At 32.2% G+C, this 51,020-nt stretch overlaps 5 protein-coding genes across 5 annotated transcripts; 2 read left to right on the top strand and 3 right to left on the bottom strand.

The window, feature by feature from the left end:
* Positions 1-3,875: 3,875 nt before the first annotated feature.
* LOC130981269 (uncharacterized) lies at positions 3,876-4,571 on the bottom strand. The gene is made up of 2 exons (XM_057904871.1): positions 4,480-4,571; positions 3,876-4,338 (listed from the first exon to the last, which is right to left on the bottom strand). Exons 1-2 carry the CDS (start codon positions 4,569-4,571, stop codon positions 3,876-3,878), a joined length of 555 nt encoding a protein of 184 aa, XP_057760854.1.
* Positions 4,572-4,593: 22 nt separating this feature from the next.
* Positions 4,594-6,489, bottom strand: LOC130981270 (uncharacterized). The gene has a single exon (XM_057904872.1). The coding sequence runs from the start codon at positions 6,487-6,489 to the stop codon at positions 4,594-4,596; it is 1,896 nt and encodes a 631-aa protein (XP_057760855.1).
* A 22,647-nt stretch (positions 6,490-29,136) lies between these two features.
* Positions 29,137-32,141, top strand: LOC130982660 (profilin-2). The gene is made up of 3 exons (XM_057906708.1): positions 29,137-29,529; positions 30,218-30,355; positions 31,742-32,141. The coding sequence occupies exons 1-3, from the start codon at positions 29,401-29,403 to the stop codon at positions 31,874-31,876; spliced, it is 402 nt and encodes a 133-aa protein (XP_057762691.1). The 5' UTR covers positions 29,137-29,400; the 3' UTR covers positions 31,877-32,141.
* A 2,248-nt stretch (positions 32,142-34,389) lies between these two features.
* On the top strand, positions 34,390-36,056 carry LOC130982759 (profilin-1). Its single transcript, XM_057906842.1, has 3 exons — positions 34,390-34,626; positions 35,148-35,285; positions 35,570-36,056. The coding sequence occupies exons 1-3, from the start codon at positions 34,504-34,506 to the stop codon at positions 35,702-35,704; spliced, it is 396 nt and encodes a 131-aa protein (XP_057762825.1). The 5' UTR covers positions 34,390-34,503; the 3' UTR covers positions 35,705-36,056.
* A 1,979-nt stretch (positions 36,057-38,035) lies between these two features.
* Positions 38,036-41,264, bottom strand: LOC130979669 (glucan endo-1,3-beta-glucosidase 13-like). The gene is made up of 4 exons (XM_057903155.1): positions 41,096-41,264; positions 38,739-40,019; positions 38,608-38,638; positions 38,036-38,460 (listed from the first exon to the last, which is right to left on the bottom strand). Exons 1-4 carry the CDS (start codon positions 41,148-41,150, stop codon positions 38,313-38,315), a joined length of 1,515 nt encoding a protein of 504 aa, XP_057759138.1. The 5' UTR covers positions 41,151-41,264; the 3' UTR covers positions 38,036-38,312.
* Between the last annotated feature and the right edge of the window lie 9,756 nt (positions 41,265-51,020).

The following is a 51,020-nucleotide window of genomic DNA, read 5'->3' on the forward strand; positions in this document are numbered from 1 at the left end:
CTATGAATCCATCACCTTTCTTGAATAAAAACGTGCTTAAATTGAAAAGGAAATAATTGCATGAATTTTGAATTTTATAACAGTTAAATTATTTTGATGTGGTGGCATTACTTTTGTTCTCTGAATGTATGCTTAAACAGTGCATATGTCTTTTGAATTTGTGGTTCATGAATGTTGGCTCTTGAAAGAATGATGAAAAAGGAGACATGTTACTGAGGATCTGAAAAATCATAAAAATGATTCTTGAAGCAAGAAAAAGCAGTGAATACAAAGAAGAAAAAAAAGTGAAAGAAGAAAACCGAAAAAAAAAATAGAAAAAAAAAGAAAAAGAAAGAAAAAGAAAGAAATAAAGTTGTGATCCAAGGCAATAAGAGTGTGCTTAAGAACCCTGGACACCTCTAATTGGGGACTTTAGCAAAGCTGAGTCACAATCTGAAAAGGTTCACCCAATTATGTGTCTGTGGCATGTATGTATCCGGTGGTAATACTGGAAGACAGAGTGCTTTGGGCCACGGCCAAGACTCAATAAGTAGCTGTGTTCAAGAATCATCATACCTAACTAGGAGAATCAATAACACTATCTGGATTCTGAGTTCCTAAAGAAGCCAATCATTCTGAATTTCAAAGGATAGAGTGAGATGCCAAAACTATTCAGAGGCAAAAAGCTAAAAGCCCCGCTCATCTAATTAATACTGATCTTCATAGATGTTTTTGGAATTCATTGCATATTCTCTTCTTTTTATCTTATTTGATTTTCAGTTGCTTGGGGACAAGCAACAATTTAAGTTTGGTGTTGTGATGAGCGGATAATTTGTACGCTTTTTGGCATTGTTTTTAGTATGTTTTTAGTATGATCTAGTTAGTTTTTAGTATATTTTTATTAGTTTTTAGTTAAAATTCACTTTTCTGGACTTTACTATGAGTTTGTGTGTTTTTCTGTGATTTCAGGTATTTTCTGGCTGAAATTGAAGGTTCTGAGCAAAAATCTGATCCAGAGACTGAAAAGGACTGCAGATGCTGTTGGATTCTGACCTCCCTGCACTCGAAGTGGATTTTCTGGAACTACAGAAGCCCAATTGGCGCGCTCTCAACGGCGTTGGAAAGTAGACATCCTGGGCTTTCCAGCAATATATGATAATCCATACTTTGCCCAAGATTTGATGGCCCAAACTGGCGTTCAAAGTCACCTCAAGAAATCCCAGCGTTAAACGCTGGAACTGGCACCCAAATGGGAGTTAAACGCCCAAACTGGCATAAAAGCTGGCGTTTAACTCCAAGAAGAGTCTCTACACGAAAATGCTTCATTGCTCAGCCCAAGCACACACCAAGTGGGCCCGGAAGTGGATTTTTATGTCATTTACTCATCTCTGTACACCCTATGCTACTAGTTCTCTATATATAGGGCCTTTTACTATTGTATTTTTCATCTTTGGATTGTTTTTGATCCTTTGATCATCTTTGGACATCTAGTTCTTAGATCATTGGGAGGCTGGCCTCACGGTCATGCCTAGACCTTATGCTTATGTATTTTCAACGGTGGAGTTTCTACACACCATAGATTAAGGTGTGGAGCTCTGCTGTACCTCGAGTATTAATGCAATTACTATTGTTCTTCCATTCAATTCCGCTTGTTCTTGTTCTAAGATATCACTTGTTCTTCAACTTGATGAATGTGATGATCCGTGACACTCATCATCATTCTCACTCATGAACAAGGTGACTGACAACCATTCTTGTTCTACAAGCAATCAAGGCTCTAGTGAATATCTCTTGGATTCTTGATAACACGATGCATGGTTGATCGCCTGACAACCGAGTGCTCGCCTGACAAACGAGCCAGCCATTCCGTGAGATCAGAGTCTTCGTGGTATAGGCAGGACCTGATGGCGGCATTCAAGAGAATCCGGAAGGTCTAACCTTGTCTGTGGTATTCTGAGTAGGATTCAATGATTGAATGACTGTGACGTGCTTCAAACTCCTAGCAGGCGGGGCGTTAGTGACAGACGCAAAAGTATCAATGGATATTATTCCGGCCTGACCGAGAACCGACAGCTGAATTCCGCTATGCCGTGACAGGGCATATGCCAATCGCTTTCACTGAGAGGATGGGAGGTAGCCACTGACAATGGTGAAACCCTACACGAGCTTGCCATGGAAAGGAGTAAGAAGGATTGGATGAAGACAGTAGGAAAGCAGAGAGACGGAAGGGAAGGCATCTTCATGCGCTTATCTGAAGTTCCTACCAATGAATTACATAAGTATCTCTATCTTTACCTTTTATGTTATTTTCGTTCATCACCATCATACATTTGAGTCTGCCTGACTAAGATTTACAAGATGACCATAGCTTGCTTCATAGCAACAATCTCCGTGGGATCGACCCTTACTCACGTAAGGTATTACTTGGACGACCCAGTGCACTTGCTGGTTAGTTGTGCGAAGTTGTAGTGATCACAATTTCGTGCACCAGGAGGTGACCGTTGGTTCCCGGCACATTTACCTGAGTGGCATCTTCACTGGCAGGAGCGTGCGGAGCACATTCTACAGTTCGATGTCGTGCCCGACCGCGGTCCGTCGCATGATTTCTTGACATGGTGGTATCAGCACGGAAAGAGGTTCTTATCGCCAGAGATGTTATTGGGGGATCCGAGAGGTATTCCTATTCCGGATGAGGCGACGCAGAGGGGTGCAGGACGACTTCCAGATATGGACAGGGTCGACGATGTTCCTGACAGACGTCGTATTGATAGGAGAGCACGAGTCGGTACACGTCGTAGCCAGCGTGAGTGGAATTGGGTGGATTGTGCTATGGATGACGTCGACCACGCAGTTGGAGGTGGAGGGAGAGTACGTTGTCGTGGAGGCAGGAGGAGGTGATGTTGCAGGGGTTGATAGGGCCCATCAGGGCGGGCATGATGGAGAGTGGCATGGATCTGGTATGGGAGATTCCACGAGTCACACTGGTTCTAGGCTTGGGGGTGGAGCCTTTGGAGATTATTTCGTAGGTGTTCCCGGTGATGATCAGACCCTTCAGGAGAGTACTCCATGGGTGAGTCCTGGCTCGATGTTTCCCGACTTCCTTGCTAGTGATGGCATTGTGGCAGAGTTTGGTGGATCGCATTTCCTTGATGATATCCGGACCATCATGCAGGAGGATGAGGCTGCAGCAGGACGGGGTCACACGACAGGGACACAGGCACCGCTAGATGTAGATCTGAACGAGCCTGCCACGGTGCCTCCTGCGCATGCTTTTGCCATGGGTGGGACGCCAGCATCGACCAAGACTCTTGGGTCCCATTCAGTTGCCGGCCCGTCATTATCCAGGCCCATACATGTTCCGCCCATGACCCCGAGACACCCAGTTCCGGATGACAGCGACGACTCGATTGAGAATGAGGAGCCACTTATACGTCGGGGTTACAGGACACGGGTGCCACGCCGTTGTGGCACGGGATCGCACCTATTTAGATGATTTATGGATAGTGGTGTATGTCATGTTGTTATATTTATATTATGTACCTTCTTTGTTGGTTATCAGTGTTATGTTATATACTTTGTTGTTATTTACTTTGATATATGTTATGTACTTTGATGTTATGTTATGTTATGTATTTTGATGTTATTTACTCTGATGTTATGATATGTACTTTGATGTTATGTTATGTATTATCGGTCATCCCATCAGATAGTGTTGTTTATTTTAGTTATTAGATTCCTTATTTAGAAAGACATTAAACATACATATGTGGTACGAATAACAAGATTCATGACTTATTGAATTCAACTTAGATCCAATGAGTACAATGGTTTCTAACTGAAGCAAAATACATATGATGTTAAAGTAAGAAATAAAAACAGACAAACCAAATCTCCTATTAATTTCCAGCATTCCCGCTTGAGCCTGCGGCTTGTGGACAACTACGACGGGTGTGTCCTGGCTGCCTGCAGAGGCCACATCTCTTTGGGCGGTTCGGATCTGCATCGTCCATGTTGGTGCGAATTCGTGTGGACCTAGGACGACCTTCCCTCGCACGTCTCATATTCGGATCCGGTATAATGGTAGGCCCAGCATAAGGTGGCCAGAAACCCTCCGGAATGGGAGGTGTAAACCCCATCTGATAGACACCGAAAACGGAACTAAGCCGATAGACCTCCTGGACATAAGGTTGCCATGTAAGACATGAATAAGCACAGCAAGCCAGTGCGTGAGGACACGGGAAATGAAGTGCTTGGAAGTATCCACAATCACAAGTCTTAGACCCAAGTGAGACCCTGTAAGTACCAAGTAAGAATGAACCTGTCGGAGTTGTCTCAGCCACGGTGTACTCCGAGTTATCCCTGTCGTAAACAGTCACCGTGAAGCACCTGGCTGTCTTCAGGTTGGCCTCGATACACTTTACTAGGTATTGACTGAATTGTTATCCAGTACCCATCTGAGCCTCGGCCTCCCTACCCTTACGGACAAATAGCTCAGCCAACCTTCCGTATGTGGCCTTCACCAGCGAGCAAACAGGGAGGTTTCTTACCCCCTTCAGGATTGAATTGACACACTCCGAAATATTGGTCGTCATGTGCCCGAACCTCCGACCCTCATCACAGTACTGTGTCCACAACTCGGTTTGCCCAGTCACACATTGCCGGATTCTCAGAGCGCAGAATGTCGAACCAGTAGTCAAACTCCACCTCGGTCTTCGCATATGCGGCGTTCACAAGAAGCCTCCGGGCATCTTTGCCCTTGAAGGTCAGGGCGAAATTCGCTGCAACGTGTCGAATGCAAAATGCCCGGTATGCAGACGGAGGTAGCCATCCCCCATCAGGTGTCTCAAGTGCTGCCTTGATGCCGTTATGCCTATCTGAAATAACTAACAGACCTGGCTGAGGTGTCACGTGCTGACGGAGGTGGGAGAGAAAGAAGGACCATGACTCAGCATTCTCACCCTCAACTAGTGCAGATGCCACAGGGAGTATGTTGGAATTCTCGTCCTGTGCAATCGCCACAAGCAACGTTCCCCCATACTTGCCATATAGATGGGTGCCGTCAATACTCACCAACGACTTGCAATGACGAAATGCTTCGATACAAGGGGGAAAAGTCCAGAACATCCTATGAAAATAAGCCTGAGACTCATCCACCTGTCCACCAACTCGAACAGGGCAGGTCTTGAGGACTGCTACAGTGCCAGCCATAGTCAACTGAACTCCTAAGACCCACCGAGGGAGCTCGTTGTACGACTCATCCCAGTCCCCGTAGATGATTGCTACCGCCTTCTGCTTCGCCATCCACACCCTCCGGTATGTAGGCCTGAAGCCAAAGTGTGCTGTCGTTGCATTTAGAAGCACCTTGATGTTGACGGATGCGTCCGCCCTAACCATTGGCATGATGAATGTCGCTATCACGTGGTAGTCCAAGCTCCTATGGTCGCTGGAGATAGAGGTGGCGAGACAGGTATGCGGCCTGTTGTACCGCTTGACTTCCCAGATACCTTTGCGCTGTCGGAGGCTCAGCCTAATCAACCATGTGCACCCATTCCCAAATTCAGAACACTTTCCCACGTACCGACGGTAGTCAGACTCAACCACCTTGTATTGTACCCCTCGGCGGATGCTGTACGTCTTGACACTCAACAGCGCCTCATCTTTATCCTGGAATTGTTGACCAACCTGGAACTCTGTCATACCGGCAGACCCGTCTTTATCTCTAGCGCCAAATCCAGCTAGCTGCCCAAGATGTTCGTCCTGCCTCATGGCATCCAGATCCAAAGATGAGAAATGAGGTGGGTACTGATTTGTGCCAGAACTAGAACCACCAGTAGGCCTTATCGGATCACTCGCTCCAACATCATCGCCGCTTTCATCAGCGATAATATCCGGCTCGACATCATCATCATCTGAATCATGACATAATCCCTCGCCAACACCAGCCAGTGGAGGACACTGTAATTGAGTCGGATGATGTTCATCATATCCAACCTCGTCTCCAACATTGCCGGCGAGATCAACAGCAAACGATGGGGAGGCGGCAGGCTGGATCGCTGCCTCATACACTGGAACGGAGGAAGAAGCAACCGCAGGTCTGGAGCTCGAACCGGCCGCCGTGGCTATAGTGTTGGCATTTCGGTTCGACCCACCAGAGCTAGATACCACGTCCACGAACTTAGCCAACAGCTCCGGTGTCCTCACCTCCGGAAACTGCCTACGAGAAAGAAACATGACCTGCAAGTCCTCATCACTCCCGATCGTGAAACAATCATACTTCACCGTATCGTGGAGCACCGTGATTGGAATGCGATAGAAAAACTTCTTAACTCTCTTCACTCCTTCCAGACCAAGTTTGCCAAGCACAGAGCTCACGAGACCATCGTAACTGGTCGCGGGGCTCATGATAATACATAGAGGATCCTTATCTGTGAACTTCACCCCAGACCGAGTTTTTCTCTTAATCGATCCTCTGTGGTGTACTAGCACTAGAAAACTATCCTCACTAGCCATCTCACCTCTTTGTTCACAGCAACATGATTTCACAACATATATATAGAAAACGGCTCCAAACTAATTCGAATCAACTTCATTCGCACCATATATATATATAATTCAAATCAATTACATTCGAATTACCCATTGTGAATAATTCGAGTCTATATGTCTCGAAATATGAAGTTCTTCACCTAATCCTACTAATTCGAATTAACATAGTTCGATTTATGCTTTGGTAGTTCGAATCATATTGATTCAAATTACTTGTGTTTTTTCATGCATAATTCGAGCCGAATCACTTCGAATTACGTGTGAGTTTGCATGCCTAATTCGGGACAACTTAATTCGAACTACGTGCTTACATTGTCGAATACTAATTCGAATTTTATCAATTCGAATTATGTGTGAGGCTAATTCGAATCTTATTGATTCGAATTATATAAATATTTGATCTGGTGGATTGTGGTAGCAAAGTTTCATTTGGCGAATTTGCGTAAAATTGAGCTCCCCTTGGCTCATTTGCGTTTTTTGCCCTTTTGTTTATATATCCAAATTAGCTATAGTGAGTGGTGAAATTAAAGTACAAGATGTGGTTTAATTTAGTCAAAAAAAAAAAGAAGAAGATAGATGCGGTTTGAATAACCACGAGTATATACTAGCAAGAGAAAATAAAATTCAACAATATATATTTTAGACTCTAGAGATTTGTAAATAATAGGAAAATCAAATATACACATTGGCTAAAGTACTAAATTGGTCCCTTAGGTTTGGGCGTAATTTTGTTTTGCTCCTTAAGGTTTAAAGTGTTCTATTTGAATCTAAAAAAGTTTTATTTAGCATCAATTTAGTCCCACAGTGAGGTCAAAATTAAATAATTAACAAAATGTCCTACATAACAACAATTCAAAAACAAAATCGATAATCTGGAGAACAAGTACAAGCTCCAGAGGCACAAAATCAACCATTGATGCATCAATAAATTTATTTATCATTTTCTTTAGTTTATAGAAAATATTTTATTTATATTATAAAAAAATAATAAATAAATGTATTGATGTATCAATGGTTGATTTTATACCTCTGGAACTTGTACTTGTTCTCCAAATTATCGATTTTATTCTTGTACTGTTGTTATGTAGCATATTTTGTTAATTATTTAATTTTGACCTCACTGTGGGACTAAATTGATGCTAAATGAAACTTTTTTGGATTCAAATAGAACACTTTAAACCTTAAGGACCAAAACAGAATTACGCCCAAACCTAGGGGACCAATTTAGTACTTTACCCTATACACATTTATACTAACTAGAGCTTCGACTTTATAATCAAATTTAAAAAAAAAATAATGAAATATTTTTAGAGTATTATTTTTTTATATTTTTAAAAAGTGAATTAATTTAAAATTAAAATTTATAGTTAAATTAATAGATAAAATGAAAATAATTTTATATTAAAGAGATAATATTATCTTAATAGAAAATTAATAAAATTTTATTACTTGTATCACTATCTTAATAAAATATTTAAAAATAATATAAAATTTTAATTAATTTTTGACTAAATATTAAAATGATAAATTTTATTTTTAGTTTTAAATCATTATATATAATATAAAATCTAATAAAATTTAAAATAAAATTAAACTTAAAACTAGCATGAAAGATATTCTAATTAGCTTTTAAATTACAATATTACATTGATGAATGCTGACTTTTTCTTTTCTTTTTTTTTTGTATCAGATGAATGTTTTATTTAGCACTAAAAATAACATTTTAAAAAAATTATTAGAAGAATAAAATATTTTTCAATAATACAAGTGAGTAAATGGCATAAGCTAATTTATTCAATTAAGTTTCTATGAATAGAAGGTAGGAAAAATAATTTACTAAATTAATAACATAGGCTATGACATATTGATTGATATCTTACTACATTTATTTATTTATTTATTTAAAAGAGAGTGAGAACTATATATGATAAGGGAGATATGGGTCCCACAAAAGGGTTGGGGTCCTCAACAGCTGGATTAGGCTGTCATCACGTTTCCAAAGGAATAGAAGGACGAGCTTGAATTAGATAGGTAAACTACTTTTAAAGTTTTTAACTTTTAAGCATTTTTAGGTTAAGATAAATGAAATAATAGTTTCAAAGTTTTATGATTAAAGAATTATCATATTAATATAGTTTTTTTTTTTAAATAAACTAGTAAACTATTATTTCTATCTTAAATGGCTTAGTCTTTTCTCTTTACTTAAAAATTTTGGTTTCGAATCTCATTTTTTATTTAAAAAAAAATATTATTTCTATCTCAAATAAAATTAATCTTAAAAAAACCATCTTTTATTTATTTGATTCAGAAATTATTTTGCTATAATATACTTGAGTTGACTCTTGAGTCATGACTGCGACGCCGCTAGTCTGCTACTACTTGACGCGGCTTTTCGTTTTTCTTCTTTTTATTATTTAATTAAATAAAAATTCATATATAATTTTTTTATAAAATTAATAATTTTTAATATTAATTTCACATAAAAATAATTTTAAGTAAATTTTCATTATTTATTCGTTTGGTTGTTAATTTATTTTGTTGTTATTGTTGCTGTTGATGTTGTAATGTTTGGTAAAGGCATGAGTTGTTGATTGTTAATCATGCTCAATTCAATTTGCATTTTGTCGTGTCAACTTTTTCATTGCAATTCTTTTTTCTACAAATTAAAAAAAAAGTTGACATGTATATTAAAATTACAAGTTAAAATTATTAATTATAAAAAAAAGTTTAAAAAAATACAAAAATAAATTTTTAATGCATCTGTTATGTATTTATTAAAATAAAAATTTAAAAATTTTTATTAGCAGCAATCTTAACATGATAACTAAATCCTTAAAAAAGGTCATTATTCTTGTAATTCTTTTAATATATCGTTTCAATATTTTCTTTTTCACTTTTAATGGACATTCTTACCTTGTTGGATTATTTGAAGGTACCAATTTATTCTTTTCTATTATTAGATAAAATATAAGAATATAAAATTCATATTATATGAGCCTATATTATATATGGCTATATTCATATCAACGATGGAAAAATGAATTAATAAAATGAGTATAAACTATATATATATATATATATATATATATATATATATATATATTTTAAATATATGGCACTAGCCCAAAGTTCTCTCAAGTCTCAATGTTCACATGTAGAGTTTATGATGAATTAATTCTTCTGTATCTATCTTCTTGATTTCATTTCATTTTTTTTTCTTTGTGAATTTATAATTTAATTCCTATAGTATAAACTTGTATGTCCCTCCAATTTGGAAGTTAGTTATCTAATAAATCCAGCTTGATCTCAAGGAATGGAAAACCATATCATGGTTGCGGCGTTGATGAGATCTCATTTTATTTTATGTCTGTCTAGAATAAGAGAAAAAAAAAAACAGATAGGAATATTTGATGAGGACCTGAATATAATTCTTACTTAAATATTTTAATTAATTTATACCTAAAAATTAAAATATAGCTCCATGTGCCATTTGACAGATTTGTTCACTAAAGACAAAGTTTTTTTTTTTTCAACCTAAACCTGCTACAAAAAGACAACGGAATTTTAAAATTGTGTCAATTGCGGTTTAACTAAACGTGGAATCGAATTCAACTTTTATTTGAGAGGAAATAGTTTAATTTAGGAAAAAAGCGAAAAGTATTTTAAATAATGTATTGTCTTGTCTTGTCTTAAAAATAGCATATTGATTAAAAGATAAAAAAAAATTGTGTGTAGATAATCACAATTTTTAAAACTAAATTAATTGAGTAAACTACCATTTGTACTCACGAAAGTTAAAAACGTTGATATTTCTATCCATAAAAAAAGAAATTATCATTTACACCCATAAAACATGAGTTTTATATAACAAAATTATCCAAACACTAAAAAATCACATAAAAATCTCAAATTACCATTATCATCTTCTGCATCATCTTTTTCCTCTACTACTACTACCACTAACCCCATCCTCTCTCTCTCTCCTTCCATTTTTTGAGCTCGTCGCCGCTACCAGAGTCTGTCAACTCTGCCAACTCCTTTCTCTCTCTCTTTCTCTCTCTTCCCTTCTGTGTTTTGCTTCTCTCTCTCTTTTCTACTTTTTCGAAAGTTGCGTGATGTAAGTTCAGTAGTCTCTGGGTTTGCAGACTGGAGAAGAGTGGGTGGAACTGCGGACTAGACAGGAGTTGGAGCTCTGTGTCAGCGAGAGATGGAGGGCTAGCTGGAACGGGTTGGGGCAGCGATAGCGATCAAGCAGCGGCGACGGCTCTAGGGTTGCGAAAGGCGGCGAAAACAGAAGGCGACGATGGTCCTAGGCTCACGGAGGTGAGGCGAGGGGAAGAAGAAGAAAGAGAGAGGGAAAGGGTGGAGGAGGAAAGAAAAGGAAAAAGGACGCAGCGACAGCGAGTGGAGGTTGGGTGGGACTTGACGGCGCCAACGACTGTTGAGTACTGTGGCAGTGGTTACGCAGAGGAGCAGAGAAGGGAACAGGGGTGAGAAAGGACGAGAGAGAGGAAGAACAGAGGAAATCGAGTGAGGGGGCGACAGCTTGGTGGTCGCCGGTGGTGGTACAGTGGTCTGAGACAATTTGCTTTTTCTATTGTTGTTGTTGTTGTTGTTGTTGGTTTATGTGAAGAAGATGATAATGGAGGCATAGTGGTGGTGGTGGTGATGGTAGTGATGAAGGAAATGAGGTGGTGGTGCCTTTGAACTCAAAGTTTGACTCATGATAAGGGTAATTTGGGGTTTTTATGTGATTTTTTAGTATTTGGATAATTTTATTATATGAAACTCATGTTTTATGGGTACAAATGGTAATTTTTTTTTATGGGTAGATGTGTCAACGTTTTCAACTTTCGTGAGTAGAAATAGTAGTTTACTCTAAATTAATTTTATTGCTAATAGTAGAATTCACATACTAATAATAATGTACAAAATAGATAAAAATAAAAAATATAGATAAAAGAGAAGAAAAAGAATGTTATATACTGTTGAGACTTGCTTTTATTTATTAAATAGTAAAGTATGTTTTTTGTCTTTGAAGTTTGATAAAAATTTTAAAAATACTCATAAGTTTTATTTTATTTCAATTTTGTCCCAAAAATTTTTTATTTGCATCAAATATATCATCGACGGCTAAATTTTCAAAAAATTTAAGACCAATATAATAAAAATAATGCATGAAAATTATGCTTGATTTGCTTGTGTTGAAGGTTGTTTTAATGAAATTATTATTAAATTGGTCTTAAACTTTTTGAAAAATTAGCCATCAAAGATATATTTTATGCGAATCAAAAATTTTTGGAGCAAAATTAAAATAAAATAAAATTTAAAAATATTTTTAAAATTTTTATCAAATTTTAAGAAAAAAAAATATATTTTACCTTTTTTTAAAATAATAAAAAAAACATAGTAATATAGAGTAGTTGTGGCACATACACCATGCTTTACATTTACTCGTATTAGATTAACAACTATTTAACTTTTATATAAAAAATCAACGGCTACACAATCAGTCATTTATATTCAATATATAATAAAATATAAAATATATATTAAAATTTTAGATATGTTGTTTGGATGAACTATTTTTAAATTTTAGTGTATTTTAACTGAAAGGGGATTTAGAAGTTGTATTTAAATTTCTTTAATTTTTATTCTTTTTGTTTGGTTAAGATAATCAAATTAGTTGTATTTTTAAAATGATATGTATGTTTCGAACAGATAGTTAGATTATCTTTCTTCATAAATAATTATATTATATGTACATTAAAAAAATAAATTACTAAATTAATTATATATATAAAATATATATAAAAAATAAATTAAATAATATATAAATTTATATAAAAATATATAATAATTAATTTAATAACTAAATTTTAGTATTCACATATTTTATATTCATAAAATATGTAGTTAGTTTTACTACATAAATATATTTGAAAATGAGATAGAGAAATAAGGAAATTGATTTTTTTTTATTAGGGAATTAAGGGTGTATTTAGTTTGTGTTCATACTCTGACTTAAACATAAGATCAGACCCAATAAGAATAAAAGAATTAACCTTGAAAAATGGTCTCTCACCTCCTACCCAACTTTTTTAAAAAGGTCGGATATCAACTAAGGAGCCTAGTTCTACTTATCCAACCTTCTAGAAAGCAGTGACTAGATTCCTATCTCCATCTAAAAGATAGATTCCAAAGAACTCCTAAGATATAAAATAAGATAAAATTGAATTACCGTAACTAAGGAAGTCATCAAACTCTGCTATAAATTCACTAGCACCCCCAAGTATAACTCATGTTCTAATCTATTAAAAACTTGCTCAAAATCCTTGCTAACTTAAGCTTCGGAGTCTCTTGCAGGTACCACCCCCCACCTCCTCAGGAGGAACTCGGGCAGGCAGCACCTCGGCATAACAAGTCGGACGCATAGGGACCTGAACCTCAAACTCGGGCCCAAATCAACGTTTCAAGTAACCCTCGGAGGGAAGCAGCCAAAAGGTTCCCATCATGTCAGAAACACGCCAACTTTTACGTCGTTCCGCCCGAATAACTAATCAGTGTGATCTCACCATGGCTGTTCGCGAAATGGGCCTCGATCTACTCGGGAGATTGACACAAGCTCTAGGACAAGTCAAATACTTCATAGTAGGGATTGACTGCTTCATTAAGTAGATCGAGGCAGAGCCCTTAGCAACCATCGCTGCCTAAAAAAGTCAGAAATTCCTATACAAGAATATTGTCACAAGGTTTGGAGTCCCCCACTCCATTACCATGGACAACGGTACCCAATTCACTGACTCTACCTTCCGAAATTTGGTGGCCGACTTAAAAATCAAACACCAGTTCACTTCAGTAGAACACTCCCAGCCCAATGGACAGGCTGAAGCAACCAACAAAGTCATACTCGTCGGGTTGAAGCACCGACTACATGACGCAAAGAGGGCCTGGGCTGACGAACTCCCTCAAGTCCTGTGGGCATATTGGACTGCCCCACACTCCACGACAGGAGAATCACCCTTCCGACTTGCTTACGGAATGAAAGCCATGATTCCAATAGAAGAGCTAACATCCAGGCACAAAAAGAAGAGCTCGACCTCCCCCCAAAAGTCTGAGAAAGACCTCGGATTAGGGAGGAAGCTCTAAAGCAAAGGATGGTTCTAAGATACAATCAAAAGGTGGTCAAAAGGAACTTCAGCACCAACGACCTCATCCTAACCCGGAACGACATCGGGGTGCGAAAGTCAGGAGAAAGAAAGTTGGCCGCTAATTGGAAAAGACCTTCCAAGATAACAGGGGTCCAAGGCAAAGGTTACTACAAAGTGTCCGACCTCTAAGAGCGGGAGGTCCCGAGGTTTTGGCATGCATGTAACCTAAGAAGGTACTACAATTAGAAAGCAAACCTTGTGCGAAAGTGTACTCTTTTTTTCCAATTTTAGGATTTTTAATGAGGCACAGGCACAAGGGCTAGGGGTGCCCAAGCACCCAGATTTTTGTAAAGAAGTTTTATACTTTCTAATAAAAGACCTATCTCATTTTCTCCAACTCTGCTCCTTTAAAAAAGTTTTCTGTCTGAAGACACATTAATTTAAGCTCGACAAACCGCAAAAATCATTGTCTGACTTAAAAAGAGTCGGCAAGATAAAACGACGAGATCCAAATTAATATAAGAAGTTACATAAATAGCTCGTATAAAGCGATCTTAATGAGATTGGACTAAAAACAAGCAGTAAAAGTAATTTACTGAAGATCAACTACTCGAGGTCATACCTACGAAATGAAATTCAACGACCACGAAAAACCTAGCTTAATCTCAAAAAGTAAAAGGGTTTGAATCAAGAACTATTTATAAAAGTTGCAAAAGATAATCGATAATAAAGAGTTCAAAGCGAATACCAACTATTACAAAATTAAAATGTCAAAGATCCACAAGTCGAGCCATCTCAAAAAGACAAACTGAAGAAAAATCAAAGGGAGTTGAGGTTCTCCCCGTCACAAAGATAGAGGAAATTTTGGAAACTAAAGCAAACAAAAACAAACATAGAAAGAAAGAAGTTCTTTTCACAAAGAAAGGAAAATAAAGAGAATCTCGGAAATGGAGAACGAAGAAAGAGAAGATCCACAAAGCTTTTATAAGGAAATAAAGAATAAATAGCCCAATAACTTCTCTTTAAAAACGTACACGAAGATCAAGAAAATTGTCGCGCCAATTCATCCCCCATCTAAAGTGGGGCAACGTTCAAATTTTCAAACCAATAAACAAAACCCCGACCTCAAGGAGTACCCGACGTCTAGACAGAAGTCACGAAATGTTCAAGCTCAACCTTACAAAAAGATTGGGACTCAACTAGGGGCACTGTACATACCCTAGCCGAAACATAAGGCCATGCCCAAAAGAATAAAAGGACAAACTTTAGAAGGTGATTTCTCACCCCTTACTCGACCTATTTGAAGAGATCGGATATCAACTAAGGAGCACAACTCCACTTATCCAACGCGACAAGGTCACTACTTCTAGAAAGCAGTGACTAGATCCCAGTCTTCACCTAAAAGATAAACTCTAGCGAATTCCCAATATATAAGATAAGATAAGATGGAACTACCGCAACCAAAGAAGTCATCAAATTCTACTATAAATACATTGGCACTCCTCAGGTATAACTCACATTCTAATATACTAAAAACTTGCTCAAAACCCTTACTAACTTAAATATCGGAGTCTCTTGCAGGTACCACCCTCTACCTCCTCATGAGTAACTCGGGCAGACGGCACCTCGGCATAACAAGTCGGACGCTGCCATACATAGGGACCTGAACCTCACATTCGGGCCCAAATCAATGTTTTAGATAACTCTCGGAATAGTTTGTATTTTTATTTTTTATTTTTTATTTTTTATTTTTTATTTTCAGTGTTTTCTATTTTTTTTTTAGATTTTGTGAAAGAAAAAGCGAAAACAAGAGGTAAAAATAGAAAATAAGATTTTTGTTGTTTTCACTCTTTCCTTTACAAAATCTTAAAAATAGAAAATACTAAAAATAAAAATAGAAAATGAAAACGTAAACTAAACACACCCTAAAGCTTTTCATTTGTAATAGTTAAAATTTTTCGATAAATTTTTAAAAATTTTAAAGTTTTAGCTAAAAAAAAAAATTGAAACACATTATTTTGTTATTAATGGTACAAATTTCACGACAAAATTCTTTAAATTTAAAAGTTTCTCTAAAAAACCCTATCCCCCGGGGGTCTTACTTTGGTGTGAGTTTTAGCACTTTTTGGACCTAGTAATTTTGAGCAGTATAATTAAGTGGAAGCTAAGTGCTCCTTTATTTTCCATGAAATCCAATGTTGGATCTTCGTTCTACAGATGAAAAAGATGTAAAAAATTCTTAATTGTTTCCCTACTGAAATGCTTATTTACTTTATCGAACTATATATTGAAAAAATAAATAAAAATAAGAAGAAGGAATTGAAAAAGAGATAATGCATGTTGAGAAAGATCTCTTCATAAAATAGTGGGGACCTCTATCCACTATATTTCATTTCTATGATCGGAGCGTGGGAAGCAAGCATTTTAGTGTGCCATCTCATAGCTTGTTTGTTTCTTATTTAATTTATTATTGGTTTTTTAATTTATTTTTTCCCTTGATTATTTTTCATTCCATTATTTTTTTGTTGGGTTTGTTACGCTACCAAAATTTTTTTGAGTTATTTTTTTAAAAAAAATCTTATAAAAAAAGTAAAAATAATTTTGTATTTAGTTATTTTATATAAATTTTTTTATTTATCAATAATATTTAAATACGTATAACAAAATATAAAAATATTTTTTATTTATTTATTATGTCAAAAATATATTTTTAATTTTTTAAAAAAATATATAAATTATAATTTCTTAAAAAATAATTTTTATTTTTTAATATTTTTATTTTTACTATTAAAAATTTATTAAATACGCTAAAAAATAATCTATTTTTCTATCAAACTTAATAGTACTTAAACAAACACTTTATCCTTTTATGAGTTTTATATCCTTTCCATCGTCCACAAATATGACTTAATTTGCTTGAAGGCACCTTAGCTTGTAAATCATGCTTGTGAATTGTAACTTACTATATACACCTTATATATATATATATATTAAGAATGGAAAGTTGAATGAAGCACACAACACATCTCTTAAAACCTAGCTAGCTACAATTAAGTCTATTAAAAAGCTTATAAAGAATTATTTATCTTATTACTCTATTTTTGTTTTTTTGAACTTTATATTAGTAATAACATTAACTAACAAATAACTGACGCACGCAAAAATTCTTAGTGTAGTATAGATATTTCCAGCTAAGTACTAGGCATGATCCTTATAGGCTTATATACCCTTTGACCATAAGCTAGATTCTATAATGGAAACTAGGAAATATGCATGCATCTAAAAAAGAAGGTTTCCATAATGCATTAGGTATTTTTTCTTTAATGAATGAATAATGGAAGGTTTTTGGCTGTTTGCTCTCTCTCCATACTTGAATCCAGATCAGATAGGCAATGCCCAGTGTCATGTGCCGTCAAGCAATGACACTATATATATGTCACTATGTTATTGTACATTAAATTTAATCTCATTTTAAATAGGACTTTTTAAATAGATATCAATTTAGGTTTTTGTGATGTTTGTCTTACTTGGATTTTGTAATGGGAATGGGGTTTACTTTATTTTGGTGTTAATTAATTTACATGTAAGTGCTGGGATATAATTTGTGCCAGAGGTGTTCAAGACCTCGACCTGAATTCGAAGTTTATTTTGTTGTGTTTGGATTTGTTATTTTTATTCGATATTATTTTGAATTGGATTTAAGTTGTGCTTTGAATTATTTAGTTTGAATTTTTTATAATAAATATATATTAAAATAAAATTAATAATATTATATATTAATTAATATTTTTTATATTATACGGTATTATTTTTATTTTAAAATAATTTATTTTGATATAATTATAATATAATTTTTTAAATTTAATTTTTAAAATTAAAATTTTATTATTTTAATATATAAATTTTATAATTTTGTATATACTAATTTTACATTAAATCAATTCAATTTATTTTGTATCATTTTTAGTACAAGTCAAAATAGATTATGTGATATTTTAGGATTTGGTCCGATTCGGCATAAATATTCTTAGTTTGTGCTAAATGATGGTGTTAAATTCTTGTACTTTTTTGTGTTGGTTTTCCTTTGTTATTTAGAATTTATATATTTATTTATTGGGGCTAAAAAACGAAATAAATTAGATGAGTAAATAATATTATTGTACATATATAAATGTATTATGTATATATGTGACACTCTTAATTTTCATCGAAAACATATTATTTTTTAATTTTTATTTCACAAACCAATTTGATACACATTTTTTTTTAAATTTTTATATGATGTAAAATCTACATGATATATAATAGTTTTAATTCAATGGTGTTTTTATAAAAGATTAAGTGAGTTTAATTCAATTTAAAAAACTAACTTAGCAACTAAGCATCAAAGCATGGTTTGATATTTATAAAGATTATCAATTTATATATTGTCTGGCGCTCAAAATTGGACAAAGATTTGGCCTTGTGTGTATGAATGATGCTAGAGTAGTCCAATAACATAGCTCTTCTATTTTCTTTTAATTTTTGTTTTCAGTCCAAATCATTGTCTAGTCCTAATTATGGGAATGCATGGTGTATCAAGCCTTTTCAATGCTTAGCTTCATTGGAATAAATAAATGAGGCAAATACCAAATCGATATTCGAAAGATTTAAGTGTTGATAAAATAGTATTTAACAGATATTATTAATAAATGATTTTTGAACAATTTTTAAATTTGATAAAAATAGCCATTCATCGTTTAACTTCATTTTTATTGACGAAAAATGCTGAATTGAAAAAAAGTTTGATAACATTTTTAATTTACTTTGGTTCTCTCTCTGTCTTTTTCGTCTTTTTCACTTATTTTTTTTCTTCTCTTTCGCAGGTAAAAATGGAAGATCATCATCATCAACTCCTGCGACATGCCCGCATCACTATCAACAAGCCAAACTCATATATTTTCTAGAAGAAAGATTAAAACTTTAGCAACTAAATGATAATCAAAATTTATGAATGAACCAAATTTTTTATCCATAATCACACAAAAATCCCAAAAACAAGTAGGTGAGGAAGAAGAAAAACGGAAGCAGCAATAATGTAACTATAAAAAAATAGAAACAACGACAATCAAAACAAAACACAATAAAGCAACAATAATAAAAAAGAAGAAGGAAAATGAAAATAGCGCCGCTAACGAGAAGAAGGACACCACCACAACGAAGACAAAAAGAAGAAAAATATAAATACCAGATCCCAACCTCAGAGACTATGTTGCGACGGAAACAAAGAAAACCCCTAAGAGATGCACGGAGTTACAACCCTTTCTTGGCGTTGCTCAAAACCTTGCCTTCAGCGGCATCCACGGCTACTTCCGATTATCGGGATGGTGATAGAGAATTCTCCGAGTTTCGTTGTCACATGGTTCGATTTGCCAGTGAAGCCTCTAAAAAATTTCATAAAAAATTGTTTTACAAAGAGTTTGGATTCGAAAAATATAGCCAAATCTAAAATTTTTTTGTCTCTTTTGTTTCTTGTCTGTAAAAAAATCATTCTTGTTATTGTTGGTAAAAAATAAAATAATGATGATGAAGTTGTGTGGTGAAAAATTAGAGTGATGACAAAATTGGAATTGGGGGAGAGGTTGGTGACGGTGGAAGTTGGGGGTGAGAGAGAATGGAATTAGAGTTTGTGATTAAGGAGTAAATTAGAAATTTTATCAATTTCTTTTTTCCAACTCCGTGTTTACGGTAAATGATAATGGAGTTAAGCGATTGAATGGTCGCTTTTATCAAATTTAAAAATTGTTCAGGGACCACATTGTTAATAACGTCAGTTAGGTACATTTTATCAGCATCTGAATCTTTTAAATACTAAATTAGTATTTACTTCTAAATAAATATACAAATTTAGCTTTCTTTATAGCTCTCTTCAATTCTTGACTTCTTTAAAATTTTATTGTAGAGTTGGGTAATAATAAAAAACTTAGACAAAAACTTATAATTCTCCTAATAGCATTTTCAATTAAAGATGTGTTTGATAATCTGACCTTTAAATTTGATCTCAGTTAGCTTAATTTCTTATAAAAAGAACTTAAAATGATTTGTAATGGGTATATTAATTCATTATAAGAAATGTTATTTATTATTTTTGGTCTATCATTCTTAGTTATTATTTAAATTTTTTAGTCTAATAATTTAACAATATATTTTCATACTTTTAACTAGGACTGTCAAAATAAGCTAAATTTAACGAGACAGTCTATTTATCCATTTAAATAAATAGGCTTTGTCTCTAAAATTAAGTTCATTAAAATTTTGGGCTAAATTGGCTGAGTCTGATTAGCAAAAAATAATAGCAGGTTAAAGGGATTAAACGGACAACCCGTTTAAATTTTTTTATATTTTTCATAAAAATAGTATTTTTAGCCAATATTTCACCTTATCCGACTCAAAAACTCAATCTATCAACAAAAAAAAATACTATTTGTTTAAGATTTTTGACATAAAAATAATATTTTTTGTCAAAATAGTTTTTAAAAAATAAAATAAAAAATAATCAGGCTAGCCAATTTAACTCATCAGACTGGCCATAAGCTATTCGGATTGAAAAATTATAACCCATGAATAAAATGTGTTTAACGAATTGGGCTAACCCATTTGATAGCCCTACTTTTAAACATTGCATGATCTGTAGATTGTATTTAGACTGGGCTACATGCACTCTTCCCGTGGATACCCAACTCAATTGAATAAGGTTGTCTACTTGACTCGACCCAATTCGAGTAGAGTAGGATGCAGTGTGAGTTTGTTTGTGGGTAGGGTCGGTGCGAACCACTAAACTAATAATTTAAATTACTAATTTAGTACGTTTATTATTTAAAATAAAATGTCACAAAAATTTGGAGTTAGAAGAAGAGTGACAAGACATTTATCTTTATTTATGTTATTTTAATTTTATTAAAGATTTGATAATCATGGTATTTGTAATTTTATGTTAAATTTTTTAAGATTTTATTATTTTTAAATTTAATTTAAATTTTATTTTTTATTTTTTATTTTATTAATATGTTTAAAATATAAAATAATTGAGCTTTATATTTGTTTGAAAAAAATTTAATTTTTCTACAAGTAGAATAGACTTGAGAACTTTAAGATACAATAAAATTAGAATTAAAATATTTTTAATCTATAAGTAAGATAGAGTTAAATTTAAAAAAAAATTAATCTATAAATAAAATTAGAATAAAATTCAAACTCTATTCTACTTATTATAAATTTTAATAGTATTTCTCACTTGTTATTTTCCAAGTTTATAAAAGAGTGACTATTGTTTTAATGCAAGAATACAAAGTATGACGGTGAAGTTGGTGACAGGGCATTAAGGTCTTGCTTATTTCAAGTGAAATAATAATGGAGGAGAAATAAGTGGGAGAGATAAGTTAGAAGGATGTTTATTCATCTGTCTCTATTTGGTTGGAAATTATAAAGCACAGATATAGATACAGGACACGACATGATATGCAATACGGTGATAAGTAAATTTTAAAAAGTTATTAGATACGGGGATGCGTGTATATTAATAATATAATATATTTATTAGTATTAAACTAATAAGTATTTTTAAAAACAACCATATGACATACATTTCTTCTTAAAATATATAGGTATTTAAAAGAAAAAATTCTAAACTTATATATCTTAATAGAATCAGTAAGAATTGTGTACATCACATATACACAAAAAATAAAATTATTTAAAGTCATACTATTTCTCTATCATATATAGTTGATATTTTTATCATTAGAAAAAGTCATTCTTTTCAACTCTGATTCATTAAGAAAAATGTGAGCAACTTCAAGAATATCATTTTTTTCATCAGTTGGTAAAAAAAAGCATCTTCAGCAATATCCCACATCGTAGTTTTTTCTTTATTGTATTGTGGATTTTTTTTATTTTGAAAATAAGAGCTCAACACTAAAGTGGAGCATTGTAGCCAGTTACAAGAACGATAAAAACATAACAACTCCTATGTCATATCTGACATAGCCATCAACAACATGAGTTATTTACAACACCATTCCTTAGCACATGAGAATGATTGCTCCACACAGTCACCAATCCATGTTGTCTTACTCTGAAATATGGCATTGTTTCTGTGTAACCAGATAATCCATATAACTGAGAAGAACTCAACTAGCCAGTTTTTGCGCCTCTCTTTTCTCATTGGCACGGATCTCCAACTTTCAAAGTGCTCCTTCAACGTACCAGGGACAATCCATGTCTGTCCAAACGCCGAGATCCAAGTACACCACACCTTCCAAGAGTACTCACATGTAATAAATAAATATTGTCTATTTTCAATATCTTTCTTGCACAGTATGCACATCACATCATTCTGTTGTAGGATTCCTAATCTACTTAGTATGTCCTTTGTATTGACCCGACCTACCAAAGCAAACCACGCAAACAGCTCTACACGAGGCGGAACTAGACCTTTCCATACCTCCTTGGTGAACTTGAATCGCATAAGCTCCTCATCCAAAGTCTCTTCCTGCAAAACCTGAACAAACGAATTAGTTGAATAAATGTCTTTCTTATCAAATTTTCACACTACTCTGTCTTGTACATCTGCTATCAGTCTAACAAATTGCAAGACATTAAGCAGTTGGTTCAGTGTATCTGTCTCCCATTGTCTCAGTTCTCTTCTCCACTGTAAGTGCCAAAGCCACTCTATCCCATCCCAAAACCTACAATCCCCAATTACTGATCCTCTTTGGCTTGAAATCAAGAATAGCTTGAAAAGGAGTCTTTAACCTTTCCCATTTGTAACCAAGTATCCTCCCAAAATCTGGTAGATCTTCCATCCCCTACTTCCATGGGCAGTCCATCAATCATCTTCTGCTTGACATGTTGCTCCCTTATTGTATTGTGAAGTTTTTCTTAAAAGAAGACGAAGATTAGTGTGGACAAATACTAACTTTTCTACATGTTTAGGCTTCAACTTGTTTCTTTTTAGTGAATGGATAAAAGAATAATTGCTCTAATTCCTTTCACAACAATAAGATGAAGATGGTTGTCCTAGTAGTCTAAGAGCAATTGGTTGAAGAAGTTTTGCTTTATCACCATAAATTAGCCACCAAAATTTTGCATTGACTATGCCTCTATCATTCAAGGAGTCATAATCATCAAAAACACCTCTACCATAAAAAAAGCTTGCAAATTCAATGTTTACTTTTCTTCTCTCTTCTTCACCAGGAAAAATACCTCTTCAAACATTTAACTCTCTCATTAGTGATCTCAATATCTTGATGAGAAGAAACTCGTATAGGATATTCTCTCAACTATTGGTGGCTATAATACCTATATAATTAGTGGTTAAGCAAAAATTAGTAATAATTCAATTATCTTCACTTATAAATAAAAGTTATAAACTATAAATGTAAAGAGTTATCTTGAATTCAATGAATATGCTAAACAATGGAGAGGTATGTTATTTTTTGTCCATCTTTAAATTAATATTGAGTGCACAATATTGTAGAAGGACGATGACTCTAGTATAAAAATCATTGAATAAAATCTTACAAAATTTATATTGAAATTCAAGATTTTCACCACCTTTAATTTTATCTTTTTTTTGTTACAAATTTTCATAAAAGTTTATCAATATTTTTTTCAAAATTGTTTTAAACACTCTCTAAACTCATCTCTCACAATTTTATAATAATTTAAAAATTAAAATTATTTTTTCACAATTTAATTTTTTAGCAAATCAGAACAAAAAAAAGCATAAAAACAAAACAAAATCAAAGAAAATTGTTATATAATACTAGCATACTACCAAATATAAATTGTTATATAAAACTAGTATACTAACAAATTCTAAATATAAACATGTCTCTGATATGTGATATGAAAGAAAAGTTCAGTGAAATAAATAGTTTCTTATTATATATGCTAAATAACAAATTAACAAAACTTAATTCCAAAAGCACAAAATAAAATAAAACCAAGAAGATGCGCAGAATAAAATAGAAGTCTATAACCAAATAGAAGTACAAAAATGACAAAATAAATTAGAATTAAAGAGAAGTACAAAGTCCAGAACAAAATAGAAATACAGAACTAAAAATTGATCGATAAAATAGCAAATATTCTCCCTTACTTAAAATGGAGGACGCAGAAGAGCATAGCGAAGGAGCACAGGAGCAGCAACGACGAGCATGGCGGAAGTGGCGACTGGAGAGGCAATGAACACAACAACGAGAACTGGAACAACGACGACAAAAGCGGCGGAAGTAGTGACTGGAGAAGTGACAAACACAGCAGCGAGCACGGCGGAAGTGGCGACCAAAAAGGCAACAATTGGCAGCGAGCACAAAAAACAAGCACCACGGAAGTGGCAGCAGTAAAGAGGAGATGTTGAGATTGAGAGTGAGTGGGTGTGGAGAGGGATAACGAACACCCACGATGGTGACAATCGGAGGTGGTGGCGATGACTGGAGGTGGCGGCAGACCGGCAGTGAAGATATGGTGAATGGATGTGGAGCGAGAAGGGTCTGGGATGGAGGTGAAAAGTTTGGGTTTTTACCTTTTACAATGCATCTTTTGTAAAAGTAAACTGAAGTAAAATTTTCAAATCACTATTGGGCCGTGTCCGGGCAGTTTTTTTGGTTTTTTGGACAGGACATGTTTGGACACAGGAGACACTTATGTCGAACGAGTGTCTTTATGTGTCGTGTCCGAAATGTGCTCGACACGCCGACACGACAACTAAACAAAGTGTCCGTGCTTCATAAGTTGGGAAGAAAAATATGGATGAAAAAGGTAGGAAATAAGAAGAAAGTGAGACACCAACTATTTTTTTAGGAATTTTTCAAAAATAAATAAAAAATATTATACTTATCAAAATATACAATTTATAGCATTTTTTTAAAAATTCATCGCTTCTTTTATCTCGTTTACAGTGTAAAAGAGATAAGGCACGAAACTATGTGGCCGTATCACGTTTGTACACGTAATGTGTAATGGCCTTATCTCGTTTACACTAAACGAGATACGTGTATTCTTATTTTTTTTACACTATAAACGAGATAAGAGATGGTGCGACCTATATAGAATTCATTTACAGTGCCCTTTGGAAAGTAATTTCATCCATTTCTTCAAGTTTTCTCCAATTAATACTCTTTTTTAATCATATTATCGAATTACTCAGCTATTATGACGCGCGCAGATGCACATGATGCGGATATCAACCGACTGAACGCGACATGGCACATCATTGGGGCAGCTGATTTCGAGGTTAGTCTTTTTTTTATGTTTTATGTTAGAGCATGTTTGTGTAGTCATAATTAGGGTACCTTTATATAACTAGTATAAAATATATGTTAGGTGGATGAATACACTGCTAACAAAGGTTAATTAGTAGAGTTTTATTTTAGGTATTAAAGAAATTAATTTATTTGGTAAATATTAATTTAATTTTATTTTTATTTAAGTTAATTTATTAAGTAGATATTTATTAATTTAGTTATTAATTAGTTAAGTAAGTTTATTTATTTAAATTAATATATCAACTCAATGTTTATTAAATAAAAACAAAATTGGTGGTGGTGCGAGAGGTGAGTTATCCTGCACAAAATTTGAGTGGCCAGATCTACCACCACCAATATCACCGACCTCAACAGAAAACTCTATCACTTATTTAGCCATGATTCTTTCATGGATGTCAAATATGAGGTACAAATGCTTGTCATTATGGAGTTAAAACAGACGAAACCGAGAAACTTTATTTTTCATCGGTGCTAGTAACCTTTACCCCACCCTTCCGATCTCTTTTCTCCTGCTACCACCACTACAACAAATAAGGAATTTCGCAATAATAAAAAACCGTTCTCATAGATAAAAAAAAACCGTTCCTAAAACCTTAGACAATGCTTTGGCAACAGTTTTTTACCTATGGTATATACGGCCGTTACCAATACTCATAGGCAACATTTTTTTATTAACAAGAGGGCCAATGCCCAAAACAAAATCCAATTACGCTGACAACACTCTCACACTCTTCCTTCTACCTCTATCATCAGCTAGGATAGGCATCAAAAAAGGGGGTAGAGCTGCAAAACAGAGAAGGCTAGTCGAGATTGACTGAGCTTGCTTTGCCAGTGCATCTGCACAAAAATTAGCTTCGCGAAATACGCACTTAAAAGACACATGACTCATTTTGCTGCGGAGATCCTCAATGGCCCTAATAAGAGAAAGCGTATGGTGGTGGCTACTAGATAACTCGTCAATTAGTTTTAACGCAGAGGATGAATTAGTCTCTATCTGTAATCTGTTAATTCCTAGCTCCACTGCTAGTTTCATCCCGGTGTAGATAGCCCAAATTTCTGCAGACATTGAAGCCCGCCACGAGGTTACCATCTCCATTACGAAAGAGGCCGCTGCAAGTTCCAGAGCTAGCGGGTTGGATGACTGAGCCGTCAAAATTTAGCTTTATGCACCCATCCATTGGAGGTTCCCAACTGACTACGACAACGGTTTTTTATATAAGACAACGGCAACAAAAAAACTGTTGTCATAGTTACTGTCATAGACAACGGTTTTGATAACAATTTTTAAAGAACGGTTTAGAACCGTTGATGGATAGGCATTGATTTAGAACCATTCTCTTTCATGACGTAACAGTTTAAAACCTTAACTGGATAGGAAACAGTTTTAAACTGTTGTAGTTTTATTATTCACCAATGTTACTCAATATCAGACTCTTCAATTCGGATAAAGAATTTATTTGTCGAGTACACAACAGAATGGGATTATCACACTCAAATATCACCTCAATGTCACTGTTTCTCATATGGCAATTTGAATACACACTTACAACCACATATCCATTACTACTAGACATTTTGGCTTATTTTTCGGAAGAAAAATGCAAGAGAAGAAGAAGTGAAATGTTTATGGAGAAACCAAAGGATTGTATATCCTTTTATAGTTATTGAAATTTTGTCGTAACGTATTTCATTTACACTGTAAACGTCATATTTCTACACGTATCTCGTTTATTATTTACAGTGTAAACAAAATATATACTTCTCTGTATCGATTCCTTATTTCGTTTATAATGTAAACGAGATAAAAGATACAATAAATTTTTATAAAAATTCTACAAATTATATATTTTAGTAAATAAAATATTTTCTATTTATTTAAAAAAAAATTCCTTTTTTAGTGCCACTATTACTCTTCTTGTGCAATCATAACTTGATCTCTTTAATTTTGTTATTTCCTTTTATTATTTGTTGCTTTTTTTCTTGTAAAATCAAATGTGAGTTATGTGTAATTATATTTCTTTATTTTATAAATTAAAATCTTAGTATAAAGCTTTTTTTTATAACGAATTTAATATTTTACTTATTATTATATACATATTATTTTTTTACATTAAAATTTTCACGATATTTAATTATTATTATTATATCACCGTCATTCTTAATTTGTATTATCAAGAAAAGTTAAATTACTATTCAATATTATATAATAATTTTTTTATAGACATAAAAGATGGAGTTGATTTTTATTACTAATATCAACTTTTTTTAGCACCACTACAAACAAATAAAAGAAATAAAATACTACTCTATTTTCTTCCTTTATAATTTTGTTTCATAAAGAAATTTAACTTCTAGTCTATTTTGTTTCTCTCTAAGGTTGTATGTGATGAGCAAGGTGGTCCTTGCTGGTCATTGGTCAAGCCTTAAGAATCAGGATTGTGTTGATTTGACTATGGTGGTCCCACAACACACCTCCCTTTATGTGGACCCTCAATGGTTTTGCACTTTTGCTTTGCTTTGCATGATCATCATGATTATTTTAATCGATGACCATTATTAATTATCACCATTAACACCAAGTTTGGCACTGAATCCATTGCAACAAAACACGCTAACAAATTCATCATCTAAGTTTTCTTGCTTTCTTAATTAACATTCGTTCGTAAATTACCCTCCATATATATCCACCATGCATAATGAGCTATTAGCTTATTACTATTTTCAAAATGTATGTTTCCAAAACTCCGATCATGATGTGAAATGGAAGGATACTCAAACTCAGCCACTAAATAAACCTTCTGTAACTGCTAGAACTTTTTTTCGTTTTGTGTAGAGAGATTTTTTTTTCATATTGCAATGCAGTTTTGGTACCCTTATTGTGTTGTGCAAGAGAAAAAATCCTTAAGATGTGTATCCAGTTAAAGGCTCAAATAGCTAAAGGACTTATGAAAAATAGTAGCAGGTAGTCCATATAATAATTTGGGCTTAACTCAGTCAGACCCTAAATAAAAGGAAAACAGAAATATTACCAAAAAAAAGGAAAACAGAAAAAAAATATGTACATATGGTTAGAAGTTAGAAATTTAGAATTATACGATACATGATATATATTCACTTATTGAGAGAGTAAAATATTTCAATGAGTGATGCTTTACAATTTTTTATGGTATAAAAAAAAACGAGAAATGTTATATTATTATTTTTGTATACATCTATTTTCTATATCTTATATTTTGGTATTAAAATTGATTGATATGAAGTGAGAAAATTAAAAATAAAAGATTTGTCTCTTATACTATAAAAAAATATACAAAAGAGATGTACAGAAAAAGTTATACAAATATTATTTATTAAAGGCAAATTTTTTTATTTTTTTTTTTATCAATCACTTTTAATATTAAAAATAAAAAATATTTACAAATTATATATGTAAAAGTGATACATATAACATTAATGAAACATTTCATCTTAATGGTTATGGAGTGATTGAAGTATCTGTACAATGTGTAGAATGGGAGTATAGAGATGTTCGATTTAGTAGGATATCAGATATTTATTATTCTAGTACCCTGATGATTATTTTGGATAATATGGGTGTATTGTGTTTGAGAAATTAGTAGTATTTTACTCTATATGTTCATTTTTTAATTCATATTGGACCAAATAAATAACCCATTGTACAAATTGTACAAATATTTTATTGGCTCCTTAGCGAAATTCTAATTCAAATTATGATATTCTATAAAGAGAAAGTTTAATAGACCAGCACTTTTATTAAAATCTGTTCCGCACTTAACCAACAAAAGAAAAATAAATAATTCTACACCATTAAATAAAATCTCACACCATTAAAAACATTAATAATAACTAATTAATGATTACAAATCACAAAATTTGATGCGTCTAGCACTCCTCTTCTATAAATGTCTCAAATCCCCGGTTATCAGTGACTACAAATACTTGGCACTTGGCAGTATTGTAACATTTTTGTTGTAGGTGGCACATGTGTACATAACATATATGTATAAATTAGAATGAAAAATTGACGAGAAGATAATAAATATGTGAATAGAAGATAAAGAAAAAACAAGAGGTATTAAAAATAAAATGTGGATGGAATTAGAGCACATGGAGAATAGAGGAAAGGAAGAGTAGATTAGGGGTGCCTAAAATGAAGGGAAGGATGGTTGAAACTTGAATGGCAGGAATTAATGGAACCAAAACTTACGCTCATCATCACAATCACTTCACACCCTCTCAATTCAATCCAAACCCTTCTTCAACTCTTTCTTTATATATATTTTTTCAAAAACAACACTTTCCTTCATTTTCCGCTACATCACACTCTCTCTCACACACACAACACCAGAAGCCAACCAAAGCAAGAGAGGGAAAACAAAAAGTAGAAGAAGAAAATGTCGTGGCAAACTTACGTGGATGAGCACTTGATGTGCGACATTGACGGCTCCGGCCAACATCTCACCGCCGCCGCCATCATCGGCCACGACGGCTCCATCTGGGCTCAAAGCTCTTCCTTCCCTCAGGTATTTATACCTACCTTCCATATCACTCCGATTTCGATTACGTTTCGATCTCAATCTGAATTCTGAATCTGAATCAAATTATCGTAGATACAATACGAGCTTGCATGCATGCATGCAATTATTGCCTTTATGTGTGCGTTTTTTTTTCCGCTTCGTCTTCGAGCTTCTGCAGATCCGATCGCGTCGATCCAGAATCCTCCGATCCATCGTTGCAATGCGGTTACGTTGCGCGGGATCCATCGATCTTCCGTTACGCCACGTGGCTCATCCATAGAAATCGCTTTTACATTCAATTCGATCTGGATTTTGATCTTTGATTCATTGTTTTAATTTTCCTAATTGCATTTGCCATTGTGTTCGTGCTTTGTTACATTGCATAGCGATAGTCCGAAGAAAATGCTGAGCTATACTCATTTGTGAAATGGTTTGTTGACGCACCAATGCCTAAAAAGTGGTGATTCCGTCACACAATGCGGACAACTAAGTTTTCTGTTCGTGCTATTTGTGAAATGTATGTTGATTCGAGGACGATGAAGATTCTTGCAACTGATGATTATGATAAAATAATTTTGCTGAAATGTATTAAACATAGATATAGATATGCGAGTGATGCTACTATATTTGGTGTCGTAATAGGTGAGATATGTTTTTCACGTTACTGATATTACAATTTAATACTTGCTTTCAGATTAAGCCTCAGGAGGTTACTGATATCATGAAGGATTTTGATGAGCCCGGTCATCTTGCTCCTACTGGTTTGCACATTGCGGGCGTAAAATACATGGTAATTCAGGGAGAGCCTGGAGCTGTCATCCGTGGGAAGAAGGTAATTTTGTTATATCACAATGCAAGCTGTGTTATCAACATACTTATGATGATGCTTGTATACTTGTTACTTATTTACAGTAGAACTCACCGTTTTTTATTCGCATAATCCAACTTATTTTGTTCTCTAAAGGTAATCCGGTTGGGGAAATTATATGAATCAGTAAAGCAGTATAGTTAGCTGCATTCTTAAGAACCAAGTTTATGTGTTTAATGTTTTAAAGCCTGATAATTGCGGTTGAGTGTTTTGCTTTTTTGTGATGTCACGAAAGTAAATGACCGTTTGTTTTCTCCTTTATTTCCTCCGAAGCACTAAGTAGAATTTGCAAACGTGTGATACATTGATTTTATCTCTAAAATAAGGATGCATTTTCTCCTCAATAATCTGTTTATGGTTTGATTCTAATGTCCTCCTTAATCAAGATTTTACTTTAAAGTTGAGTTCATTTTACAAGAAGTATTATTTACTTGTGAACGACAACAAAAGATGTAAAGTACTGTCTTGATGGTTTACAACCCTTTCACACCAGAAAGTACAAAATAAAATATGGTTCTCAATGCAGTTTTAAGTTTTAACAAAGTAGAGGTATTGTTACTTCTATCAAAAGTACTCATGACAATACAAGGTTAAATAAAGACAAACTAGCTCAATGTCTGCTTCTATCTTTAGTGTTATCAAATACAGCCGGTAACCTCTCATCAGTTTTAGGTTGTGAATTTGATGAACCATCTCTTTTCTTTTGAAGAGCATAAGAATATTGCTCGAAGAGAAAGAAACAAATTTACTATTGTGCATGTGCATGACCAGTGAACCCTTGCACAGTTATTTATGATAGGGCAGGTTGGAAAAAAATCTTCTTTCCCTCGACAATGTCTTTGTTTTCAAGGGAAAAGACATTATTCAAATCCAAAGCAACTTTAACACAGAAGTAGTGATACTCCCCCACGTCTTTTGTTATTTATTAGACAGTTGCATCCGTGGATGATTCCGGTTTCAGCATCTTTTTCATGTACGTCGTATAGCTTTTCTTTCTTCTTCTCTCTTGAAAATGATAGGAAAAAGACAGAGTTGCAGATGGACAACATAATAGTTATTATTTTAGTAATAACTAGGCATTATTAACTGAGTAATGTTGTATTTGTATATTAAAAGGGCATCTAGTGGTAAGTGGATTCAAGATTGTGTGCTACATTCTAGTGTACACTCAATCTATAGACTATAGTGCATAATATGGTTTGATTTATCATTTCCAATATTTCAGAGTTAAGTTTCTGTTGTAAAAAAGTAGAGTGATCTTTTCTATATTCTGCCTGAACACTTTGTATTTAATCTACATGATTAAGTTTCCTTTATTAATTTGCCGTGATTACTGACTTTTTTGGGTAGGGATCTGGAGGCATCACCATAAAGAAAACCGGGCAAGCTCTAGTTTTCGGCGTCTATGAGGAACCAGTTACTCCTGGACAATGCAACATGGTTGTTGAGAGGTTGGGAGATTACCTCGTTGATCAGGGTCTGTAGATGAACCTGGATCTTTGAAGATTTGAACAATTTTTGTTTGGGTATTATATGCTTTTTATTATATTCAGTTTTGGTCTGCACTTCTACATTTCAACCCTAAATTGGGTGTTGTCGCAGACAATAACCATTTGAGGATTAAACAGTTTATTTCTTGTTGGTTGTTTAAATTTCGTTACTCTAGTTTCTTCTTTTTTATCCATATCCTGTACTGTTATGAGCACTACATGAGAGGATTTATTCCAATAATGTATGATAATCATGATTTGCGTCCTAAGCAGGACTTAATTTTGCAACATCCTGAAGTTGGAAAGATTGAACTTTGAAATCCACATATTAATGCAGTGATTACATGAAATCTTTTGTCTGAATTACTGAATTTGGATCTTTTGTTTTTTTTTTCTCCATTATTTTGAATTAGAAATGTTGTATTTCGAGCAAAAAAGGTTTTCAACCTGTTAATTTTCCACCGAAGAATTAGAATGTACAAACCTTTTAGAACCGTGGAATGAAAATCATTATATAAAAATGCATAATCAATAATTAAGGTGTTAGACTATAAAATTAAAATTTATAGTAGTGAACACTGAACAAGACAATATAGTGTTTTGGTCTAATTCGACAATATATACTTATCTAAATAAACCCTAAACTTGCACTTCCTCAATCCTAGAGGGCAGAGGGTGCACTTTATAACAAGATCATCCGTTATTTTTATGTATTTTTGTCAATTTTTAGCAAATTGATAGTGATTCGATTCTAATGATTTGGGAGCGAAACCTACTCCTCTTTTGCATGTATCAATTTTTTTAAGTGCATCAAAACGTCTTCAATTAGACGGTATCGATATGAAAGATAAATTAAAATTTGTAAAATAATAAAAAAATAAAGAAGAAAGCTTTCGAAAAAATAAATTGACTGAAAACCGAAAAGATTGTGTTAAAATTTAAAAAAGCTATAAAATGTCCTCGACTGGATCAAAGGAGTTTTGACATAAAACTTAAAGGTGTGAAATATAAATTGGACATTGAAATTTAAAAATGGCTGAAAGATAAATTTACTTGAAAAGTAAAGTTTACATAAAGATAAATTGAGAAGGTAAAAATATGGAAAGAATCCTGCAAAAAAGAGATTTGATCGCAGACTCAGGAAATCGTTGGAAATATGAATGTGTTTGAGTGTTTTCTGAATTAAAGTTCTAACCCTTATTTCTTAAAACCTTTTAATATTTATAGTTTTCTTTTTGTAACCGATCATTAATTATACAATACTGTCTTGCGCACGAACTTTTTGGTAACTGTTTTCACTCATTTGCCAATGAAATTTTACCCATTAATTCTTTACGTGGTACAAACCCTCAACTCCTTCACTTATGTAATCGTTGGATTCACTTATTTCGAACATTTTTTTTATTATTTCTTCGAATGTCCATTCGATTAAACTCACTCAATTTAATAATGTGTCCGAAATCGAACTTGTATTGAATGACGCTCAACTTATACCATGTGTACTTTCAAATGTTTCGATCTCATTCATTCCAATCGAAATATTTTTCGACCAACAGGAGTATCATTTCCGTTTCTATGCAAAAAAATGGACATGCTACTCACTATTTTTTAATTATGAATGGTGTTAAAGTTAAATTTACATAAAAAAGAGAGGACACTACACGAATTTCCATTGAAATATGACATATAAGTAAAAGGGTAAAAAAGCCGGATGACCTGATGAAATGATTAAATCTAGTAGTCAACATTTATTAATACTTTTAAAATTATATTATCCATCAGAGATAAATACGTATGATAAAATATTAAATTATTTTCAAATTTTATCCAGTTGATTTATATGATTAAATATTTCAATTTACTTGTTAGATCAATAAAGCATAAAATGTATAAAAAAATACAATGTATTCATATTTATAATAAAATTTTAAAGAACATATAATTAAACAAAATTAATATCTATAATTAACATATGAATAAAATCACAAAACACACAATGGTAACTACTTTTTTTTATGTTTATGTAAAGTTTGATATTTTAAAAAGTGTGATTAAATTACTAAATAATACACACAAATATGACGATTTATTGTGTTCATAGAATAATTTTGAAAAAAATTCATTAAGAAGCATGTAGAATAATACTATAATTTATTATATATTCTTTTTAATTTTTGTAATTGTTAAATAATATTTGTGTTACTTAGTTATTGTCACAACTCACAACATTTTTCTTAAAAATAAAGTAAAAATTCGGAAAAACATTTTATAAGAAAAGAAAATTGAAAAGGAAAAAAAGAAAAGAAAAGAAAAAGAAAGGAACTGACAGAAACGACACTTTTGTTTGAAAGTAGTCAAGTCTAAGGAGTAGCGAATATTTAGGGGGAATTGGTAATGAAAATGGCAAAAAGTACTGGTAATGACAAGGGCATTCTAGTAATTCAACGTGAGGACAATATCAACGTATGGATTTTTTTTTATAGCTCCGTGGTTTCAACGCTACAGCATCAGCATTTCAGCACAGTTCACAGTACTATTTGAGTTATTATTAGAAGTACTCAACTTTTATCAGAAAAAAAAAAAAAAAAAACACTCCCAACTTCCAGAGAAAGAGAAAACAAGATGTCGTGGCAAACCTACGTCGATGACCACCTTCTCTGCGAAATTGAAGGCAACCACCTCTCCTCCGCCGCAATCCTCGGCCAAGACGGCAGTGTTTGGGCTCAGAGCTCTAATTTCCCTCAGGTTATCTTTAATACTTCTCAATTTCTCTCTCCAAAACTCTCCTTCTTTCTTAGTGCTTTGTTTTCCAGATTCATCTCGTTCTTTTTTTTTTCGTTAATTTTCCTCCGATTTATCAGATTTGATTTGCATGAGACATATCCTATGGTTTTGGTGTTAATTTGATACATTCGTGCTTTAACCATAGCTGTTTAGTTTTATCAACTGGAGCTAATTGATTCATTTTTCAGATTCTTAATGTTTCACTTGTTAAGTGCAATTTATGCTGTAAATTAAAGCTTGGAGAGAGTCATTAGGAATGACTTGGAGTTTGGACTGTGCAATTTATGCATTGCATTCCTTTTTATATGAAATCATACACTCGTTATTGTTATATATGAAATCGTGTATTCACATCACTTGTGCAAGTAACATGTGGCTGGGGATTTCAAGTGTGTTTGGTTCATAGCACAAGTCAAGTGATCCTTGCAGATCTGAAATAGTTTTAGTTGATCTGTTCTTGATTGGTCTTTTGTGTTGTGCAGTTCAAGCCTGAGGAAATTACTGCTATCATGAACGACTTTGCTGAGCCTGGATCGCTCGCCCCTACCGGGTTGTACCTCGGTGGCACCAAATACATGGTTATCCAAGGTGAACCCGGAGCTGTCATTCGAGGGAAGAAGGTACTGACTGTTTCTAATTATAACTTGAATTTTGATTGCACAAGTTCATCAAAGAAAATACAACAATCTATGATAATGTGAATCTGCTAATCTGATTGAGTAAATTTATGATGTAATCATGGATTCAAATTGTGGTATGTGACTGCATTAGGCCATAGCTCACAATGAATCAGCATCAGCTTAAAACTCATTGGCTCATTGCTGCACCATGTCCATACCGTTGTTACCTTGATGCTGGTTTTGGCCATTGGTTGTTAAAATCTCAGCCTGTCCTTGTCATGCAGGGTCCTGGTGGTGTTACCATTAAGAAGACGAATCAGGCGTTGATCATTGGAATCTACGATGAGCCAATGACTCCAGGGCAGTGCAACATGATTGTTGAAAGGCTGGGTGATTATCTCATTGATACGGGTCTTTAAGTCCTCTTTGTTATTTCTTGTTATCTGCTTGCTTATTTCACTGGCTCCTATACAAGGCTTCGCATCGATTTGCCAAGAGAATGCTCGATTGTAGTGTAATAATATTAATTAATGGGTATTCAAAAGTCATGGGATCTGCGTCTAGGGAAGAAGTTATGGTGCTTGAGAAGTGAATGATAACTATAATCTCTGTTGTTGTGCTTTTTAGCGGGTATCTGCATACATTTTACAAGTGGTTTTAATGCTATGGGCATAGATTGGCATAACTTTCTAAAACCTTATATCTCCCGTGCTTTTTCTTCTTCTCAATTTTATCTATGCCCAAGGAATATAATGTTATTATCTTCACTGATTCACAGTTCTGTTAGCATCATAGTATATTGCCTTTTACTCTTGGAAGAAATGTTACACCTAATAGTTTTCATCAATTTTGAGATTTCTAAACTGTGTTCTTGGGGTGTCAAATTGTGAGTGGAGAAAATGGAAAGGGATAGAAAATAGGAACAAAGAATCTCAATCCATTGGCTATGGATTTTTTATTAAAGTCTTGTCTGCATTGTGTCTCCATTTATAATTTGACACATGCATAAATTTCGTCCCCGTTTTCGCCAAGAATTTGGCACTCAACAAATAGGATAGAAACAGAGATACGGGTAGAGGCGTAGAGCCGTACAGGAAATGGGGATAGAGACCCCAACCAATTGGATATATATAGACCTTAGGATTAAATTTTCTTGATTCTCATTTTTTGTCCTTTATATTTACATTTCTACTTAAATTTGACTTTTAAAAAAATGCCAAATTATACATTTCACCGGATTTGAAATGTGTCAAATTTTATGTGGAGCTAGATTGAAAAATGGACATATATGAAATTTTAAGTGTTTTTTATTTTTAATATTGTTTTTAAAATTGTGAAGAAAAAAAATGAGATTTTATTATTCTTATTATTTTTTTTATAAAATTCTGAAAAACAAAAAACACTCAACATTAGAAAATAAAAACACTAATTCAACATAACTTTAGAACCCAAAAGAAAGGGTCTTTTATTAGGTAAAGTATTTGATGGAGCTTTTAAAGAGAGTTTTATCTCGTGGAGCTGCCTAAATTATTTACAACATGGTCTCAACTCGCTATGGTGTATTTGTTTATAAGTAACAAGGGGATTTATATTTTGTAAAATAATCCCACTCACAACATCTAAATACATATTCGTTAATGATCTGGTTCTGTATTAGTAGCATTAGTAAGTATAATTATTTCTACAAAATATTCAATATTCACTGTCAATATGAAATAGCATGGACAAATGTCAAAGCTTCCACAAACTATAAAATATTAAGTATTAATTCCCACAAAAAACATAAACAAATGTCATGAGTTATGCAAAATATATGAACGGTTAATAACCAGTAGCATAAAGAAATTACATGAATTTCAAGTATTGAAACTTATTAATGATCATGTTTTACAGCAATGGCATAAGCAAATGTTAATGCTTCCACAAATTAGATGTTGAGTATTGTTAATTTTCCAATTTGGCAGCTATTGTGTCTTTGGAATTTGGAAGCATTTTCTCTTGTGAGTAATGGAGGATACCGGACGAGCATTCGGAAAGAGATTTGATTCAGAAGGCATTCCATTTGAAGGTTCGGCAAGGATGTAGTGCACCACTGTCAGCTTCGCCTTGATTTCTCGTGATGCAAATATGGCCGCTGATTTTTTTGTGTCTTGACCCAGGTCAAACAAAGACCTGACCCGGAAGAGTACACAACCCAGATTTCTCATCAATCTGGTGGTGCGCTCACGGCTGCTTGGCTGTTTCTGGCGCCACCTCCATTACTGGTTCATGCTACCACTATTGCTCACTGCGAGGGCTATGTTCCTTCTGGGTTGATGAACGCTCGTGGATTAGGGAGATCTATCGAGTTGTGTTTGATGTCTTGTTTTTATCTTCTGTTCTTTTCCTTGTTTTGTCTCTTTTTCTTTTTGTAGCTAATCATAAAAAAAAATGTTTGAAGAGTCTCGTTCATCATGAATAAATATCATAACAAGTTGGACTACATTATAAATACTTTAAGCAGCTCCATCTGATGTAACTTTTTTTGAGATCTCCATCAAATACTTTGCCTTTTATCATTCTTTACTATCTTGACTTTTATTTTTTTAACCTATTTTTTATTATTTTCTCAATATGCACACATAGTCAAAGCAAACCCTGCCCAAAAATGTCATGCTGATATAGTCATCATATGGTGTGACAATGTACTATAAAAATGACTCGAAAAGAAACCTACTAAAACCGGTTTAGTAAAATGGAGGTGAAATCTTCCCATAATTAAACCTGAATACTATGTGCTATTACAAAAATAACATAAATTATAGAAAGAGTCAATTAATTACACCAATGCTTAGGCCAATCATTCGGAATACAAAATTAGGAGTGAGATTGCTCCACCCTACATACTACATAGGCCTCTAAAATCTAAATAGCCGAACTCTCTTCACATACACTTATAGAGCAAGGAATTTTACATTCTTTTAACACATCATAACAACAACAATAATATAGCTTCTAAAATTTACCTTCCCATCATCCCAAAATGCCCTATACGAGGGAGATAAAGGTTAATAGAAGAGAGCTGGAAATCCATGTGAAAATTTGTCTCCCAGAAGAAGATGATGCAGTTGGAGTTGGAGTTGAAGTTGAAGTTGAAGATATTGCTGTTGTATTACTTGTAACAGTTGTATTGATTCTGAATAAACACAATGTAAGAAGATCCAAATGTCAAGAGTCCTATTGACAATGTTACCTAATCTCAAAGAAAGTCAGTGTAATTTACGCTATAATGTTAGGCCATAAAAGCAAGATGAACAAACAAAATTTCAAGCATTGAACTTACCCGGTTCTCATGTAGATGCAGTTGTCATAGGCTGCAAAATTGAAAAACAAATTGCAATTCAGTTACCAAACCAAATAGTGTATGAAAGATTTTTTGCAAGAAGAAAAATGATGAGCTTGAAGTGAACATACTTGGATCCTTATCAACTATAACACCAGACCCTCCAAAACTACAAGCAACATCTGAAGCCCCATTTTGCTGGTAATAGCTATTAAAAGCATACGATGCGTGCGAGACCAGGTTATCCGGCTCGAAGCACGGCTGGCTTGGCTGGATAGCAGTGCAATCCACATTGCCAGAACCACATGCCCAATCTATGGCATTCTGCAAGTCAGCTTGCGAGGCCTTACTCGAAGCAATGCACCATGTTGTTCCATTACTTGTTCTGGTTCCATTCGCACCACTAGTCAAGTCAACAGCAGCATCTTTTCCGGTGAAATCAAGGCTGTAAACTTTCGTCTCATCCGGATAAAATAGTCCCCAGTTCCTCTCGGATTCCAAACCAGGCTTCCTGTTTTCGTTGAACAATGAGAAAATGTAAACATCTAACTCTTCTCCAGGCTTTGCAGGGGTGCCGGTGTCATTGATTACATGCCTTATCAGATTTGTGTTATAAGTTTGTGCATTATCAGGTGTGGCGGCTTTCTCTTTAGGCGAACCTTTCGAAGGCCAACCTGTTTCAGTGACCATAACCTTAATTGTTCTGAAATTTAAGGCCGTCAGCGCGAAATAAATAGCATCAACCTGAGCATCAAACATGTTTGTATACAGCAAACCAGTGTTTGGATCAATAACTTCAGAGGATGACTCAAACAAAGCATAGTCCAACGACACTTTGTTCGGGGAATCTCTGTAAGCATAATAAGGATATATATCAATCATAAAAGGTGACTGATTCTCTGCTAAGAATTCTAGCAGTGGCTTGAGGAAATGAGCATGGTTGCTATTAAAAGCCCCAGCCGAAGGTGGGAATGACCGAGACAGAACACCGAGGGAATGAGTGCTGGAGACCTTTATCTTCTTATGAAGTCCTGCTTTCTTTAGTGCAGTGAGGACATTATTCATTGCAGGCACTACTAGTGCAGAAACATTGTTGGAACTTTCTGTGACTTCTGCGCCGACGGTTATGTATGTGATCTTTGCAGCCGGATAGTAAGGAAGGATGCTATTCTTCAGCCAAGTGTCTGCATTGGTTTGGAACTGGGAGAATGGCAGCAAGTCCGAATTTGGAACCCCAATCATGAGTTCGACCCCAGTGTTTGCAAAAGCCTTAAGAACCTGTATGTTGGAATCATAGATTCTAAGATACTTGATTTGGTGAAGTTGAACCAGCTTTGCTACCTTGTCAGGTGTTGGAAGATCATCAGCATTTCTTCCATAGCAGATCCCAACAAAACTCCCAGAGCAACAATCTGATAGAATTTTCAAAGGGAGAAATAAGAAAAGTGAGAATTTCAAGTGAATTGTTTCCACTTGAAGGGATTCATCTCAAGGAAGAGACGATACAGAAAGATTAGACAAATGTATTTTGGTAATCACTCTTTCTCCTGCATCGAGCCGACTCATTTCCCTCCACTTGGAAGGTGTGGAATGAGACCTAAATAAATTTTATTCCACACTCAATTCTACGGTGGAGGGAAGTGAGTAGGCTCGATGTAGAGAATGAAACATGTAACACAACTAGGAAATATTTCTAAATTTGGAAGTATCTCTATCATCCTCAAGTCCAAGGCTTCCTAGAGAAGTTCACCAAGCAACACCAAAATAGATTAATAATTAATATCTATACTTTTAATCGCTGGAATGTCAACACCAAACAAATTTAAAACATAGGTAAAAGCTCCATGAGCGGACCTTGCCCAAACTCAAGCTCGGCTCATTTAATACACCATCTCAAATTTAGTCTCAAGTTCGGCTCACAAACTCATGAACTCAGCTAATCGAGTTGTTAATAAGTCGAGCTGGCTCACCGGCTTAACCTACTATATCAACTATCAAGTCAACAATGTACACCGGACACTGCAATACTACACTTTATATAAAAGAAAAATATAAAAAAAGGGAGGTATTTAGTTGTTAATGTCTAAAGGTAACTTCTTTTTCTTTTCTTTTCTTTTTTTCCCCATAGATAATCCATCAAATGCATGCAGAAACATAGTTGCAGACTTGAAATGCCAAGAAAAAATGCCATCTTAAAAAAAAAAAGATTAAACTTCCAAAGAAAAATGGCTACTAAAAATGTGCACTTAGATAGTGAAAATAAAAAGGGAAAAAAACAAAAGAGGTGGAGAGTTCAAACTTGAAAGCACATTGTCTCATGAAGCAAAATGAAAAACTTGAGCAAACAAAAGAAGTGATCTGATACAAACAGCATAAAAGGAATAAATCACATTGAACAGAAGGCAGCTAAAAACAAAAGAAGGTACATAGCTTAAAACAGTAGCTATAATAATGCAACTAAAAGAAAGAAAAGGAAAATAGCACAAACCCAGAAGCAGAAGGAATAGTGAAGCAGCAAAGATGAAGCTAGAGGCCCTTTTCATTGCTCTATTCTCACAAGTTAGAATTGAGAAGAGAGGATGAACTATTGAAGGCACTTTGGTGTTGGTGTTGGTGCTGGTGTTTGTATTCTTTTTATGGCTTGTAATAATAATAATAATAATAATAATAATAATAATAATAATAATAATAATAGTAATATGCAAAATTACAGAAAGTAACGGTCCTTGTCTCATTGTCTCTGTCTCCCTTGAGACTTGAGTTAAACAAAACTAGAAGAATTAACAAAGGAATTGATGAGGGTATTGTTGTGTAATTTTTGAATAATTATAGTAATGGAATGGATGTTTACTTTTTTCTAAAATATTGTGAAATTATAAAATTCATTTTGATTTTGTGATAAGACCAGGACATGTGTCAATACATATTTTTCTTTTTTGTCACGTTTTATTCTCTTTTTTTTTTTAGTTACAAAGTTTATTTGTATTTAGTATGTTTATTTGTTACACTAAAAGTATTTAATGTTCAATCTCTATTAAAAAAATAGTAAAAATTTATATGTAATTATATTTATGTAAAGTTATTAATTGAGAACAATTAGATGATTTGATATATTTAATTAAATTATTATTTAATATTTTAATTATTAATTTTATATAAAAATAACTGTATATAAATATTTATCAAAAAAATTATTAACAATATTTAAAATATCTTTATTAGTACTAAGTAAAAGACTGAAAATAATTGACAAAAAAAACATTGTAGAATTAAGATACATTTAACTAACAATACCTTGATGAAATATATTTACAAGCATTTTTATATTTCCTTTAAAAAAAATTACGGATCATCAATTTTTTTAAAATTTAGTACTATTAAATTTTCGTTCCTCTGTGAAGTTTTTGGATCTACCCCAGTCTATTATGATTTATGACAACCTTTTTTATATCAATAAAAGTTTAGTAATCTTGATTCTTGGTCATATTATATTATTATAATAATCAAGACATTACCAAAAAAGATATGTCTTACATATGTGGAATACAAGTACCTACAATTTATTTAGACAATGAAAATTAAATTTATATCTTTATAAGGAAAAAAAGTGATAATTTTTCATTATTTTTACCTATAGTTGTGTTGAGTTCGTTCTAAATGTCTTAAAGGCAAGTTGCCCTTAATTATTGCATTGTTGATTTGCTGTTTTTTTTTTTCATATTCAAGTCTCATATTCACTATTTCATCTACGAGCCTATATATATAGAATGTCAGAGTTAAAAGCATTGGACCTCAAATTTATTTATCAACTCTAGTTTATACATTTCTGTCAATTCCGGGATATTTGTTAGCATGTTTGTTCTGTCTCCCACTTAGATTAGGTAGCGTATATTTTGATATATTGGAAGTAGATTGAAATTTAATATCTTTTTTAGTGTGGAGGTTAGTATTAAAATTTTAGTTTTTGTTTTTAAAATTTTAATATTTTAATATTTTTAAAAAATAAAAATATAAGAGATTGAAATTTTTAAAAATTAAAATTAAAATTTTAATAATATTTTATATTTTAAATATTTTTATTTTAATTAATTAAATTTTAATTTTATTTTTTATATAAATTAAATTAAAATATTATTTTTATTTTAGTCTTTGTTTTTTACTTTAAACTAAACATAATATTAAAATTTATTTTAATTTTTATTTTTTAATTTTAATTTCTCTTCTAAAAGCGACCTTAGAATTCAAAAATATATTATATTCCTTAGATAATAAAAAAAATTAATAAACTTAATGGTATATTATCATATCAAAAGTAGAGTAACTAGTCAAATATTCAATAATCTGTTTATTAAAAATATAAAAAAAATTCACTCATCTAAGTCTTGAGAATAATAACGTACAGGTATATTTATATTCAGTACGAATCTAAAAAATTTTAATAGTGGAAGTTATATATATATATATATATATAAAATAATTTTATGAAAAAGATATTATGTATATATAAAAATTAATTATTAAATTATTTATTAATTATTATATATTATTTAATTTATTTTTAATGTGTATTTTTTATTTTAATATATATATAGTTATTATATATATATATATATATATATATATATATAACATGATTAGTTTTTAAAATATTTAATTTATAAATTAAATCACTAAAATAGTCATTTAAATAATAATATAATTTAAAATTTTATTATTTAGATTTTATATTTTAAAAAAATTAAGTAATTTTTTTTAACAATACAATCGAAATATTTTTTTTTATATAGAATAATGCTATACATTTATGTTATGTAGTTGTTACCAAAAAAAAAATTTAAAACTAATATAAAAAAAAAATAAATAATACTCTTTCGAATCGATTTTTAAAAAAAATAAAAATTTATATTCAAATTGTGAATTGATCATTTTAATAATATCTAATATAATATTTTTAAATTAGCTAAAATTTACCAAAAATTAAATAAAATATTATTGTGAGATCAAATTCAATAATTTAATGAGAATAAATAAATATTATTATTATAAACTACTTAAAAAAATTTTAAATTATAATGAGGACGCTTACAATAAAACACGTGACTAAATTTTAATTTTAAACTATTTTGGTAACAAAAATGAAACTACATGTTGAAATTTCTAAAGTAAAATACATAAAATATAAGTTACATGATCTGATTTGGTTTAACATTTTTTATGGAAAAAATTATAAGATTCTCCTAAGTAGTATTATTTGTGAAAGGTGTACCTGTTTAGTAAAAGTTGTACCATATTCCACATAAGCTATCATTGTTTTGACTTTTTAACAGTGCCACTGAATTGAATCTCCCCTAAATAGATTGGTGAGAGCATCAATTGCAATTTTGAGTGGCGGAAATAATGATAATAAATAGATTTCACCCAAAACTAGCAATCATATGATATAAATATAAATAAATACAAAAAATAAATAATAATGTGCTGCAAGACCTCTAAATGAATTATTGAATTTGGTCAAAGATAAAATATTATATATGCAATATTTTTCTACAAAATTCTTGTTGAGTGCTTTTCCAATATTCATTGTTTTTTTATGATATACCTTTTCCAATAAATTGTAATAATTACATAAAAAAACTTATCAGCTTAAAAAAAATTGACTCTCTTTTAAGAAAAAATTACTCATAATTTTAAGCTAATGATTTTAATTTTTAATTTGGGTTTGAAAATTAAGTATTTTCAAGATAATGTATAACTCATTTTTATTCTCTATATTAGCTCATGAATATCGCTATGGTCAACAAAATTTATCATTTTAAATCAACACTTGATTAACAAATATACTTTTATATGTAATGTCTAAAAAAATGAGATTAAATCAATTTTAAATTTTAATAGTATAAATATATGATATTAATCCAAAATCTTAACTAATATTAATAAAAAACAGTGCACTCCTAACATTTCTCTTAGCTAACTAAAACGCAATTCATATTTTAGAATAGAGTTTGAAACTGGACTTCCAATACTGTGTTTCCATTTTTTTTTATTTTTGGATATGTCCAATTCATAATTTGGCTTACGCCTGAATCAAATTTAGCCCATCAACTGTACATTTTAGCCCATCAAAATTAGAAAATAACAACATGGCCCATCTACTTTTATTTTGAGCATAGACAAGACCAAAAATTGTAAATGTAGTTGGAGGCCTGGATCAAGTGGTGGCACATCATGGTTGGGCCGTATCAAAACCGTTGGAAAATCATGTAAACCAAAAAAAGTGGGACATCATGTGATTTCCAATCAGCCACATATTGATTTGAATCTGGCTTTAGCTATAAGTGGATAAAGAACCCGGCCCATGTAGTGTTGTACTAAGAAAAAAATTGAAGTCACTTTTGTACATAAAAAAAAATTAAAGTCACTTTATAATTCTTCAAAAATACTATTTATATATCAAAATAATATGGCAAGATTATATCATTTAAAGTATAACTCGCTGGCAGCTATCAATGCATTTATGTATAAATATATATATAGTTTAATTTATTTTTAATGTGTATTTATATTCTAATATATATTTTATATTAGTGACTAATTGTAGTGGTTAATTTTAGTATATATGTAATATAGTTGATAATTCTTTATCCATAAAAAATTAAGGTAAAAAATCACAAGACCTTTTAATCGAGCTCATTTTGATTTAGATATGCTTTTCTTTTCAGATATCTTTTTTGATAGTTAAACATAAATAGTTTGAGTTAAGAAATTTAAATAATTTCAATATTTGACAATTTTTTGTGCTGATATACAAGTTTTTAACTAGAATTAAACACTTATAATTAAGTTCTTAATCAATCATATATTTTATTTTTTCAATGATTAAGAATGTATTTGTCTTCATACAAAGCATAAATAAATCAAAATGAAGGTCTATACTTTACAAATTAGAACTTTCATTTTTCTTGGTTAAGTCTATTTTTGTCTTTTGACGGTGACAAGTTGTATTTGTAGGGTTAATAGTTAAATTAGTTCTTAAAAGATAATTTTATTTTTTATATTCATTGAAAAATTTTATCAATCAAATTAGTTATTTAAAAGTTATAAATTAATTATTTTTGTCTTTCAGTTACTCACTTAACAATTTTTATAAACGATTGATGATATAAAATATTAATTCATATCATATATGATACTTAGTATATCTAATTAGATATTAAACAAATATATTTATAAAAATCTATCAATTTATTATCTTTAGGTTATATTAGGAATATATTTTATTTAATTGGAATATGAACTAAATTAATATATTTTTATAAAGATATTTATTCAGCGTCCAATTGAACATGCTGAGTGTCATTCTATATCATCTGACGAAAACTATTAATTAAGTGATGAAATGATAAAAATAATTAATTTATAATCTTTAAATTAAAAGACTATTTTAGTTAATAAAATTTTCAAAAATAAATTTGAAGAATAACTCATTTTTCAGAGACTAAGTTAAGTATTAATTCTGTATTTATATTATGGATGTGTTTGGTGAAAAAAAAAACTAAAATAATTTGAACCAAATCCTACTTAAAATTTTTCGAATTAAGTATGACTAATTTAACTGTCGATTTTTTTATTATCTGTTTGAAAGTCTTAAAAATTTAAGTTTGACCAAAGTATAAATTTTGTAAGAATACTCATAAGTCATAATAAAGTTGGGAAGTTGGTGCTTATCAAATCAGTGTTAAATAGTTTGTCAGTATTTTATTTGAGCTTGTATAAGATGTCGAAGGTTGTTGCTGAGAAATTAATTTCTTTGCAGAAAAAATTTCTATGGGACAAGGAGGATGGGAGGAATGGTATTACTTTAGTAAGATGGAATTTGGTGCAGGCCCCAAAGAAGTTAGGTGGGTTGGTAGTTAGAGATGCTATAATTCAGAACACTGCACTTTTGTTTAAGTGGTGGTGGTGTTTTGCGAAGAAATAGTGCCTATTGTGGAAAAAAGTGGTATGTTCTTGTAATAATCTGAAGGCGAATGAGTTACTGTCCACTGATGCGTGAGCATCTTTTCTATTTTTTCCTAGTGAATTTGCATTTGAATTGTTAAGTTTAATCAAAATTTAAATACTTTTTAGCCACTATGAATGCTACTTTGAGTTGTGTGCAATTCTGTTTATTTCAGGTAGCATTCGGATGGATTTGACGGAGTTTTATAGAAGAAGAGAAAGAAAGTGGATGATGTTGTCAACCCTGATCTCCTTGTACTCTAACGAATATAACTTGAGTTACAGAGGTCCAATTGACGTGATTCTAGTGGCATTGAAAAACTAACTTCCAGTGCTTTCCAACGATATAAAATAGTATACCCTTTTTCTCCATTTCGTTCGATCTCAATGGCACCAAACTTGAGATTCTCCAAGTTTGACGCCACACTCACCTACCTCCAGGAATGCTTGGCGTCGAACCAAAGCCAAACTTGAGATTTCTCAAGTTTGGCGCCAAGGGTGCATAATATTGAAGATACATTCAGGCATGGAGGTGCAAGCTTGGTTCGGCTCAAGTTTGGCGCCACCTTTAATGAAATTGGTGGTCCCCAATTGTCCAAGGAGCAACACGAGATGTATTTAATTAATTTTGATTAAAACTTTATTTTATTTTAAAATAAGAAAAGATATTATTTAGTCTAGAAAATATATTTTACATTAATTAGGATTAGATATAAAAGGGAAAAGAATCAGCTCTTCAGGCTTCACTTTTCTCTCTTTCCTCATTCTGTAATTTACAGTTTTTGAGAATCCTTATTTTCTCTCTGAACTATGAGCAACTAAACCTCCACCGTTAATATTAGGAGCTCTATCTATTGTATGAATTGATACTATTATTTTTCTATTTTAATTCATGTGCTGATTTCTATTTCAAGAATTGTTTTTGTCCTTTATCTTATGAATCTGGGTGGAACGAAAGTATGACACTGGTTCTAATTGAGTTCTTGTATAACTTGAAAAAGCTTTTTACTTGAACAACAGCTTGAAAATAATTTCTCCTAAATTTCTAATTATCTGAACTTAACGGGATACGTGACATATAATCCCCCTTATATTTGGGTAATTAGGGTTTCTGTGGCATATAAACTAGAATTGAACTTCACCCTCTAATTGGAATGAAGTGACCAAGGAATTGGCGGTTGATGAAGGTTAGAAGAGACTAAAAAGGTCTAAGAAATTAGGGTTTAGTCACATATAATTTTCCATGAATTGAATCTTGCATGATTAAAATAGTTAGTAAGAAAAGTCAATCCGAAAGATAGATATCTCTGAAGTCTTAACTGTTTTCTTCATATATTATTCACATCAATTTACTGTTCACTTTCTGATTCTCAGAATAACTATTTAATGCAATTGAACTCTCAACACTCTTTTCTGTTTGTCTAACTAAGTAAATCACTTAACTATTGTTGCTTAATCTATCAATTCTCATGGGATCGACCCTCATTCACTTGAGGTACTACTTGGTACGACCTGGTGCAGTTTTCGGTTAGTTTGTGGTTATAAATTCCGCACCATCCACTCAAGTGTTACCTACCAGAGTGGGACCATGGAAGGATATATGCCAGATACAGATAAAGGAGCAACATATAAAGGATAAGATGATTACAATTCTGTCCATGAAGATTGGTGACGGACGTCAGACTTGGTTTTGAGAGGATGTTTGGTTATATTGTGGATCCCTGAAAGATCGGTTTCCCAGGCTCTTCTCTGTTTCAAACCAGTGTGATTCGGTTATTGGGGATTGTGGGTTTTGGGATGGGCTAGAGTGAATTTGGAACTTCCAATGGAGGCGAGAGTTATTTCAGTGGGAGTTGGATCTCCTAAGTCAGATACATGAGGATTTGAGACCTGTGAGGCTAGTATATAATAGAGAGGATAGAGTGGTGTAAAAATTTGATATACTTGGTATTTTTTCGACTAACTCTTTTGTGCAAGTATTACAAGAAGGAATGCTATCAGAGGATATAACCAGTTACAGCTTTACTAATACCATTTGGAAGGGTTTAGTTCCACTAAGAGTGGAGTTGTTTGTTTGGTTTGTCTTGACAGGAAGGGTGAATACTAAGGAAAGGTTAAGTCAGTTCGGGATAATCAATCAGGATGATAAGAGTTGTATTTTATGTAACAAGGATGTTGAGCAGGTCAATCACTTGTTTCTTGACTGTGATTTTCCTTGGTAGGTGTGGAGTGTTTGGATATCTGTGTTTGGCCGGCTATGGTCACTTCCGAGATTGATGAAGGACCACTTTTTAAGTTGGACAAAAGAACTGCGTAGGAAGGAGGATCGGAAGCAGCGGTTAAGGTGCTTATGTGCGATCATTTAAAACATTTGGATAGAAAGGAATAGGAGGATATTTCATAATAAAAGCAAAAGTGTAGAAAAAATTATCAATATGTCCATACATAGCTGCGACGTGTGGAAATACGTACTCTCTTCATGTTGTTGATGGTTTTGTCAAAGTCATCTCTATTAAAAATAAAAAGACTTTTTAAAATGATATAAAAAATCTTTTTATTTTTGTGTTACTTTCTAAAAATTGCTTATCTGCTTTAAATATTTATTTTTATTTTATTATACTCTACTGTATTGTGTTCCTTTGTTTTAAAAAAAAAATTATCTACATTAACCATTAATATAAATAAAAAAACATTATGAAGTACTTATATTAGAGTAACTTAGATATATTTGATAAAATCTTGCATAACTTTTTAAGTCTTTTTTACATCATCTCTATTAATTCTCCCTCTTCCTTAATAATAATATAATTAGAAACAACCGAGATCTTTTATATTCCTTTGTTTTTAAATAATTATATCTTGCTGCTGAAAGTAATATTCAATAAACATTTAACTAAACTTTACAATTATTTATCTTATCTCTTAAGACCTAACCAAATCAAATCAAATCAACCTTATCTAAAAAATAAGAATGAGATGAATGGTACCGTCATGATTTATTATTATTATTATTATTATTATTATTATTATTATTATTATTATTATTATTATTGATCTAAAAACAAAAGATTTAGATTTGTCTTTTTTTTTTAATATTTTTAGAAATTGAATATTATACTTTTTAGTTTTTATTAGATTATAATTTAATATATAGAGTATTTATCTTTCTGTTATTGACATAAAATTAATATTTTTATGATATTTATAAGTGTTATTTAACTCTTTTATGAATGAAAAATGTTTTTTTTTATTATTATTACTATTATTATTATACATGTCTGACGTGGTTGTGCTCTTTGGGTGGAGAATGATGGGTTGAAAGGGGACCATTGAATCATATATGGATTCAAATAGAGTTATAATCTAAGCATTGGTGGCAGCAGATAAGATTTTCAATAACTTCCTCTAAGGAGTAAACATTATTGAAACACAAATCTATGATATGATATGATTCGATTACGATACATGCATGTGGCATGTGGCATGTGGCATGTGGCAAATGGGCATATCCATTATGAGTCATGAGCTGTACCCAAGTCAAACCTTCTTATCCTCATCTTTCTTCTCGTACCTTAATCCACCTCATCCTTAATCCTTATAACACAAACAAATTATTTTGCAACAAATTATATAAATAGCATAATAGTATAAAAAGAAGGCTTCATCATTAGAATTTATTATTTTCAGTTATTAGTTAATTATTAATATTTAATTATATAAAATAAAATATATTATTAAATTATTAAATTAAAAACATAAAATTAAAAAAATTAAACTAATAATTAAATAATAACTAAAAATAAAAACTTTTGATATCTCTTAACATTTTTCATAGTATAATATTAATTTAACACGTTATTATTTAACTGCCAAAAAATACTAATTCACTCTTTTAGTCTCTAGAATATTTAGAAGATTATAAGTGATTGAGTCAACTAATTTTTTATTATTTCTATGATAATGTACAATTAGATTATCATATAATATACAAATAATATATAAAAAACAATGTATTATTTTATTTAAAACATTAAAAAAAATATATATGTATTTTTTTAATATTAATAATAATAATATAATTATATATATAAAAAATTAATCATTATATATTTGTGTATATATATTATTTAATTTATTTTTAATTTATATTTTATATTTAAATATATATTTATATAAATAATTAATTTAATTAGTTGTTAATTTTTTTTGTATATACGTAGTATAGTATGTAGTATGATTGTAAATAAAAAAATGATAATTTAGTTATAAAAAGTTCTATATCCTTATGTTGGGAATAATTAATGATTCAATGCACTACTAATTCTTGATTTTTTAGTCGAATTACAAAGTAAATTAGGGAAAGAGTATGAGGGCAAAGGTCCCTAGGTCAAGCTTGGAGGAGGAAAAAACAC

The sequence above is a fragment of the Arachis stenosperma genome, chromosome 5 (assembly GCF_014773155.1).
Source record: "Arachis stenosperma cultivar V10309 chromosome 5, arast.V10309.gnm1.PFL2, whole genome shotgun sequence".
Taxonomy (NCBI): domain Eukaryota; kingdom Viridiplantae; phylum Streptophyta; class Magnoliopsida; order Fabales; family Fabaceae; genus Arachis; species Arachis stenosperma.

Coding starts and splice junctions, on each gene's coding strand:
- LOC130981269 (XM_057904871.1), bottom strand. CDS start 4,571: ATGACGACCAATATTTCGGAGTGTGTCAATTCAATCCTGAAGGGGGTA. Junction 4,339..4,479: donor GTGAAGGCCACATACGGAAG/GTTGGCTGAGCT, acceptor TGTTTACGACAG/GGATAACTCGGAGTACACCG.
- LOC130981270 (XM_057904872.1), bottom strand. CDS start 6,489: ATGGCTAGTGAGGATAGTTTTCTAGTGCTAGTACACCACAGAGGATCG.
- LOC130982660 (XM_057906708.1), top strand. CDS start 29,401: ATGTCGTGGCAAACTTACGTGGATGAGCACTTGATGTGCGACATTGAC. Junction 29,530..30,217: donor AAAGCTCTTCCTTCCCTCAG/GTATTTATACCT, acceptor ACTTGCTTTCAG/ATTAAGCCTCAGGAGGTTAC. Junction 30,356..31,741: donor CTGTCATCCGTGGGAAGAAG/GTAATTTTGTTA, acceptor TTTTTTGGGTAG/GGATCTGGAGGCATCACCAT.
- LOC130982759 (XM_057906842.1), top strand. CDS start 34,504: ATGTCGTGGCAAACCTACGTCGATGACCACCTTCTCTGCGAAATTGAA. Junction 34,627..35,147: donor AGAGCTCTAATTTCCCTCAG/GTTATCTTTAAT, acceptor TGTGTTGTGCAG/TTCAAGCCTGAGGAAATTAC. Junction 35,286..35,569: donor CTGTCATTCGAGGGAAGAAG/GTACTGACTGTT, acceptor CTTGTCATGCAG/GGTCCTGGTGGTGTTACCAT.
- LOC130979669 (XM_057903155.1), bottom strand. CDS start 41,150: ATGAAAAGGGCCTCTAGCTTCATCTTTGCTGCTTCACTATTCCTTCTG. Junction 40,020..41,095: donor ACTATTCCTTCTGCTTCTGG/GTTTGTGCTATT, acceptor AAATTCTATCAG/ATTGTTGCTCTGGGAGTTTT. Junction 38,461..38,607: donor TGCATCTACATGAGAACCGG/GTAAGTTCAATG, acceptor GTGTTTATTCAG/AATCAATACAACTGTTACAA.